Genomic DNA, 72089 nt, shown 5'->3' with positions numbered 1-72089 from the left:
TTAACCTGTCGTGAGTGAATTTAGCTGAAAGTAAAAATTGTATCGCTCTGTGGTCTGTGTAGACGGTGGTATGTCTTCCGTAAAGAAAGTGCCTAAATCTCGTGAAAGCCCATACAACACATAATGTTTCAAGTTCTGTAACGGAGTAATTTCGCTCAGCAGGTGACAAAATGCGGCTTGCAAATGCGATGTTTTTAATTACTATACAGCCATCTTCTTCTATTTCCTGGAAAATGTGTACGCCTAAAGCGGTGTTGGAACTGTCGGTAGCAATGGAAAAATTTCTGGTGAGATCTGGATGCGATAAAAGTGGTGCATTCAACAAAGCATGTTTCAGGTTCATGAATTCAGAGTGTGCTTGCTTATCCCAAGACCAAATACTGTTTTTACCTGTTAATTGGCATAGTCTAGGCGTGTCTAAAGCAGAATGATGAATAAATTTACGAAAAAAGTTAATTAAGCCCAAAAAACTGCGTAATTGCTTTTTTGTTGTAGGAACAGTAATGTCACGTAGAGCTTGAAGTTTTTCCGGATCAGGTGCAATGCCTTCTGCTGAAATTACGTGTCCAAGAAATTTTATAGAAGTTTTGCCAAAGTGCGATTTACTGAGGTTAACTGTGAGTCCTTGTGCATGAAAAGTTTGTAACAGTTGTTCAAGAATCATATTGTGTTCAGACCAGTTAGCTTCTGCGATAAGAATATCGTCTACATACGTCGTAATTCTGTCTTTAAGTTCTGTCGGAAGTATTGTGTTCAAACCGCGAATAAAAGCTGCAGAAGAAATAGTTAAGCCGAACGGTAGTTTGCAAAATTGATAACAGTCGCCGAAACAGAGAAAAGCTGTATATTTTCTACAATTCGGATGAAGTTGAATTTGCCAAAATCCCGATTTCAAATCTAATGTGGAATAAATAGCTGTACCGTGAAATTTCTGTAAAAGTTCCTCTAATGTCTGTGGTCGATCCGTTTCATTAATAATAATGTCATTAATGTGACGTGAATCAAGTACAAGGCGAAGTGAGCCATCTTTTTTCTTAACAATATGTAGTGGGTTTATGTACGGACTAACTGCTGGTTCTATAATTCCTTGGTCGAGCATATCCTGCAATTCTTTTTTAACCTGTTCTCTGTGAATGTATGGAATAGGATAATGCTTTGCTTTAAATGTGTCATGCGGTTTGACTTGAAATTCATACATAAAGCCGGACATAGTACCAGGAATGTTGTCAAAAACTGGAGTTTGCTGTAAAAGAATTTTGTGTAATTGCGTTCGTTCGTCGTCTGTAGTTGCACTGCTTTCTTTAACCTTATCAGAAATCAATTGCATTACGTCGAAGTCAGCTTCGTCTGGAGTATTATAGTTGTGTACGTACGTATCCGTGAACAATGTGGGATTACAGTCTATGTTACGTGTTGCGGAAGTGACCTCTGTGCGGTTAATTGTTTGCTCTTCCGCAGATAGTGAGTGCTGAAATTCTAAAGCAAGTTGTACGTTTTCATCCTTTAACATTAAATAAGAATTCTGAAAATCGATAACTGCGTCGTGTTGTACCAGAAAATTCGTGCCTAAAATAATGTCTGTTGTCAATAAAGGAACAATCCAAAAATTAGAGTGGAAAGTATGACCTCCAATACAAAATGATAAATGCGTCTGTAATTTAACGTCTACTCCTTTACTCGATACTGCTCCTTTCACTTTTGTTTTGCCTAAAGGTAACGTCGGATAAGTATTCTCTTTGTTGCACTCGTTGAAAGTCTCCTCATTAATTACTGATATAGGTGATCCGGAATCAATTACTGCTGAGAATTTCGATGAACCAATTTTAACTTCGATAACAGGATGTGAAATGGTTTTCTGAATAACTGGTCTTTCCTGTAAAAGAGTGTCTCTGATGTCGTCAAAAGTAATTACATTTTCGTGAACAACATTTTGCGTGTCTAAGGTAGTGCTTGTGTTATTAGAAGATGCGTCCTGTACATTATCTAGTCAGATTCTATCTGACGTGTTATTATTATTAGGAGGATTCTGTGGCATTTCGACTATTTGAACTGTCCTATTACTTCTTCCAGGCGTGTTACGCTCTGGATGGTACCTACTGTCGGGTTCATTCATGAGAATATGTTCTTGCGTATGATTTTGCTGTTGGTATGACCGACTGTTGTTAGATGTTCGCTGAAAATTGTCTTCATTATTTTTACGTCTGTCGTAATAGTCATTCCTATACGGTGCATTACGATAGGAATTGAAATACTGTCTTCTTTGTACGTAGTTGTTTCCTTGCTGACGTACGTTACTATTTGTTGGACCAGGGACTATGCGTCCACGCGGCGAAACATTAAAGCCTGGTTGACCTTGTGTATTCCATTGTTGGTTAGGTATGCTAACCGGCTGACTTTCATGCTGTTGTGGTGAAAAACATCTATTGTTACCAAAAATATGGTTCCTATTGCTGATAATTTTACACATACTGATGATTACGATTTTATCTGTAATTAAAATTACGGCGGTAGTTGTCATTACGGGAGTGCCTACTGAAAATTGTCACATTCGGTAAAAGTTTGTCACATCGGATATTCATTACATGTTTCTTAATACTACAAAGAGCAATAGTTAAAGAGCAGTTTGGATAGATATAAAGGATAGTAGAAGAGAAGGCAGCAGTGCAGAAAACTAAAGACGAAACAGCACTACTACAGCTCGGGGCCCTATGCTCGCTACGGCACATATTCATTAAAGCGTAATGAATCCCCTGAGGTCAATTACGCACTGCAAATAAATTTTAGCTTTAGCGTTGCACGCAATAGCGGTAAAAATTCAAAAGCAAATAGTTGTATCCATGTTAATTCTAGTTTCCTCATTACAGGCAATGCTGATGAAAATACAATAGCAATTTGTCGCTTCAGGTTCAAAGCTAGTTTCTCCATTACAGGTAATAGCGGTGAAAGTACAAAAATAAATTGTCGTATACAGTGCAAATCGTGTATCTGTGTTCTGCCATTATTAAATTCCTTACATTTTCTTTCAAATGCAAACTGCTTATTATCAACGTTCTCGTCACTGAATTTGAGAACACGTTCGGGTTTGTGTGTGAATCTGTTCGTCTCTGTCATTTCGGTTTTCAAGTTGCGTAGCTTTTCAGATTTTAATTCGCGTGGCTTTTCGGATTTTAAGTCGCGTAGTTGCTGTAAATTGCTCACATTATACACGCTGCGTGAGTCTGACACATGTTCATAACGTGGCGTCTGTTGTGGCATGTTATTAACTGAAATGTTTTTCATCTCTGTTACTTCTTGTTGTAAATTTGATAACTTCCTACGTAACGTGTTGTTAGATGAATCGATTTCATTAATTGTCTGCTGTAAATTTTGAAATTCAGGTGTTTGGATAAAAGAAACCAGTGCAGTATCGTCTGATTTATTGTCATTGGTATTTTCGATAACATCAATACGACTGGCCAATTCATCACATTTTTCAGTCAGTATTTTAACCTGATCATCGGTTTTAGAATCAGACGCATTAATCTGTTTTTGCAACTTGCGCGTAGTTTCGCTCAGTTTTTTAACATCAGCTTTGATGACATCGCAATCCTGTGTTAGATCTAGTTGTTCGAATCTATCTGTCACTGTTTGAATATTTACTGTGTGTGTATCCGTTTTTGCTTTAAGATCAGAAATTTCATCCCGTAATTCCGCGTTCAATTGTTCTATGGTATTAATCTTGTCGGACACTGTAGTAATATTATTGTCTACATACGTCTTCGCTTTCGTGAATATTTTACGTTTGTCCTCTTGTCTCTGTGCAGTGATTGTTTCCATGACTTGTCGTTTTACTTTGTTTTGATCTTGAATAAATCTGCGGAAACGCGTATCACTGTTCTGTATGTGCTGACTAAAGCGCTCGTTAATCTGAGTGTTCTGCTGTTCGAATTTCGCGTCTATCTTTGCGTCCATAGTGCGCGAAAGTTCTACCGTCATTGCTTTAAACTCGTCCCGTAATTGTGCAGCTTTTTCAGAGCATTGTTTAGCAACTCCGCTAATTTCGTCTCTGAGTGTTTCTGTTGCGGCTGTTTGCATTTCTCTTAATTCTTGCGCAACAGACTTAATTTCTTCGCTATTTTTTTGAGAACAAGCCTCAATTTCCACGCGCAATTGTTCCTTAGTGTCATGGCACTGCGCGGCAACGTCTCTAACTTGTTCACTAAGCTGTCTGTTATCTTCCCTAAGTTGTTTGAAATTTTCGTTCTGTTCACTAAATTGTTGTTTGAACTCTTTACTTTGCTGTTGTATCAAACTTGTCATAATTCGTACCAAGTCAAAATTAGCGTTTATATTCTCTGTGCTGTTTAGTGGTGGATCTAGAACTCTCTCGCTTTCCGTGACCATTTGGTCATTCTGTAATTTACAAAAGGGTTTGTCAGTCAAATGTATACTATCAGTCATTGTTTCGGAATTAAATACATCTGTCCTACTTTGTGTGATCTGTTCATTTTCATTAGACAGATTTGACTGTACATTACTTGAATTTTCCAAATCGGGTGTGTTAACCTCTACAGCGCTCATTACCATAGAGCATTCTGCGTCATCAATTGTCGTCAAGTTAACAGACGAGACAATTGAGTTCGTTTGTTCATCATTAAGGTGAAAGTCATCATTAGTGGTTGGAATGCACTGATTGTTAGTGAACGCAGGATTGTCATCATTACGTTGCGTATCACAATTACTATCGGTCACGTTGTTTAAGTCGGTAATTTCATTCACAATACTTCGCGATACACTATTCACAGTCTTTCGCGGCATTTTTACAATAGTCAAAATTTTTCACAAAGCAAATAAGCACAATGCAAAAGCAACACACAAATACAACAAAGCAGCAAATTGCCGTTGACCTGTAGAAAGAAGGTCACAATATTATTAAAAGCGTTGCGCCAAATCCTAATTATCTAAGCAAATAAGAGCAGATATCTGACTGTCGCTCAAAAGACTCTCAACGAAATACGATCCTGGACTGGGTGTCGCCAAGTGTAACCTCCCCACCGTAATTTTAAAAGAAGTAAAAGGCAATACTTAATACAAATGGGAGCCAAGTGTAACCTCCCCACAAAATTTTTAAAGAAAAAGGACGATACTAATTGTGAAAATACGCAATCTGACTCAAATATAAATCCTTCAAAATTAAAGTCCATTCAGTGACAAGAAAATTCAATTAAACCGAAACATCGGTCTTTGGCCCTGTGTAAAAACAATCAGAATTAAAGTCTTACCTCAGAATAAATGGATGTCACATATGTGCTCTTGTTGTTGCGCACCACTTGGAGGAACTGCATTGCAAATAACAATATTCTCCCTTTTTTTTTTTGTAATTCTAGTGAAATTTTTCTTCAAAAGAAGTGGAATGAAATGGGAAGTGCAACGAGGTCTTTAGTTCAATAAAAAATTAAATTTTTGAGAAAATGCTTTTGAAATAAAAAAATTATTATTGGGAGACTTGTTGGAGAATAATTACAATAAATAAAATTTTTCATTATCTAATGATTATATTAATTAACAGTATACCTTATTCCTCATCGTGACCATTGTTGCCGACCGCCTACATCACACAACCGCACTGGGCTGCTACTACTGACCGACCGCTCTGCATGACGACTACAGACTGAGTACTGCTCTCAACTAGACAGAGCTACAGACTCGCAACGACTGAACTGACAGACTCGCAACGACAGACTGACCGCTACTCTGCATAGCGACAACTAACTCGCAAAGACTACTACTGACTGAGAACCGCTCGCAACACTCGCGCGGTCAAGCGCATACTCTCTGGTCACAGATGCTACAATGCCTCGCCATCGCTGCTGCGTTACATACGTGTTTCAGTAGATAAGACACCATTCTTTCGTGTACGTAACTCTCGTTATGTTCAATGAAGAGTTGCTGAAGAAAAGACTGGAACACGAAAACAGGGAGATAGCAGTGGCACGCCTAGTATCTACTCTCCGTCATACAACAGAAAAGAAAGCGAGTTAACATGGCACTGTCATTCAGTTCTGAGCTACGTTCAAAGTTTCAAGTCGTTAGCTTATCGGGAAACTAGTTTAAAACCAATTGCAAAATTTGTACCGAAAGAAAGCAGACTAGAAACCAACCTAATAGAAACGTGTTAAAAGGGATTGTTCATTTGTATATACATAAACTTACAGTGCAACGTCAGATATTAAACTTTTAAATCCAACCAAACATTGACATTTAATGCCACAAGTATGAAAATTCCAATTTCAGTAAGTAAATTCATAGGTTTTGTGTATATTTATTTTTCTAAATGTTCTTTTTATTGTCATCTCCTTGAAATAAGGCACTTTATGGGTCTCTAAAAATGTTGTCAATCTAAGATATGTTTCATGTATAATCGAAAAGGCTGAAAAAGTTGTTGTTGTTGTGGTCTTCAATCCAGAGACTGGTTGGATGCAGCTCCCCATGCTACTCTATCCTGTGCAACCTTCTTAATCTCCCAGTACCTACTGCAACCTACATCCTTCTGAATCTGCTTAGTGTATTCAGGTCTTGGTCTCCCTCTACGATTTTTACCCTCGACGCTGCCATAGAACACAAAATTGGTGATCCCTTGTTGCTTCAGAACACATCTTACCAGCCGAACCCTTCTTCTAGTCAAGTTGTGCCAAAAATTTCTCTTCTCCCAGTACCTCCTCATTAGTTGTGTGATTTACCCATCTACGTTGAAAAAATATGTAAGTGAAAACATATAACGACCCAAACCGACGGAGACTTGTTTCAATCGGTTGTCTCACACTGAATGAAACCTCTCAAACACTGTGAGTGAGTAAAAATATTCATATAGCTGTCATGGCCTCTGATACTAGTTTAAATCGATTGTTTCATTAGACTGAAATAACCGACCGAAGGAAAAACAATCGACTGACCAATCGATTGTTGAAAACAGTCTATTGTCCCATTACTAGGTGGATGTGCTTCCAACCAGTCACATCAACATTAATTCTCTGGCTGGTGGTTGGTGGAGGGGTTGATCCCAAGTCAGTGTACCTTAGGAATTTTACGTATCAGTCACTTCTCTATTATTGTGCAGCTCAGCGGCTTGAATGCATATTTCGACTTAAATAATTGGAACTACACGGCTGCAGTTCTATAACCGACTATTCGACAGTATTTTCAGAAGTACGTGTTATTCTTTACACGTCACCCACGTCTATCCTAAACCCCAGGAATAAGCATTTACCACTTCTCTCTCTCTCATGTGTCATCATTTTTATGTGTAAGGTAGACTCTGGAAGACGATTGTTTGAATCGATGGCAGAAAACAACATTTCAGGTAAAGCTCGAGGCACTTTCGGAAATAGCGAGTCTCTCCCCTCTCAACCACCCAATATACGCCTGCTGGCACTTTAGATCCTTTAGACATCTACACAACCATCTGTCAGACCTCTCCTTTCCGTTATCAGAATAACTCTCAAACATTCCCCCCCCCCCCTCCCCCCCCTATATACTTGACACACCAGTAACAATTTCCCGGAAAGGCGACGCTTCTGACGGTTTTAGAAAGCGTAAATAATAACCAGGTCTCCCAGTCTTGATTCAACAGCATGTAACAGACCCTCGTTGTAACATGTCAAACGAACGAATGACTATTCCATCCTTTCCTCACTGAGTGAGGGGAAAAGATAATTTTCTACTACTAATTTATTTAGGAGAAATATCCAGCAGTGCTTGGAATAAGAAATCTGGTTTGCAAGCAATAAATTTTCAAATATTTTTACAACCAGTGGCCCACGACAAAGAAGCTCGCAGGATGGCAGATAGAGCTGGCTTCGACCCTGGACGATACATCAGTGATGGAATGATCTACCGCACCCAGTAGTGATGAGGTATGGACTGGTTGGTAAAAATGGAAATGAGCGTTTGGCGTCATTGGCAGGGAGGCCCCTTACGGGGCAGGTCCGACCGCCTTGGTTCAGGTCTTATTACATTCTACGCCACCTTGGGCGACCTGTGCGCCGGATAGGGATGAAATGATGATGAAGACAACACAACACCCAGTCCCAGAGCGGAGACAATCCCCGACCCAGCCGGGAACCGAACCCGGCCCATAGGAGGGCAATCCGTCACGCTGACCACTCAGCTATCGGGACGTACGACTGGTTGGTGAAGCACGATTTCAGCGTCCCGATGATTCTTTTACGACAGCAGCCGTAACCTACTACACGGGTCTATTGTTGTGGTCAATATTGTTTGTGGGCACCAGTGCTTATATGTCGGTATCTTTATTTGGCGGTATTGTGGAGACCGATATCCGTGGTTGAGAAAAATATGTTGGTGCGTTTTGGGGAGGGAACCAAAGGCGAAGTATGTTTTTGATACTCTAATATACCGCTTTTGAGAAATACTTACGTCGTTTTGTTTTAGAATCAGTGATAAGAATCTCCAAGTAGTAGATAATTAAAACTGTATCCAGACAGAACGTAATTAAGAAGCTTTCCTCGGTCTTGAGTTTCGGGACAGTTTGAGGAAATTTTTGAGAGGTCTTACTACCTCCAGAGAAACTGCTGCTGTTGTGCATGTTCTCCGTTATCTTACACCACATGGACGTAATTGGCAGAGAGTACAGTGGAGCGTATGGTAAATACTATTTGTTACAGCTCAAAAATCTTAAACAGATCTGCGTCAAATGCCCGATCCATTCCGTAGTTTATGTCGTAGCCTTCAGGCTAATAATACAATGGACTTCAGCCGAGGAGTACGTAAAAGCTCCACATAGTCACATGTCTCGACACTTTATAAAATCTATAAGGTTGTTACCGATAACTTTGTTCACGCCTGGGCTTGAGATTTGACATATAAAATTATTATGTGTCTTTATTCTACAATAGGAGGTCATCACCTTTACTCAGGCTATTCAGACTGTCTTATCGTTGTCCACAATCACATAGTTGTTTCGCAGAACTAATGGACTGATGTTACATAATACGTATATGTGGCAACACCGTTACCCCAACACCTACTCGTTACAGCTCCTCTAGATCGATTATCCCATCTGTATAATGATAATGTTTTTTTTCGTAATTACGTTCATGACGCCATTTCCACAACTTACTTAGCACCGAACTCAGTCAATTAGGGAGCATATTGCACGGTCATTCCAGCAGATTACTCATATCTTTCTAGAAAAGTGTCCAAGAGTTTTCCCCCAGACATTTTGACGTTGCACGTATGCCACATAGATATCCTATGTGAGCATATAATATCTAGATTTTCTACCAAATTTTTTGACATTTCCCGCATTTTTAAATAGCTATCAATTTTTTCCATATTTAAATGTACAAGCACAAATATACTCTTATGTAAACACATAAAATGGTGTGGCTTACTATTTTTTTGAATGCCATCCAACGCTGATACACAGCTCCAACCCAGTCGGCGTATACATGAAGGGCTTATTTCAATAGTTGTACAAGTCAATTTTTGTTCACTTTGAGATACAGAGTCCTAAAGTTAAATGAGCGCTGGAAAATCTGCAGTTGAGATACCAGAAATATTCAAGCATATGGCTTCTTCTTAGAGATCAACCTTTCTCTCTGTTCGTTTGGATCATCAATATCAGAAGCAATATAGACAGAAAAGTGGAGGTAATGGACTTGTACCACTATGGAAATAAGACCATCATATGTATTCTTCAATTGGCAACACTACCACGAGAAACACACAGATTACTGTTGGATGTAGTTCGTTGACGCTATTTCGTGTTTTTACTTCCCAGCGCGACCGCTATGGTTGCAGGTTCGAATCCTGCCTCGGGCATGGATGTGTGTGATGTCCTTAGGTTAGTTACGTTTAAGTAGTTCTAAATCTAGGGGACTGATGTTCTCAGAAGTTAAGTCCCATAGTGCTCAGAGCCATTTGAACCATTTTTTTTACTTCCCATCCCCTCCCTCCATAGGCGTCATCGGAGGCGATAGGGGCGGCTGCGTGGACAGAGGCAGTGGTGGTGGCGTTGGACCTAACTCTGGATAATCCCTCCGAAGCACTACCCCAGACTTTGTATAGACGAAACCTCCCCAGATGTACCGCGGTATGCAATAGCAATCACATTCTTCTCCTGAAGAACTACATATGTGTTATTTATTACACTACCGGCCATTAAAATTGTTACACCAAGAAAAAAATGCAGATGATAAACGGGTACGGGTGGGTATTCATTGGACAAATATATTATACTAGAACTGACATGTGATTACATTTTCATGCAATTATGGTGCATAGATCCTGAGAAATCAGTACCCAGAACAACCACCTCTGGCCGTTAGAACGGACTTGATACGCCTGGGCATTGAGTAAAATAGAGCTTCGATGGCGTGTACAGGTACAGCTGTCCATGCAGCTTCAACACGGTACCACAGTTCATCAAGATAAGTTCAAATGGTTCAAATGGCTCTGAGCACTATGGGACTTAACAGCTATGGTCATCAGTCCCCTAGAACTTAGAACTAATTAAACCTAACTAACCTAAGGACAGCACACAACACCCAGCCATCATGAGGCAGAGAAAATCCCTGACCCCGCCGGGAATCGAACCCGGGAACCCGGGCGTGGGAAGCGAGAACGCTACCGCACGACCACGAGATGCGGGCATCAAGATAAGTGACAGGCGCACTATGACGAGCTAGTTGCTCGGCCACCATTGACCAGACGTTTTCAATTGGTAAGAGATCTGGAGAATGTGCTGGCCAGGGCAGCAGTCGAACATTTTCTGTATCTAGAAAGACACGTATAGAACCTGCAACATGCGGTCGTGCATTATCCTGCTAAACTTTAGGGTTTCACAGGGATCGAATGAAGGGTAGAGCCACGGGTCGTAACACATCTGAAATGTAACGTCTACTGTTCAAAGTGCCGTCAATGCGAACAAGGGGAAACCGAGACGTGTAACCAATCGCACCCCATACCATCACGCTGGGTGATACGCCAGTATGGCGATGACGAATACACGCTTCCAATGTGCGTTCACCGCGATGTCGCCAAACACGGATGGGACAATCATGATGCTGTAAACAGAACCTGGAGTCATCAAAAAAAAAAAAATGACGTTTTGCCATTCGTGCACCCAGGTCCGTCGTTGAGTACACCATCGCAGGCGCTCTTGTCTGTGATGCAGCGTCAAGGGTAACTGCAGCCATGGTCTCCAAGCTGATAGTCCATGCTGCTGCAAACGGCGTCGAACTGTTCGTGCAGATGGTTGTTGTCTTGTAAACGTCCCCATCTGTTGACTCAGAGATCGAGACGTGGCTACACGATCCGTTACAGCCATGCGGATAAGATGCCTGTCATCTCGATTGCTAGTGATACGAGGCCGTTGGGATCCAGCACGGCGTCCCATATTACCGTTCTGAACCCACCCATTCCATATTATGCTAACAGTCATTGGATCTCGACCAACGCGAGCGGCAATGTCGCGATACGATAAACCGCAATCGCGATAGATTACATTCCGACCTTTATCAAAGTCGGAAACGTGATGGTACGCATTTCTCCTCCTTACACGAGGCATCACAACAACGTTTCACCAGGCAACGCCGATCAGCTGCTGTTTGTGTATGAGAAATCGGTTGGAAACTTTCCTCATGTCAGCACGTTGTAGGTGTCGCCACCGGCGCCAACCTTGTGTGAATGCTCTGAAAAGCTAATCATTTGCATAGCACAGCATCATCTTCCTGTCGGTTAAATTACGCGTCTGTAGCACGTCAGATTCGTGGTGTAGCAATTTTAATGATCAGTAGTGTAGTTAATATCTTAGACATTCATTCGAGTGATATCGACCTTTGAATAGAATTTGTGGAAACATTAGAAGGGAGAGGAAATGGCTGCGTGGAATGATGATGCCGCGCTAATTGAAGTCCAGAACGAAATTACGGGACCTTCTTAGCCCAGATAATAGATTTCAGTGACAAAAAAGGCTATAAATTTTTTGATTGAACGGAGGAAGAAGGAAACGCTTAAAGTTAAGCCATGTGCAAAACCAGTTTCATATCGTAAAATCTGAATGTGAACTGTATAAATGGAAAAGAGTATTTGCACGAACTAAGAAATATGCACTAAAATCAAATACTGAAAAGAGTGAATGAAAATCTATTCTAAAAATTTATAACTGCTCGTGTGGGTCAATATGTGGTTTGAAACAGAGACCTACGATACTGGGTGCTTTGAACTGCAAGTCAGGCGAACATTATTGATTTTCAGGCTTATTCGACATACTTAAACAGATTCAGAATTATACTGAAAAGGGAGCACAAAATTACGAATTTACTTCAATTGAACGTGTAGAGGGATGTCATTAATAGCTGATACTATTGAGAAATCCGTAGATGACCTGAAGGCGAAGTTTCTTGTTATCTTCGAAAATATTATGTATAAAGTCAATCAGGTTTGATGCAAGAACTCTGTGCAAAAAAGACAGAGTCGCTTTGCAGTCGATGAATGCTACGATATATTCGTATACAACAATGCCAGTGATAAGTATCAGTGGATTATAGCTTCCACAGCTTTATATATGTCTTCAAGAACCTCAAAACAAATCAGTAGGAAAAATTAAAAAAAAACTATTTAGTTGTAAAAAATAATAATCGACATAGAAAAATGAGAGATAATAAGTTTCACTATTGCATATGATAGTTCGTACCAATCACAGAAAATAATTCATTGCTTTCGTTGGACTCCTGCCCACAAGAGAACAACACCTCTGTCTTCAGGACAGTCAAAAGACTGTTAATATAATTGGATTCCTTCCGAAACTAGTAGTATAGCCTCTGATCAATAAAATTTGTGACAGTGTAAGGCATTTTGCAATAAATTGTCGAACAATACAGGGCTATTACAAACGATTGAAGCGATTTCACAGTTCTACAATAACTTTATTATTTGAGATATTCTCACAATGCTTTGCACACACATACAAAAACTCAAAAAGTTTTTTTAGGCATTCACAAATGTTCGATATGTGCCCCTTTAGTGATTCGGCAGACATCAAGCCGATAATCAAGTTCCTCCCACACTCGGCGCAGCATGTCCCCATCAATGAGTTCGAAAGCATCGTTGATGCGAGCTCGCAGTTCTGGCACGTTTCTTGGTCGAGGAGGTTTAAACACTGAATCTTTCACATAACCCCACAGAAAGAAATCGCATGGGGTTAAGTCGGGAGAGCGTGGAGGCCGTGACATGAATTGCTGATCATGATCTCCACCACGACCGATCCATCGGTTTTCCAAGCTCCTGTTTAAGAAATGCCGAACATGATGATGGAAGTGCGGTGGAGCACCATCCTGTTGAAAAATGAAGTCGGCGCTGTCTGTCTCCAGTTGTGGCATGAGCCAATTTTCCAGCATGTCCAGATACACGTGTCCTGTAACGTATTTTTCGCAGAAGAAAAAGGGGCCGTAAACTTTAAACCGTGAGATTGCACAAAACGCGTTAACTTTTCGTGAATTGCGAATTTGCTGCACGAATGCGTGAGGATTCTCTACCGCCCAGATTCGCACATTGTGTCTGTTCACTTCACCATTAAGAAAAAATGTTGCTTCATCACTGAAAACAAGTTTCGCACTGAGCGCATCCTCTTCCGTGAGCTGTTGCAACCGCGCCGAAAATTCAAAGCGTTTGACTTTGTCATCGGGTTTCAGGGTTTGTAGCAATTGTAAACGGTAAGGCTTCTGCTTTAGCCTCTTCAGTAAGATTTTCCCAACCGTCGGCTGTGGTACGTTTAGCTCCCTGCTTGCTTTATTCGTCGACTTCCGCGGGCTACGCGTGAAACTTGCCTGCACGCGTTCAACCGTTTCTTCGCTCACTGCAGGCCGACCCGTTGATTTCCCCTTACAGAGGCATCCAGAAGCTTTAAACTGCGCATACCATCGCCGAATGGAGTTAGCAGTTGGTGTATCTTTGTTGAACTTCGTCCTGAAATGTCGTTGCACTGTTATGACTGACTGATGTGAGTGCATTTCAAGCACGACATACGCTTTCTCGGCTCCTGTCGCCATTTCGTCTCACTGCGCTCTCGAGCGCTCTGGCGGCAGAAACCTGAAGTGCGACTTCAGCCGAACAAAACTTTATGAGTTTTTCTACGTATCTGTAGTCTATCGTGACCATATGTCAATGAATGGAGCTACAGTGAATTTATGAAATCGCTTCAATCATTTGTAATAGCCCTGTATTATTTTCGATAGCTCTTTACTGTTGTTTATCAGAGAGACAGTATTGTTAAACTTCAGTGATTCGTGCATTGTTAGTCTGCATCATCACGGTTTACGAAACTAACCGAATGTGCCTGGTGTGCAGCACAATATGCAGAACAACAGACACGACCATTTATTACTCAATACCAATTTTGTCTAAATGAAACCAGTAATTACTATGAAGTGCCTGAATGAATAATGTTTCTTTTGTTAGGAGTGACTGGCGTATGGAGAACGTTTCCATCATTCAACAGACTCTTCACATTTTTTTTACGACTGCAGAGAATAAATAAGGAACTGTTTTGTTCTCTGCAAAATATACAGGGTGTAAATTTTAAGATAACAAACCAGAATAACTCGAAAAATAAGCTTCAGACGACAAAATGTGTAGAATCCTAAGTTGATTATTTTAGATGTGGGCATTAGCTGGTGCTAAAATTATTCCGGCACCCCAGCCACCTGTCGGTGGGGTGGGAGACAACTTTAAAATTTCAAATGGGAACCCCAGTTTTTACTGCAGAATCAGATTCTACATAGAAAACTACGTACATTTTGTCTCAAACATTTGTTTTGATTCTTGGTAGTTGGCGCTGTTATTCAAGAAAATCCATGTTCTCATTTTTGCGTGGAAAATGGTTACCGATAAATTAAAAATAATTATTTACTTCGTGAATTTTGATTCGCTAAAACTAAGACTCTCCCTCTCTCCCCATGGATCAGGGTTTGAGAGAGAGGAATTAGAGTTTTACAAATGCTGACGCTCTAATTTTAGCACCAGCACATGTCCCCTTCGAAGAAAATCGACTTTGAATTCTACACATTTTTTCGTGTGAAGCTTATTTTTCGAGTTATTCTGGTTTGTCAACTTAAAATTTACATTTGTATATTATTGAAGAATCATAAGAACTGCGTTACAGGAATGATTATGAAATATTTCACGACAGCAAATTAAAGTTTCAATTGATGGAAGTTGTCTGTAGTGTAACATCATAAACTGCCTTGATTTTATCTCCTCTCCTCGTGTAACAATTAGGCCCAGAGATGTAACAGTTTATCTCTCTACACAACTGTAAGTTAATCGGAAAATTAATGATCTGTGGCATTTTTGGTATGGTTAAATGTTTAAAATTCGCACTTTGGACTTCGTGCTACGGGGCACTACTTTTTCTTGTCACGGCCGCGTCTGCTTATTCGCCGATTCATAGACTAGGACTTTACAAACTTCTGTTATAAATGGCTAAATATCTTTAACACTAAAAATACTGTCGGTGCACCTCAGCAGCTAAATTTTTTTTCTTTCTGTGTATTATTCTTGTGTGAAAACTTTCAGGTTGAGTTTCGACATTTTGAATTGAACCATTTCTTTTTGAGTGCAGTGGGGGTTTCTGCTCAACATGTGTCGGTACAGAGCCCCATATGCGACCGTTCTGGGCATACACGGCACCGTGCAGGGTAGAATGTGTCTCGTCCGTCCAAAAAATAGTGCCTGGTCACATGTCATCTATGTCCATGTGAACCAAAAATGTAAGGGCAGAATCACGGCGTTGAAGCATATCTTGGGGCTTCACTTGGTGCACAATCTGAATCTTATAGCTATACGAATGTATCATACGTCACAAAATATTTTGAACTGTTGACCAGGGGTTTAAATGGTTCAAATGGCTCTGAGCACTATGCGACTCAACTTCTGAGGTCATCAGTCGCCTAGAACTTAGAACTAATTAAACCTAACTAACCTAAGGACATCACACACATCCATGCCCGAGGCAGGATTCGAAACTGCGACCGTAGCGGTCACGCGGTTCCAGACTGAAGCGCCTTTAACCGAACGGCCACACCGGCCTGTTGACCAGGGGAAAGACACTTCCTGCGACACAGATCTATCACAGGCCGCAGAATCTGAGGCACGTTCTGCACGGTCGGCTATGGCTACAGCAAATTCATCCACAACTGCCATGTGAAAGGGTGGCTCCCTCTCCGCGCTGCATCACCTCATTCTGTTATGATGACGACGAACCAGTCGTCGCCAATTTTGACTGGTAGCCAATGCTAAATAGGAACATATAAAGCACAGTAGGTTTGTCAGTAACATCGATAAGGTGCTGCCTGCATGGTATGGATCTGCAATTACTAAAATAATTAGAAGTCGTTGGTAAAAAATAATATATATTGTACTTAACTGGTTGTACGGGATTCTTCTAGGCTGCATACATGTAATTATAAACAGATAGCTATTGAGGCCTCACTTAGGCCATACGTTACTAAGTGCCTTGTTAGAGGTTACTTAGTATCAGCTGAAGGCTATACTACTTTACTACTTGACGTCCCGAGCAAGAATGGACGAGACCTCGCCAGAAACTTGATACAAGCCATGGAGCGGCGCTAGCGCGACTCGCGGGTTTAACGATGCTAATACGGACCGCGGTCGATAACTGCAACCCCTAAAAAGTGTAGTATCGAACGTTGATACCACATATTCAGCTGTTTTTTTAAATTTCTGCATCATCTTCTATAGCCCATTTATTGTTATGGGGCCTCTTTACGGCTGTTTCTGTCGGCACAATACAGCGCTGCTATTGCCGCCGTCCTAATAAAGTAACTTTACCTACATTGCACGGTATTTCTCTTAATAGCCAATGCGTTTTAGGGAAAACTACAACCTTCTTAAACACTTACAACAATAGTCAGTTCACAAAAGAAATTACAACGCGTCGCTGAGAGACAAACATCATGCTGACGTCAAAACAGGAAACAATTCACATTCTGTCATCTTACAGAGCCATATTTTCACCCGGTGGCGTAAAATGGAACTATAGCTTTCTTCAGCATACCAAGCGAGCAGGACCGATTAATGAGCATACCTCTGATGGTTCAGCGTCCTGCGACGTATGCATCCCGCACTGCAAATTTCGGAACACCGTCAGTTCAATTGTAACTACCTGGTATATGTGTTCAGCGATTAATGTTTGGTCTTATGCTCTCTATAAATGTGCTACAAGTTCTCGTATTTATTTTGGAGAGGCTATTTTGTGTGTGATTAGCTCATTATTTACTGCGCAACAACTAGCCCAAGCCACATCCTGTACCAATAACAGACTACTGCAAACTTTAGCGAAACTGATGGAGGAAATAATAGTTTAATCTGCTCTGTAGTGTATTTCGATTCCGTCACGTTGGCTCTACAGCTTTCGATATTTCTATATGGTGTCTGTAAGAGCATGCAAAACTTTAACAGGACACACAGGATGCTCCAGTGAACAATTTGAGGTAGGAAACCTGGGGTCGGAGAAGCCAGCTTAAGGATACCATTTTATTTACATTATTACAGTTAACTGCAAATACCATCTCTGACACAGTGAACGTACTATTTGTTCTGTATCTTACAAGACGGCCCCTGTGGCCGAGCGGTTCTAGGCGCTTTAGTCTGGAACCGCGTGACCGCTACGGTCGCAGGTTCGAATCCTGCCTCGGATATGGATGTGTGTGATGTCCTTAGGTTAGTTAGGTTTAAGTAGTTCTAGGGGACTGATGACCTCAGATGTTAAGTCCCATAGTGCTCAGAGCCATTTGAACCAGTTGTATCTTACAAAATGTGCTGAAACTGACGGCCATCAACCTCAATGCAAGCATGATACAGGCGAACACGATTCTGACGCACCCTGCCAAAATCCCTGGCATGGTCCTCATGTCGCCAGGTCCGTCGTTTTTTGTTTCAAATGAACCAGCCTCCCTCGTTCGTCGATAGAGAGAAACAAACACTCATGACGGATGATGCCTGCTAGGAAATGGATCCCGGTACACCCTTGCAGCAGCGAGAACATTACAACGTACTTCCCCATACGCGAGGTGCATGTCAGTGAGTTTTGCGAAACTGTACCGGTGCTTCTCCATCGTACTGGTCTGTACGTCTCTGAACTGCACCGAATAATGTATGGGTTTCTAGTTAATTCACAGACCTAGGAAGTTTTGGTCTTACGTTAAATCAGTAAGTGGCTCGAAACAGCATATCCAGACACTCCGGGATGATGGCATTGGAACAGAGGATGACACGCGTAAAGCTGAAATACTAAACACCTTATTCCAAAGCTGTTTCACAGAGGAAGACCGCACTGCAGTTCCTTCTCTAAATCCTCGCGCAAACGAAAAAATGGCTGACATCGAAATAAGTGTCCAAGGAACAGAAAAGCAACTGGAATCACTCAACAGAGGATAGTCCACTGGACCTGACGGGATACCAATTCGATTCTACACAGAGTACGCGAAAGAACTTGCCGCCCTTCTAACAGCCATGTACCGCAAGTCTCTAGAGGAACGGAAGGTTCCAAATGATTGGAAAAGAGCACAGGTAGTCCCAGTCTTCAAGAAGGGTCGTCGAGCAGATGCGCAAAACTATAGACCTATATCTCTGACGTCGATCTGTTGTAGAATTGTAGAACATGTTTTTTGCTCGAGTATCATGTCGTTTTTGGAAACCCAGAATCTACTATGTAGGAATCAACATGGATTCCGGAAACAGCGATCGTGTGAGACCCAACTCGCTTTATTTGTTCATGAGACCAGAAAATATTAGATACAGGCTCCCAGGTAGATGCTATTTCTCTTGACTTCCGGAAGGCGTTCGATACAGTTCCGCACTGTCGCCTGATAAACAAAGTAAGAGCCTACGGAATATCAGACCAGCTGTGTGGCTGGATTGAAGAGTTTTTAGCAAACAGAACACAGCATGTTGTTATCAATGGAGAGACGTCTACAGACGTTAAAGTAACCTCTGGCGTGCCACAGGGGAGTGTTATGGGACCATCGCTTTTCACAATATATATAAATGACCTAGTAGATAGTGTCGGAAGTTCCATGTGGCTTTTCGCGGATGATGCTGTAGTATACAGAGAAGTTGCAGCATTAGAAAATTGTAGCGAAATGCAGGAAGATCTGCAGCGGATAGGCACTTGGTGCAGGGAGTGGCAACTGTCCCTTAACATAGACAAATGTAATGTATTGCGAATACATAGAAAGAAGGATCCTTTGTTGTATGATTATATGATAGCGGAACAAACGCTGGTAGCAGTTACTTCTGTAAAATATCTGGGAGTATGCGTGCGGAACGATTTGAAGTGGAATGATCATATAAAATTAATTGTTGGTAAGGCGGGTACCAGGTTGAGATTCATTGGGAGAGTGCTTAGAAAATGTAGTCCATCAACAAAGGAGGTGGCTTACAAAAGACTCGTTCGACCTATACTTGAGTATTGCTCATCAGTGTGGGATCCGTACCAGATCGGGTTGTCGGAGGAGATAGAGAAGATCCAAAGAAGAACGGCGCGTTTCGTCACAGGGTTATTTGGTAACCGTGATAGCGTTACGGAGGAGTTTAGCAAACTCAAATGGCAGACTCTGCAAGAGAGGCGCTCTGCATCGCGGTGTAGCTTGCTTGCCAGGTTTCAAGAGGGTGCGTTTCTGGATGAGGTATCGAATATACTGCTTCCCCCTACTTATACCTCCCGAGGAGATCACGAATGTAAAATTAGAGAGATTAGAGCGCGCACGGAGGCTTTCAGACAGTCGTTCTTCCCGCGAACCATACGCGACTGGAACAGGAAAGGGAGGTAATGACAGTGGCACGTAAAGTGCCCTCCGCCACACACCGTTTGGTGGTTTGCGGAGTATAAATGTAGATGTAGATGTAGAAATGTAGATGTAGAGCTTCCTGTCACTGGACAACGTAAATACAATTCAATAGAGCCGCCTTATGGACAAGTAAACAAAACCTGCATCATGACTTCCTCGTATTCAGGCTCGTCCCCCTTGTTTTCTTGCAGAAAATAAAGAATGTACATGTAAATGTACAACACAGTACGTGCAGACCTGCACGCATGTTAACTGTAAATATATTGGAAAACAAAGCGGTAGACAAGTTTAATTCCATATGTCCTTAACCTGGCTTATCCGACCCCTGGTTCCCTACCTCAAACTGTTCAGTGGAGCATTCTCTACGTCCTGTTACGTTTTTGCACACTCTTACACAAACACTTTGTATATTGGGGCAGTTTAATAAGGTCGCTGCAGGCCGGTGTGGCCGAGCATTTCTAGGAGCTTCAGTCTGGAACCGCGCGACCGCTACGATCGCAGGTTCGAATCCTCCCTCGGGCATGGATGTGTGTGATGTCCTTAGGTTAGTTAGGTTTAAGTAGCTTCAAGTTATAGGGGACTGATAACCTCAGATGTTAAGTCCCATAGTGTTCAGAGCCATTTGAACCATTTGAATACGGTCGCTACTTTTCCTTCTTTTGATTGTACACGAAATCGATATTTACCAATAGTATTACAATAGTACGGGTACCTTAAATCCGATTAAAGTCAGTGCCATTAGAAGCCTTAGGTTGCTCTTCTGACGTGGGCTGCTGCTCGTGGTGCAAGGATTACCAGTTGTACGTCGGCCTGTTGCCTCAGTGAGTTGTTTGCGAGGATGCAGGCGCGAGAGAAACGATAATAAGGAGGCGTGACTGAGACCAGGCACTGACTAGACTGAGCGGAACCTGATACGTGCCGCCCGCGGAGCGTAAAATTGGAGAAGCTGCATTCACTCCTGTTGATGCGCTTTCGAGTAACGACTAGCGTCACGGAAATATCTTTTAATGTGCGAGAATAAATTGTACGAGAAGATAATGGAGAGGACAGTAAAACTGCGCTCGGGACACTGTTGGAGGAGCACGGAATATAGCACCGACCACGGCCTCGGTAATTGGTCCCGACAGTCACGGCAAACAAAGCTTAGCGGCGCTGGGGAAACAGAAGACTGGCGATCACGCGCGACGCAACACCTTGTTAGCAGCGCCGAGACAAAGGGAATGAGCTGCCCTCCCCACCGAGGTGCGCCTCCTAGATGACATCAGCACCATCCTCAGACCACCTACCCCGCAACTGCACGTGGAAGCTCGTCGCACGTACGAAGCTGCGACAGATCCTTTTCTTCCACTTTGTTCTTTCAGTAACACACTGTAACGGCCCAGTTTAATTAGTGATCGAAAATAGAATAGTTGCGATGAAATAGGGGAGAGGTGACTAAGATGTACCATTTTTGATGTTTTATTTATTACAGCCTAAAAAGTAAGTTGGCCAAAGGGCTTGCTGCAGTGTTAACACCGGTTCCCGTCAGATCAGCGAAGATAAGCGCTGTCCGGCTGGGCTAGCACTTTGGTGGGTGACCCTCCAGTCTGCCGAGCGTTGTTGACAAACGCGGTGCACTTAGCCGTTGTGAGGCAAACTCAGGAGCTACTTCATTCTGAAGTCGGTCGGGACAGCGGTGCGCCCTTCCGTGTCCGAATCCAATGACGCCTATCTTCTGAGGATGACATGGTGGCCGGTCGGTACCGTTGGGCCTTCCAAGACCTGTTCGGGCGGACTTTAGTTTAGTTCAAACAATAAGTTACAAAATAGTTTAGACATTGTCACCCTGAACCACTTCTAGTATCTGATTTTAAGACTAAATTCTTAAAAAAAATAAACACACTACACTTAATTTTCCAAACATCTGCAAATGGTACTCATACGCAAGTGCTACAGCCACTGCACCAATGAGTGATTAAATTGTACCGCCCACGTAAACTATGTCCCTGAGCTTGAAGATTTGTGCTACTCTAACCTATTTGTTCCCTCGACACACACAGGTCTGCCTTTGTTCATTTTTTTTGTCTCCGTAAAAAGGCCTATTTGTCTGCTTGTAGACCGATAGCCGACGAGTGTGGATATTCTTGTTATTAGTTTTAAAACCAGAGCGAGTCAGCTTCTAAGAAATGATTCGTGCGTTAGTTTGCAGCTGGTCGTACGCAGAAAATTTTTATTCCCACGAATAGAAAAGTTATGTATTGGTTCAAGACTCATGAAAGAAGGTTGATATACATGAAAGAAGCCTGGGGATACTAGAAAGTTTCAAAAAAATGTTCAAATGTGTGTAAAATCTTATGGGACTTAACTACTAAGGTCATCACTCCCTAAGCTTACACAATCCCTAACCTAAATTATCCAAAGGACAAACACCCACACACCCATGCCCGACGGAGAACCTCCGCCGGGACCAGTCGCACAGTCCATGACAGCAGCGCCTAGACCTGTCGGCTAATCCCGCGCGGCTAGAAGGTTTCAGATAGATTATATAATGGTAAGACAGAGAAACAGGAACCAGGTTTTAAATTGTAAGACATTTCCAGGGTCATATGTGGACTCTGACTACAATCTATTGGTTACGAACTGTGGATTAAAACTGAAGAAACTGCAAAAAGGTGGGAATTTGAGGAGATGGGACATGGATAAACTGATAAACCAGAGGTTGTAGAGAGTTTCAGGGAGAGCATTAGGGAACGATTGACAAGAATGGGGGAAAGAAATACAGTAGAAGAAGACTGGATAGCTTTGAGAGATGAAATAGTGAAGGCAGTAGAGGATCAAGTAGGTAAAAAGACGATGGCTAATAGAAATCCTTGGGTAACAGAAGAGATATTGAATTGATGAAAGGAGAAGATACAAAAATGCAGTAAATGAAGCAGGCAAAAACGAATACAAACGTCTAAAAATGAGATCGACAGGAAGTGCAAAATGGCTAGGCAGGGATGGCTAGAGGACTCGGGGTAGGATAGATACTGCCTACAGGAAAACTAGACACACCTTTGGAGAAAAGAGAACCACTTGCACGAATATCAAGAGTTCAGATGGAAACCCAGTTCTAAGCAAAGACGGGAAAGCAGAAGGTGGAATGAGTATATAGAGGGTCTATACAAGGGCGATGTTCTTGAGGACAATAAATGGGAAATTGAAGAGAATGTAGATGAAGATGAAATAGGAGATATGATACTGCGTGAAGAGTTTGACAGAGGACTGAAAGACCTAAGTCGAAACAAGGCCCCGGGAGTACACAACATTCCATTCGAACTACTAACAGCGTTGGGAGAGCCAGACCTAACAAAACTCTACCATCTAGTGAGCAAGATGTATGAGACAGGCGAAATTCCCTCAGACTTCAAGAAGAATATAATAATTCCAATCCCTAAGAAAGCAGGTGTTGTCAGATGTGAAAATTACCGAACTGTCAGTTTAATAAGTTACAGCTGCAAAATACTAACACGAATTCTTTACACACGAATGGAAAAACTGGTAGAAACCGACCTCGGGGAAGGTCAGTTTGAATTCCGTAGAAATGTTGGAACACGTGACGCAATACTGACCTTACGACTTATCTTAGAAGCCAGATTAGGGGAACGCAAACCTACGTTTCTAGCATTTGTAGACTTAGAGAAAGCTTTTGACAATGTTGAGTGGAATACTCTCTTTCAAATTCTAAAGGTAGCAGGGGTAAAATACAGGGAGCGAAAGGCTATTTACAATTTGTACAGAAACCAGAAGGCAGTTATAAGAGTCGAGAGGCATGAAAGGGAAGCAGTGGTTGGGAAGGGAGTGAGACAGGGTTGTAGCCTATCCCCGATGATATTCAAAATGTATAATAAGCAAACTGTAAACGAAACAAAAGAAAAATTTGGAGTAGTAATTAAAGTTCAGGGAGAAGAAATGAAAACTTTGAGGTTTGCCAGTGACACTGCAATTTTCGCAGAGACATCAAAGGACTTACAAGAGCAGCTGAATGGGACGGACAGTGTCTTGAAGGGAGGATATAAGATGAACATCAACTAAGGCAAAACGAGGATAATGGAATGTAGTCGAATTCAATCAGGTGATGCTGAGGGTATTAGAATAGGAAATGAGACGCTTAAAGTAGTAAATGAGTTTGCTATTTGAGGAGCAAAATACCTGATGATGGTAGAAATAGAGACGATATAAAATGGAGAGTGGAAATGGCAAGAAAAGCGTTTATGAAGAAGAGAAATTTGTTAACATCGAGTATAGAATTAAGCGTCAGGAAGTCGTTTCTGAAAGTAAATGTATGGAGTGTAGCCATGTATGGAAGTGAAACGACGATAAATAGTTTACACAAGAAGAGCATAGAAGCTTTCGAAATGTGGTGCTACAGAAGAATGCTGAATATTAGATGGGTAGATCACATAACTATTGACGAGATATTGGTTGGTTGGTTGGTTTGGGGAAGGAGACCAGACAGCGAGGTCATCGGTCTCATCGGATTAGGGAAGGACGGGGAAGGAAGTCGGCCGTGCCCTTTGAAAGGAACCATCCCGGCATTTGCCTGGAGCGATTTAGGGAAATCACGGAACACCTAAATCAGGATGGCCGGACGCGGGATTGAACCGTCGTCCTCCCGAATGCGAGACGAGGTATTGAATAGAATTACAGAGAAGAGAAATTTGTGGCACAACTTGATTAGAAGAAGGGATCGGTTTGTAGGGCACATTCTGAAGCATCAAGGGATCACCAATTTGGTATTGGAGGGCAGCGTGGAAGGTAAAAATCGTAGAGGGGAGACCAAGAGATGAATACAGCAAACAGATTCAGAAAGATGTAGAGTCCAGTAGCTACTGGGAGATGATGTAGATTGCACAGGATAGAGTAGCATGGAGAGCTGCATCAAACCAGTCTCTGGACTGAAGACCACAACAACAACAACAACATGTAAATAATTATTATGTGTAATTATTAGACTGAGAGTTTTTTTACCTAACATTCGCTAACGATTCTAGGTGTTAAGAATTAGAACTGATTTGTGTAAATATGCTTTCGTTACCTAATATAAACCATTTTCTGAAGGTCCTCGTACGTCGACCTCAGGTCGAAATTGCTAATTTCAATGTGGTCTCCGATAGTGAAATATTGAACCGTTATTTCTACTCTCCAAAGTAATTCAAAAAATTTACAGTACTTAACCTGTTCACAGGCAAAGTAATGATGATATTTCGTGTTCGCATCGACCTTCTCTTCATAATTATGTCTACATCTACATCTACATTGATACTCCGCAAGCCACCCAACGGTGTGTGGCGGAGGGCACTTTACGTGCCACTGTCATTACCTCCCTTTCCTGTTCCAGTCGCGTATGGTTCGCGGGAAGAACGACTGTCTGAAAGCCTCCGTGCGCGCTCTAATCTCTCTAATTTTACATTCGTGATCTCCTCGGGAGGTATAAGTAGGGGGAAGCAATATATTCGATACCTCATCCAGAAACGCACCCTCTCGAAACCTGGACAGCAAGCTACACCGCGATGCAGAGCGCCTCTCTTGCAGAGTCTGCCACTTGAGTTTATTAAACATCTCCGTAACGCTATCACGGTTATCAAATAACCCGATGACGAAACGCGCCGCTCTTCTTTGGATCTTTTCTATCTCCTCCGTCAACCCGACCTGGTACGGATCCCACACTGATGAGCAATACTCAAGTATAGGTCGAACGAGTGTTTTGTAAGCCACCTCCTTTGTTGATGGACTACATTTTCTAAGCACTCTCCCAATGAATCTCAACCTGGTACCCGCCTTACCAACAATTAATTTTATATGATCATTCCACTTCAAATCGTTCCGTACGCATACTCCCAGATATTTTACAGAAGTAACTGCTACCAGTGTTTGTTCCGCTATCATATAATCATACAATAAAGGATCCTTCTTTCTATGTATTCGCAATACATTACATTTGTCTATGTTAAGGATCAGTTGCCACTTCCTGCACCAAGTGCCTATCCGCTGCAGATCTTCCTGTATTCCGCTACAATTTTCTAATGCAGCAACTTCTCTGTATACTACAGCATCATCCGCGAAAAGCCGCATGGAACATCCGACACTATCTACTAAGTCATTTATATATATTGTGAAAAGCAATGGTCCCATAACACTCCCCTGTGGCACGCCAGAGGTTACTTTAACGTCTGTAGACGTCTCTCCATTGATAACAACATGCTGTGTTCTGTTTGCTAAAAACTCTTCAATCCAGCCACACAGCTGGTCTGATATTCCGTAGGCTCTTACTTTGTTTATCAGGCGACAGTGCGGAACTGTATCGAACGCCTTCCGGAAGTCAAGAAAAATAGCATCTACCTGGGAGCCTGTATCTAATATTTTCTGGGTCTCATGAACAAATAAGGCGAGTTGGGTCTCACACGATCGCTGTTTCCGGAATCCATGTTGATTCCTACATAGTAGATTCTGGGTTTCCAGAAATGACATGATACGCGAGCAAAAAACATGTTCTAAAATTCTACAAGAGATCGACGTAAGAGATATAGGTCTATAGTTTTGCGCATCTGCTCGACGACCCTTCTTGAAGACTGGGACTATCTGTGCTCTTTTCCAATCATTTGGAACCCTCCGTTCCTCTAGAGACTTGCGGTACACGGCTGTTAGAAGGGGGGCAAGTTCTTTCGCGTACTCTGTGTAGAATCGAATTGGTATCCCGTCAGGTCCAGTGGACTTTCCTCTATTGAGTGATTCCAGTTGCTTTTCTATTCCTTGGACACTTATTTCGATGTCAGCCATTTTTTCGTTTGTGCGAGGATTTAGAGAAGGAACTGCAGTGCGGTCTTCCTCTGTGAAACAGCTTTGGAAAAAGGTGTTTAGTATTTCAGCTTTACGCGTGTCATCCTCTGTTTCAGTGCCATCATCATCCCGTAGTGTCTGGATATGCTGTTTCGAGCCACTTACTGATTTAACGTAAGACCAGAACTTCCTAGGATTTTCTGTCAAGTCGGTACATAGAATTTTACTTTCGAATTCAATGAACGCTTCACGCACAGCCCTCCTTACGCTAACTTTGACATCGTTTAGCTTCTGTTTGTCTGAGAGGTTTTGGCTGCGTTTAAACTTGGAGTGGAGCTCTCTTTGCTTTCGCAGTAGTTTCCTAACTTTGTTGTTGTACCACGGTACAAAAAGAGGTGATATTTTAATTTTAACTACTGACGACGCCGTTGGCACGATTGTTTTCTGTATCTCCACTGTAGGATGTGATTTTTGTGTATTTTTGCTTCTGATGAAGGTATATTTAGATAAACCGAAACTGTGGTCAAGGATTTCAATAAATATTTATCCTGCAACTATTTGGCTGTTATCATTTACCGCGAAGATTTTCAACAATTGCTGCTTCAGCCATGTTTAAAATTTTGAAATAACCAGATGCATGAACTGCTAAATGTTGATTCATGAAATGTTTGCGGGGGTGGGGAAACGAATGAAAAAGGTACGTTGTAATGCCAGGAAGTAGTGTTTTAAGAACTGAAGCGTGTAACATTTCCTTAAACTTAATCAATATCCTGAAGGTCAAGAACGTAGATTATATGGGTGGTACAATTTATACACCGACTGGTACAAATTAGGAAGAGAGATTAGTGGTTTGTATCACTAGCGTACGTTTAGAAAAATAAGTGTGGTGCGTTTATTTTTCTCAGAATTTCGAATCTTCAAATGAGATTCGAAGAATCACCCTGCAGTGGAGGACTGCACTGTTAACATAATTTTGTAGCTTACTGTTTAGGCCATAATAAATAAAATCTCGAAAGCAGTACAAATTAGGCAGCAATCCATTAGTACCACTCAGGCAGCAATTATGGTTTGAAGATGACCAGGCACCACCACACTTTGCCGTCGGTTTCATAAACATTTAGAACATTATTTTTGCGATTTTTGGATTCGGAGGGACGTGGGGTGGAGCATGCCGTAAACCCGACATCGACAGACACTACTGAAAGGTGAAACTGCAGCTACAGTTGGTGAAAACCTGGCTGTTTTGTGCGTGTTCGACAATCGTTAGAACGTAAATGCCAGTTGAGCGACACTGTAAATGGAAAACATTTTCGGAAAAATCTCTAAAACAATAACCATCGCATGGCAGTTCAATCACCGTCTCTGAACATCACTAGCATCAGAACCCTCATGGACACCTAGCGGGGAAACGGTGCATCTCTGACTATTTAGTCGCACTAAAAAAGTGTTTCCTTTTATGATCTTTATGCGCTATAAAACTTTGTATGAGTAAATTTTTTCATACCGTGTATGTTAGCAAGTGTAGAGTCGTACTTCCTTAAAAAAATTGCTGTCTTGTCGCATATGATACCATCCTGCATCACCAGTGCACACATGGGGAGTTCTTATGGTGTGCTTAAAACAGAGCGTGGAAAAAATCTGCATAACGCAATCAAAATGGCTTGTAATATTGGAATACCGCAATGCACGTGCGACGAAAATGATGTCGCATGTCCACATATTGCACTGTCGGATGTGCCTCTTTTCCTATTCAGACCACTGCTATGCAGCAATTTCTGTTTTGGGAATTGTAACTGTGAAGTACTGCATTGTTGATATATATTGTTAAACCTAATACACACAGCTATTTATAAAAAAAATTAAAAATAATGTAAAACACTTTTTTGGTCTAGATCGCAATTTTCAGTATACTGCTACAGCACAATGATTAGTTTCGGCTTCTTTTTCTGCCATCTTCAGGTTGTTCGAAGTGTAATAAGCGTTGCACATACATTACAAAACATCGTTAGTAGCCCAGTAGCCGTATTGATGCACTGTAATGTATTCCTCTTGTGGGCCAACAAGATTATGTCAGTAAGTAGTTAATATCTTCATCACGAGTGAGTCAGTCCATAATCTCACACGCTGAATACAGAAGTGCCAGTTGCATTAGTAAAAATTGCATCAAAAGCCCACTATTTGCAATTGTACAGCAGGTATTACAATGAGAACAGGATATGCAACGGTACAAGGATTGTCAGCTATTTCTTAGTCTGGCTTACAAAAGAGTCATCCAACATGATTTATAAAATAGTCATGTTTATAAGAGGTGCGCAAGTTGAAGATTAAAAATAAAATGCGACATTTCCAACCTGCCTGGCAAGACACGTCAAAAGTAACTGTATATTATGCCTGTCCGCCATAATACCTGCTGTGTAATTGCAAATCATAGGCATGTGATACAAGTTTTACGAACGCAGCTGCCAATTTTTGCTCTTTATTCACGTTATCTTGCGAGATTATGATTTATAGTCTATCTTGTTCATGACGAAGTTATTAGTTACATACTGCCATAATCCTGTTGGCCCACCAATACGAATGCATTTCAGTGCATGATGATGCTTTTCCGTGCAAGTGCATCGCTTCATTTTACGATTCGAATGATCTGAAGACCGTTGCAAAGAACAGCCGAAACTAGTCATCGTGCTGTAACTGTATACTGAAATGTCTAAGCATAAAAAGTTTTTCCGATTAATAAACTTTTTTATTTTTTAATAAGTTACATGAACAACGTCGTCTTCTCCCTGACAGTCAGGCTTTAGTAATACACAGTTTTTTTTTTTTTGTAAATAATACCCTGTTTACGGATGTTGTGAATCTGCTGGTCATTATTGTTTTGGACGGTATTACTATCCCAGCTGTGTATTACTGTAATTTTTGGATCCATTGCCATTCAAACATCGATTGCAGCAAATCCAGATTTGTACAGTTGAATTACTGTGATTAATGTTTACAGCGACACATTTCTTTATTTTAAAATCACTTTTATCTCTTTCAAGTCTGCATCTACATCTACATCTGCATACATACTCCGCAATTCACCATACCTACCAATAACAACTAGCATCTTCTCTCCCTGTTCCACTTCCAAACAGAACGAGGGAAAAATGACTGCCTATATGCCTCTGTACGAGCCCTAATCTCTCTTATCTTTGTTGTCTTTCCGCGAAATATAAGTTGGCGGCAGTAAAATTGTACTGCGGTCAGCCTCAAATGCTAGTTCTCTAAATTTCCTCAGTAGCGATTCACGAAAAGAACGCCTCCTTTCCTGCAGAGACTCCCACCCGAGTTCCTGAAGCATTTCCGTAACACTCGCGTGATGCTCAAACCTACCAGTAACAAATCTAGCAGACTGCCTCTGAATTGCTTCTATGTCCTCCCTCAATCCGACCTGATAGGGATCCAAAATGCTCGAGCAGTACTCAAGAATACGTCGTATTAGTGTTTTATAAGCGGTCTCCTTTACAGATGAACCACATCTTCCCAAAATTCTACCAATGGACCGAAGACGAATATCCGCCTTCCCCACAACTGCCATTACATGCTTATCCCACTTCATATCGCTCTGCAATGCTACGTCCAAATATTTAATCGGCGTGACTGTGTCAAGCGCTACACTACTAATGAAGTATTCAAACATTACGGGATTATTTTTCCTATTCATCTCATTTATCTATATTTAGAGTTAGCTGCCATTCTTTACACCAATCACAAATCCTGTCCAAGTCATCTTGTATCCTCCTACAGTCACTCAACGACGACACCTTCCTATACACCACAGCATCATTAGCAAACAGCCGCACATTTCTATCCACCCTATCCAAAAGATCATTTATGTAGATAGAAAACAACAGCGGACCTACCACACTTCCCTGGGGCACTACAGATGATACCCTCACCTCCGATGAACACTCACCATCGAGGACAACGTACTGGTTTCTATTACTTAAGAAGTCTTGGAGCCACTCACATATTTGGGAACCAATCCCATATGCTCGTACTTTAGTTACGAGTCTGCAGAGGGGAACCGAGTCAAACGCTTTCCGGAAGTGTAGGAATATGGCATCCGTCTGATAACCTTCATCCATGGTTCGCAAGATATCATGTGAAAAAAGGGCGAGTTGCGTTTCGCAGGAGCGATACTTTCTAAAGCCGTACTGATGCATGGACAGCAAGTCCTCTGTCTCAAGGAAATTCTTTATATTCTGAGAATATGTTCGAGAATCCTGCAATAAACTGATGTTAAGGATATTGGTCTGTAATTTTGAGGCTCCGTCCTTCTACCATTCTTATATACAGGCGTCACCTGCGTTTTTTTCCAGTCGTTCTGGACTTTACGTGGGGCAAGGGATTCGCAATAAATGGAAGCTAAGTAAGGAGCCATTGCAGTAGAGTACTCTCTGTAAAACCGAATTGGAATCCCACCAGGATCTGGCGATTTATTTATTTTCAACCCATTCAGCTGCTTCTCAACCCCAGGGATGTCTATCACTATGTCCTCCATACGGGAATCTGTACGAGACTCGAACGGCAGTATGTTTGTACGATCGTCCTGCGTGAAAGGTTTCTCAAATGCTAAATTTAAAATTTCAGCTTTCGTATTTCTGTATTTTAAAATCATTTTTTCAAGTCGTTCGATCTTTGGTACTTCCCGTTGTAGAAACACTTTAGGTACGATTTTTTTTTTTTTTTAATTACACAAAGTGGTAATCTTAAGTTACTGGCGTCACTAGCCAAACCTTTCATTGTTGCATAAAAGTGCAGTCTGGCCGGTGGGCGTCTGGGGAGTTAGGTTTCCTGAAGCAATATAAGTCGTTCTGAGATATCCAATAAGAAATTCAAATGAAGAACAATAAAATTCCCGGTCGTAAAACCGAAGCGTGTGGACGTTAAAATAAATTTAGGCTTTTGACGCGGAGGCAGCGCGCTGCTGGTCATAGGAGGAAGAAATACGGCGGAACGGACGCGCGAGAGGCGTGTGGAACGGCCGGTGGGCTGTGGGCCTTTGACTAGCGCCCCATAATGGAAATTAGCCGCGGTTACGACCCGGGAACCGCGGCCCGTCTGTCGCCGCCGAAGCCTGCGGCGTCTAATGAGCGCTGCGGGTAGTGTGCGAGGGCGCTGACAGGCGCCGGGGGCGAAGCGCCTCGCCGCCTTGCCGCCGCTGCTGCTGCTGCTCGTTACGCCGAAAATTTACGGCGGAGGCAGCGGCATCTCAAAGTCGCAACGCCGGCACTTCGAGGAACCGGGAGAACCCATCACAAAGCTGTATACGGCTACCGATTCGGTAAGAGAAGCTACCGAAGACAGCTAAACGGTACATGCTAGATGCGACGCGGCCCAAGTGGATTATGGCAGGAGAAAAGCTGTCGTTATAGACGGAGCTCTTGTTGATTTGGTCAGTGAGGGCTGCAGAAGTGGGGACTGGCCTCTTTAAACGCACTCCCTTGGTATGAGCCCCAAATAATGCGGTTAAGCAAAGTAAAATTTAATCCTGATACGAGTTCGAACATCGCTCCTTTTGCATGGATGTATACTTACTTTTTCTTCTTCTTTTATCTCCTTCCGCCTATTGGAATCCATCTCGCAGTCGCTAAAAGTCTTCTTGTTGCCCAACTTAAACATGAGAAGATGCCTCAAAGCCCCTTCCTTGGAGTTAGGCCTTGGTTGAAGTGGTTTTCCTTCCTGAGGTGTAATAAAGTCAACCAAGGTTCTGAGTAGGCTATATGGACGACTGACAAAGCATTAAAGAACCAGACCATAACTCTTCTTCAAAACTAAAACTTTTATAATTTTTTTGAAGCTAAAATCCTTAATAGTAACTACAGTCATCTTGAAACTAAGAACGTCTCGAAAACTAGAGTATTCTGGAGAAATGTAACCTCTTTACATCTTGTTAAGTTTCTTGAAATTTAAAACCTACTTGGAGACTAATTGTTCTAGAGCTAAAACCTTTTTGCAAAACTTTTCATGGCCTCCATAGGTAACAAAACGTGCTACAAGGATGTTAGCATGAGAATTACATGGCCAAAAACAGTATTTCCAGAAAAGAAATACATCGTTTAAACCAAGCAAAAATGGAAGGAATTTATCAAATATAGACCTGAGCTCTACCAAAACTACGGTTTGGAGTTTTGGTACACTTTATAAATTACGTAGTAAATAGTAGGATTACCGATAATATTGATAGGTCATATTGGAAGGGAAAGAAACATAAATGAATGTGTAAGAATGGAATTGTGAAACATCAATTTTTTGTCAATAATTAGAACTGCACATCATTCAGTGTTATTTTACACCCTTGAAAAATATAAACTGGATTTCAGATGTGATAAAAGTTATTTGATTGTGTAACGTCTGCGCTTCTTTGTAACGAAAGCAAGTACTCTTGATGCGTGTACAGATTACATGCACAAATATAAAAATTATATGTAACTATTGTTATTACTTTGTATTCAATAGAACGTTCTTCATCTTGATGAAAGGCCAAGGTTTACTCTTATTGTTGATAAATACAGAAGTTGGTTATGAATGACGCTAGTATGTTTTGTGTAAGTTCGGTGAAATATTGAAATGAAGTCTGACATATTTTCGTCTTCCAGTTTTTTTTTACATCTTTGCTTGGAAAACTGCGTTTTCTAGCGCTGTAGGATAAATCTGTATCGTTATTTTTACTACAGCAACCCTCTGTTTCATGATATAAATAAACGGGTTTTGAATAAAACCTGCATTAAATACTGACAATTTCAATTTTGTTATTAATGCTGTTTACTTTTAAGAAACAGATAGGCGTATAACTTGTAAAATAAAAATGTTCTGTATGTTATCCGGCCCTTTATATATCTTCACTCAGTTTCTAGAGAGTTCACTGCTTTCGACTTTTAGGGGGCTGTATGAAGACACTGATAGCATACGCAAAGAAAGCGATCGTCATGAGGGAACGCCTGATAGGTATGCAACACACCTAACATACAGGTAATGTGGGTACGACCTCAACTGACCAAAGCTACTAGCAAAACTACTGTAGTCTACACTTACTTACTATAGTGTATGGTAGCCTATGCAAATTTTACAACTCTAATCAAAACATTCATTTCGATTATGTTACTCCATGACTGCAAAAACTGAGTTCCCTTAAATGCTTATGTGAAACATCTAGCAGCAATGGAAATGTCATAATGGAGGAGGAGATCAAACTTAAGTTAACTGAAAGCAAGATGAATGAGGTAGTATTGAAAGAAATAAGTGACCACAAAAATCTCTACAAAACAGTATCAAGAAAAAAATGATTATTTTTCTTGCATACTCTAAAAATTAATAGCTTCCTTAAAACAATTTTTTGGGGTAAAGTTCTTGGAAAGAGAGGAAGAGGAAATACTTGAATGAGGATCATAGAAGAATTGGTGAAAGTTACGGGGTACTGAAACTACGTAGAAGTGAAGAAAAGTGCGAGCAAATGTGGATGATAGCAGCAACAGTGCATAACGTTTAGAGAAGGACACGACAGAATTCAGGGTCTGACTTTGGTCTTCGAGAGTAAATAAATATTTTACCGAAGTGATGACTGAAACTAGTTATGCTACAGGGACGTTGCCTAATGGATTTTGAGGTTCCCTTCCTCATGGCCGCTGTTGTGGTTTCCACATCATACCAATCACTGAAATCCGATCGGAGTGTCGATAAAAGCATATTCCTCCAAACATTCTGCTAGTTCCTTAATAAATAACTAATTATTCGGAGGTATGCCACACGAGCAGTTCTCGACTTGCAATGAATATGAAGTCGATGCCCGAAGTACTTCTTCTCCAGATACAGTGTTTTCAGGGTGCAATGTGGTTAAAAGTCTTTGCATCAAACGTCTAGGGATGAGAGACCACATTATGAACCACAACTGTTGCTAGAGACAAATGTTTGTTGCTGATCTCAGTCGACGCTAGGCCCCTATATTGCTAGTTATGTCCCAAAGATGTAGCATGGTATAGGCAATCTGCGACATGCTTACGCAATTAAATGATTATTAAATCAAGACTCTAGACTATCGACAGGCGTTAATATACATCAACGGGAATAATTGAAAATGTGTGCCCCGACCGGACTCGATCCCGGGTTCTCCTGCTTATATGGCTCTGTCCATCTGAGCCACCGAGGGCACAGATGATAGTGCGACTGCAGGGATTTGTCCCTTGCACGCTCGCAGTGAGACCCACATTCCCAACTTAATGTCCACACACTACATTCGTAGTGCCTCTGCCCACTACACTCATTACTCGCGGCAGATAGAGTCCCGTAAGAGTTCGGACAATGCTTGTGCATCCGGCAGAGAAGAAGAAAGTCAGTGTCCGAAAGAACAGATACCATCTTCATATATGCTTACACAAGGTGTGCTGCCTATACTCACTCATATAGTATAAACGAAAGGGGGAAGGCCACTCAAATTATTTACTTTCAAAATAACTACCTCCACTAAGAAACACTCATTCTCAAGATTTTTCTTGTTCGAAATTGCTCTATCAATTTATGGAGAAGTTAGTATGCAGATACAACACACGTCGTTCATAGACCCTGCTAGTTTGGTGAAATCTCATCGTCCGAGGGCCGGTGAACTCGGTAGAAAGATGCCTATCATGACCGGGAAACGTTGGTGAACATTTCGTCTGCAACAAAAGTGCTCCACATGATATGATCTATCAGCCCTACGCATTTGACGCAAGAGCTTCTAAAGATACAGTAGGGAGTAAAATGTATTGTTACAGGCTAATATGTGTAACTTGTGTTATATCATCGAGAGAGCTCATGGTTTACAAATATATTGTTCACGTATGGGTCCACAGACTCCAAAAAAATTTGAAACGAAATATTGTCCGTAATACGCTGTAAGGTGCCCTGTATTTGTTGTGTGATATGACAGTTCCCATGACTTATTCATAACCAGCACCGCCATATGCGGTACGTATTGTGTAGTACAGTCCTAAAAACCTCTCCATATGTTCATTCATAGATGTTCGTTGCAATCTGAGATCGAAAAAAACCACTGCATCTCATCTCAATGATAGAACATCGCATCTTGATCAGTTAGCCATTCGGGAATTCCTGCGTGAATGTCGACGAAGATGGAAGATATGCCCCCCCCCCGCCCCCCCCCCCCCTCCTCAACCCCTCTCCACGCCATCCTCCTCCTTATGTTCTTTCTGCTCGCCGTAGAACGGAAATCCGAACATGGAAGATCCAGCCCTCCAGATCAACATCAACCACGTCCGTGGCCTTGGTCAAATTGCTGTCTCCTTTTCATTACAACATTGCATTTGGTCCATACACCATCTTAATTTCACGACTAATTGTGTGCAAGGTAGACATTTTTTCCGTAAGACTCATACAGCCCCAAGTACTTCTACTTTGGAGTACGTTTAAAGCTGCAGAGGCATTCCAATCGCACACTGTAGCGCAACAGAAGCGTGCGTGCAGATAACTGGGAATACGTACTCTCTTCTGCCAATGAGCAACTCCTGCTGTGCAGTGGTCTTAGCGTGGGACGACATCTGTAACTTGCTTTGCGAGGCCCATACGAAGTTAGAAGTTATCGCCTTAAATGTGGTTGCTGACAGAGAGAACTTTAGAGTTTCGGTGTCACTATGAGACACCGCCCATCGCTCAGGTACTATGGTTAGAAGCATTCAGAACGTAGGTTCCAAACTTAGATAACTTGGTTCATTTGGGGAAGCGCCCGACTGGGACTGCACGATCTGTACGTACCCTTGAAAATATTGGCTATGCACCAGTCGCCGTCGTAAAGAATCCTCGTCGTTCGATGCAAAGAAAGAAAAACCAACAGAGATCAAAGAGTACTCCACTGACTTCAGTTTCAACCGGAAAGACTCATTTACACTTCATTCTAATGATTGTGTATATTAGTAACGATTTTGGGACTAGTTCTTGCCAAATCCAATGAGGATGCAAACGTACTCTGAATGTCCGACAGAGCGGTTCTAGGCACTTCAGTCCGGAACCGCGCTGCTGCTACCGTCGCAGGTTCGAATCCTGCCTAGGGCATGGATGTGTGTGATGTCCTTAGGTTAGTTAGGTTTAAGTAGTTGTAAGTCTATGGGACTAATGACCTCAGAAGTTAAGTCCCATAGAGCTTAGAACCATCTGAACCATTTTTTTGAATGTCCGAAGGGCCACCGACCAAAGTCAGTGATGAGCGTAATTCATCCAGAACCTTTTGGCAGAATGACAAATGATGATTTACTGAACGTATGTGGCAATATGGACAACACTTGATTTTTTTAAAAAAGTGGAAGCTAATATCATTTCGAGTCTCACAGAGCATTTACTGAAACTCAATTAACATTTTTGAACATTTCTTCATCTTTTTGATTATTTCAAATTTGTCTGTTTCCTTTTTAGTACTTAAAGGGATGAAATGCTCTCTCACAATTAAAACAAATAGCTAAATTACTTAAAAGGAACTGAAACTTTTTTTAATGGAACGACGCACTTTTTATTAACTACTTCAAGACACAAGCAAAGTGATAGAACGCCTGCTAATGATGAAACGAGGTGAGCCAACTTTCCAACTCCAAAGAGGTATGCATCTCTGGATGAACATGATCTAGGGTGACAAGAATACGTATCTTGCGTAGTTCTATGGACTAGCATATACCCAGACAAATGACATGTCAACACGAAGCTGTTTGGATACGGTCAGCCAGTAAGATGCTTTAACATGTGGGTCTGATATACGGTACTGTAGTCAACCTGTGGCATTTTACTCTTACTTGTGTCCTGTTTCTGGTCGGTCGTACTGACGTCGTCTGCTGGTCGCTGTGCTGCCTAATTCAGTATTACTCTCATTGCTGGTAAGATCGCTACATGCTTTTGCCTTCAGAAACGTACTGTAGTTTCAGTTGGAAGTGCACACTTTCGATGAGCTTGTTATTATTCTGGATGTACAGTACAGCTTTTCATTTTTCATTTGTATTCTGACTGAAATTGTAATTCAAAGCGTGTGAAAAGTTTTGCGTTCTGTGCCCCTGTGTTATGGGGTAACCATGCATGCTGTCGGCATCCACACCCATAATACATAAAAATACTCCCTCTCAGTTGGTAGCAAGTCCTTTTTCATAGTGGAAATGTTTCTTGAAACTGGTCCCCTTTATACAAATAACATAGTTTGTACTAGTTTCGTGTTTCAATTAATGGTTTCCTATAATATTGATTAGGAACCCTCAATGTGCACAGGTTTGTTCAGCAAAAAGATACTTTTTTACTATAGGAAATTTCTAAGGCGCTAGCGTTCACATGACTGCTTTTAGGCGACCCTTTGCTTCTTCCCCTTACCACGTTTTCAGGTAAGATAGCACCGTGTAGCAGACGATGTACTGTTACCTTTTACATCTTTAACAGTGCCAGTCTACGCAGACATTTCACACAGTGACGCCGCTGTCACTTCTTCTATGTTATATAATTTTCAGCATGCACAAGTCAAAAGTTTATAGCAGGAGGGTCCTGAGAAGTACTGTGTGAAACCATATCTTGTGAAAATTCATTTTAGTCAGGAGATCTCTGAGGTTATCTGGCTGCCCCTGCTTCTCAGCTTTGTCTTCAAGAGACTATTCATTAGCTCCGCACGGAGGCACAAAGTGTCACTTAAGCAATGTCACCGACACGGATAGTTGTTGTCCCAAAACGTGCATCCAGAATACCTTAGGTTCACGTTGGATAGGCCACTTTTTTTTTCCGGGAAGACCTGAGACGAACACCTGCTAAGTTCAAAAGCGGAAACAACATCCTCCATAAACTCTGTGGCACTAGTTGGGCGACCGTCAGCAGACAAACTTCGAGTATCGGCACTAGATTGGTGTACTCAGCAGGTGAGTACTGTGCGCCTATTTGACATAATACTCCATACATAAAAATGTATACGTACGACAGGCGTTCAACTAAAAGAAGCCATGTGCATTGTTAGTGGATCAATACGATCTTCTCCCATGTACTGGTTCTGTGGTGTCACAGCCAGACACCACACTTGCTAGGTGGTAGCCTTTAAATCGGCCGCGGTCCATTAGTATACGTCGGACCCGCGTGTCGCCACTGTCAGTAATTGCAGACCGTGCGCCACCACACGGCAGGTCTAGAGAGACGTCCTGGCACTCGCCCCAGTTGTACAGCCGACGTTCATAGCAATGGTTCACTGACAAATACGCTCTCATTTGCCGAGACGATAGTTAGCATAGCCTTCAGCTACATTTGCTACGACCTAGCAAGGCGCCGTATTCAATTGATAATTAATATTATGAAGCATGTACCGTAACGAGAGATGTTCTACAATTGTGGATTAAAGTTAAGTATTATATCAACTACGTACTTTATTTACAATTCTCAAGATATTGTCCTGTTCCAGACCTCACGCCAGTCAGCGTGTAATTAAACGCGTGCATTTCGGCCTCCTCTAGAAAAACAGTGTTGGCTCTTCTGCCAACACTACAGGTTCCCTATCTATTGCCACGTTCCATTTCCTGATATCAGACGGAAAAGCGCGCTATTACGTGAATACGACCAATAATGCCACCAATTTGCTCTTTATGCATAATGAGTGGTCCAACCGACAAATTTCTACAATCTGGAATACATAAAATACAATATAATAACTTCCGAGTTTTTATATATGACAGACAAAGAAGGAATGAAAGGCCCGCTTTCTGGAGCACTTGCTCAACGAACACGGCGAGAATTCATATATGTCAACTTTTGCAGAACATCTCATAACAGAGAAACACACACTTACTCCTCCATCCTTGCTTCACGGAAATTTTACGTATGGTTGACAAGGGCTACAAAATGAACCATTTAGAAGAATTTGAAATCTATAAACATTCCCACCGAAATTTAAATGATTTGTCGAATTATCAGTTTGCATTAAAACAGACATTACTTTGACTACATGTCATCTCTTGTGAAATGTGTAGATTAGCCAATTCCTTTTATTTATTAGAACTATGTGTCATGATTTTTCAAATGTATTATATACAGCTTCTTTATATATCTTGGTTAAACTTTTAATGTATGTTTCGTATATGTTCCTTGCTGCTATCACAACAGATACTCAGTGTTTAAAGTAATCATAAAAAATATGTACATTTCCGGACATACCATGGCATTATGCTTCTATGAAGAAGTTATTGACATCTGCAAAAACAAATAGTAAGTACGTTTCTGTAAAAACCTTTTTCTACTTCATATAAATATATAACCAAGGTCTAAAGATTTATAATGTCTCTAATTTTGTATGTTTCTGAAGATGACAAATTAATCTGTCGAAACCGGTAAAGCATAATAAAAATTTATTTGCGATGATTACTGAATTTTGTCCTGAAAAAATGAATATCAGATGACTTATGATAACATGGAACTTGCTATATTGAAAAATGTGCTCCCTGCGGACGGAAAAAGATTAAAATTAAGACAAACCATTCTTATTACAGGCAGGACTCTTATATAAATTAAGTTCAATGCCATCGTTGAACGGAAATGTTGCTAGCAACAAAACTGTCCTCCACAATGCCTGAAACTGCTGTGCGTCGCGAAGAAGCCACTTGGATTTGACCAGTCTCGGGTGATGTAGACCACCCCGAACTACATCCGAATGGGCCATGGAACATGTGCAGGCACTCTCCGCAGATGAAGCAAATCATCAGCATCTTTTGACTGTGGTGCCGGACGGCATACAGTAGCTCACGTTGCATCAACATGTCCCGCACATGCCCACAAGGGTCCTTCCGAAGATTTCCTACGGCGACGTGTGGTGCGATGAAATAGACAAAAGACATCGATGTGTAATTTGTTGTAATTTGTTTTTCTTATGGTGAAGTATTGTGTTGAAATGTTGACATGTAACGGTGCAGTAACATTTCTGCATGTTCAAATGGTTCAAATGGCTCTGAGCACTATGGGACTTAACTACTGTGGTCATCAGTCCCCTAGAACTTAGAACTACTTAAACCTAACTAACCTAAGGACATCACACACATCCATGCCCGAGGCAGGATTCGAACCTGCGACCGTAGCAGTCGCGCGGTTCCGGACTGCGCGCCTAGAACCGCTAGACCACCGCGGCCGGCTTCTGCATGTACTGCCATGTGATAAACAATAAATTAATAAATTCAAAATGTATTGGTGAGTCGCTGAATAGGAAACTGGTGTAAACAGGGGCAGTATAGTCGTCGATTTCTACAGTTCGTTTTTAGACAAATTTTCACTTACACATTCCTTGTTGGTAACCTGGGAGATGGTTATTAATGTGATTAAGGAATACAAACTATACGAGTTGTACCCACATGTGTATGGCACGGACAGTGAACCATACAGTGTCAGCAAGGAAGCGATGGACCTAGAGAGACGATAGAACTTGAGGACCGAGCAAGTGTCAAAAAGGAACTAAAAGCTCAGGATTCGTCATTACCATCAATCGGGCGTGCAACTGCTGTTTCAATGACCCCAAGGACCATTAATAGACGGCACGCAGAAAGGCAGTTGAGCTCACAGCGTCCCTTGCGCTGACTGCCAGTGACCTCTGTACACCACAAACCTGTCTGCTGTGGTGTCAGCGACATCGGACCTAGAATCTCATTCAGTGAAGTAGAACTGCCTTACTGATAATTCCCGCTTCTAACTGAGCAGCGGTGACCATTGAAGACTTATCTGGCGACGCCCAGCAGAACCGTGGGCTACCTACCTCACTATCACCCGCTGTACAGCCCGACAGTCAGGAGTGACACTGTAAGGGATCCGTGATCCCACGAACATAGGTGCTAGTAGCCGACACCCAGATCGATAGCAGGCAGCAGTCGATTGTTGAGCGCTGCAGGAGGAGTGAGACTAGTGCCGAGTGAGCAGTAGTACTGGAGAGACGGACAAGAATGGCGGTCGAGTAAGTAGTAAACGGTAAATTTGATTAGTAACCAAAACGTCCTCGATTCCAGGAACGAACTCGCCACTGCTCAAATTTTTATTGAGAATCAGCATTGGCGGCGAAAAACTTCCGGCATAAAAAATGTTCAAATGTGTGGGAATTCTAAAGGGACCAAACTACTGAGGTCATAGGTCCTTATACTTACACGCTACTTAAACTAACTTACGCTAAGGACAACACACACCCATGCCCGAGAGAGGACTCGAACCTCAGGCAGGAGGGGCCGTGAAATTCGTGGCATGGCGCCTCTAACCGCGCGGCCACTCCGCGTGGCATAAAAAGTCACTGTCATTCTGCCAACGCCCTTGTCAAAGAGGGCGGAGGAGCTGACAGAAGTTCATGGCATTATTTTGTCTTAGGGGTGGGAAACTGCCCCTAAAGTCGGTGGAATCAACGATGATCAACGGCATGAGTAACCATAAGGCAATGGAAACCACTGCATTAAAGACACGTAACATGTATCCACAGGAACTAGGATGCGTAATTGAAAAAAATTGCCATGATGATCTCTCCATTGGCAAAAGATTCCGGAATACTCCCCCATTCGGATCTCCGGGGAGAGACTTCCAACGGAGAGGTGACCATGAGAAAAACATTGAATAATCAAAGGAAGGATCACGTTCTACAAGTCTGGGCGTGGGATGTGGGAAGCTTCAACGTGGTAGGGAAACTAGAAAATCTGAAAAGTGAAATGCAAAGGCTGAATCTAGATATAGTAGGGGTCAGTGAAATGAAATGGAAAGAAGACAAGAATTTCTGGTCAGTATAGGGTAATATCAACAGCAGCAGAAAATGGTATAGCGGGAGTAGGATTCGTTGTGAATAGAAAGGTAGGGCAGAGAGTGTGTTACTGCGAACAGTTCAGTGATAGGGTTGTTCTTATAAGAATCGACAGCAAACCAACACCGACAACGATAGTTTAGGTATACATGCCGACGTCGCAGACTGAAAATGAAGAGGTAGAGAAAATATATGAGGCTATTGAAATGGTAATACAGTCCGTAAAGGGAGGTGAAAATCTAATAATCATTGGAGATTGCAATGCAGTTGTAGGGAAAGGAGTGGAAGAAAAGGTTACAGGAGAATATGGGCTTGGGTCAAGGAATGAGAGAAGAGAAAGTCTAAATGAGTTCTGTAATAAATCTGAGCTAGTAATAGCGAATACTCTGTTCAAGAATCAGAAGAGGAGGGCGTATACTTGAAAAAGGCCGGATGATACGGGAAGATTACCGATTACATCCTGGTCAAACAGAGATTGCGAAACAGATACTGCATTGTAAGGCTCACCGAGGAGCTGATATAGACTCAGATACCAATAGAGAGTAGGCTGAAGACATTAGACAGGAACAGTCAGTATGCAAAGAAGTGGCATACGGAAGTACTAAGGAATGGCGAGATACGGGTGAACTTCTCTAAGGCTACAGATGCAGCAATAAGGAATAGCTCAGTAGGCAGTACCGTTGATCAGGAATGGAAATCTCTAAAAAGGTCCATCACAGAGGTTGGAAAGGAAAATGTATGTACAAAAAAGGTAACTGCGAAGATACCACGGGTAACAGAAGAAATACTTCAGTTGATCGATGAGAGAAGGAAGTACAAAAATGTTCCAGAAAACGCAGGTATACAGAAATACAATTCGCTGAAGAATGAAATAAATAGGAAGTGCCGGGAAGATAAGACGAACCGGCTGCATGAAAAATGTGAAGAAATCTAAAAGAAATGACTGTCGGAACGACAGATTCAGCATATAGGAACGTTAAAAAAACATTCCGTGACATTAAAAGCGAGGGAGCTAACATTAAGAGTGCAACGAGAATTCCACTGTTAAATGCAGAGGAAAGATTGGATAGCTGGAAAGCATACAATGAAAGCCTCTATGACGGGGAATGACTTGTCTGATGTGATAAAAAAAGGAATAGGAGTCGAATTAGAAGAGATAAGGGTTCAGTATTAGAATTATAATTTAAAAGAGCTTTGGAGGAAGTGGCAAGAAAAAAAAAAACGACTATTCATGTTGGTGTGTAGAATGTATGAGTCTGGCGACATGCCATCTGACTATCATAAAAATGTTATCCACACAATTCTGAAGACTAAGACCTAACAAATGAGAGAATTATTGCACAATCAGCTTAAGAGCTCATGCATCCAAATTTCTGACAAGAATAATATACAGAACAATGCAAAACAAAATTGATGATGTGCTACATGACGATTAGTTTGGCTTTAGAAAAGATAAAGGTACGAGAGAGGCAATTCTGACTTCGCGGTTAATAATAGAAGCAAGAATGTAAAGCCGCGCGGGATTGGCCGAGCGGTCTGGAGCGGTGCAGTCATGGACTGTGCGACTGATCCCGGCGGAGATTCGAATCCTCCCTCGGGCATGGATGTGTCTGTTTGTCCTTAGGATAATTTCGGTTAAATAGTGTGTAAGCTTAGGGATTGATGACCTTAGCAGTTAAGTCCCATAAGATTTCACACACATTTGAACATTTGACAATGTAAAATGGTGCAAAATGTTCGAAATTCTGAAAAAATAGGGGTAAGCTATAGGAAGAGACGGGTCTCATTCAACATGTACAAGAGCCAACAGGGAATAATAAGAATGGAGGACCAAGAACGAAGTGCTCGGATTAAAAAGGGTGTAAGACAGGGATGTAGTCCTTCGTTCCTACTGTTCAATCTGTAAATTGAAGATGCAATGATGGAACTAGAAGAAAGGTTCCGAAGTGACATTCCTGACCAAGAGAAGTCTGCCGGTATCAAACATAGGCCTTAATCTCAGGAAGAAATTTCTGAAAATGTACGTCTGAGTACAGCATTGTATGGCAGTCAAACATGGACTGTGGGAAAACCGGAACAGAAGAGATTCGAATCATCTGAGATGTGGTGCTACAGACGAATGTTGAAAATTAGGTGGACTGATAAGGTAAGGAATGAGGTGGTTCTGCGCAGAATCGGAGAGGAAAGGAAAATGTGGAAAACACTGGTAAGGAGAAGGGACAGGACGACAGGACATCTGTTAAGACATGAGGGAAGACTTCCATGATACTGGAGGGAGCCGTAGAGGGAAAAACTGTAGAGGAAGACAGACATAGGAATACATCCAGCAACTAAATGAGGACGTAGGTCACAAGTGCTACTTTGAGATGTAGAGGTTGGCACAGAAAAGGATTTCGTGGCGGGCCGCATCAAATCAGTCAGAAGACTGATGACCCATCCACCCCTCCTCCAAAAAAAAGTCTGTGGTGCCATTCCTTTTCCTAGCACGATTCTTTTAGTTATCCGTGGCATCCCTACGGCACAATGGTACGTCGACGACATTCTACTCCCCGGTTTGTTGCCTTTCATGGCAGCCATCCTGGGCTTACATTTCAGCAAGACAATGCCCGTCCGCAGACGGCGGGAGTTTCTACGGTCCCTACCCTGAACAGCACGCTAGCCACATCCCTCCATAATTGAGAACGTTTGGAGCTTATGGGCAAGGCCCCTCCAACAAGCTCGGCATTTTGATTGTCTCACGCGACAGTTGGACAGAATTTGGCACAATATCGCTCAGAAAGACACCAAACAACTCTATGAATCAATGCTAAGCTGAATAACTGCTTACATAGTCATCAGACTTGGAACAACACGTTACTGCATTGCTCAATTTGTGAAGGTCCCGCTACTGAATAAGTCATCTCATTTTTCTTTTCTCCTCCCAGGGACTGAGTGTTGTGCTGTCCTCATAATCATCCTATCATCCTCATCGACTGCTGGTCACCGAAGTGGCGTCAAATTGAAAGACCGGCACCCGGTGAGCGGTCTGCCCGGCGGGAGGTCCTAGCCATACGATTAAATAAATAAATCTCATTTTTCTGTGATTTGAATCGTTTGTGTTCCTAGCCATGTACGTCATCTACCGATTTCCGTTACATTTGGATAATTCCTTCGTGGTGCGTAGTTTTTTTTGTCTTAGACTGATATTAAGTTTGCTGTCAGTAAATTCAGCGAAAGTGAGGGATAGCAGAAAAAAAAGAAATCTATTTTAAGTTACTGCAAAGAAAATCACAGAAGCGAGAAGAAGAAATTGTACTGAGCGTAGGTCACGACGTACGGCCATAATGAGCAAAGTTTTCATTATCTTTGTCCAGCAATAAGTACGAGGTGCCTCCAGGAGACAGAGAAACAGGCACCAAAACAGAACAAAGAAAGAAGGTAATATATTTTTTTTATAAATAAAAACACCTTCTCTCGCTGCACTGTATTTTATCCTTCCACACACGTTTGCCTTTTTTGGCTTTATGGCATCATCAGTGGGATACATAATACTTCAGTTATGATACACTTTTGTTTTGCTACTTATTACTGGTAGAATATAAAACAGTTTTCTTTTCTCTTTTTATGTATATGAGTGATTACTTGCAGTTCTTCGCGTTTTTAGTTGGCATCTGCGTTTCCTCTCATCTGGCACATGGAGGTCGCACTTTCGCTCTATTTACGAAACATGTGTCTCTGTTTCCAACATGTTTCTTCCAAATTTTCATTTTGTTTGCCCTTGTCGTTGTGATGCACTATCAGTCTTCTGTCATTAGTATTAATATCTGATCGAAAAGCGTAACGTCAAGACGTAACTACTTTGATTTCACTGTGTATCTCATCCTGTTTTGTTTGTTTACATACATGTTGGCACCCTAACGAAATATATGTTGAAAACTAACGTCTACTCATTGCTGTTACGTTTATATCAGGTTGAGTCTGTGTGTGTGTATGTGTGTGAGCGAGAGGGAGTACACATCCACCGACTCTTTTTATTTATTAATTTATTTATTTATTTTGAGGTTCAGTATATTTGAATTTTGCCTTAAATGGTTTGTTGAGAGGTTCATGAGCAAGCGAATGCTCCAGGGATGCACTGATAAATGACATCAGCTATAAATAACCTGGAGAACAAGATAAGGACAGAAAGTAAAAGTATGAGATTATCTGTTCCTTTGTATAAATAGAGACAAAAGAAAACTGAATCTTCACTTGCAGGGCTCACCGACAATAACTTATGACTTGTACTTACTGAATCCTATCTGTCTTAACGTGAAAACTTGCTAACAACTCTCAGTTATTTAAAAATTCATTATACTGAATACGTTTTGATTTTGATAGAACGTCTCGGGTAAAACCTTTCCTAGGTTTTCCTTGCCGACAAACACGAAAGTGGAATGAACGTGTTGTTAAGACGTTGGTGCACAAATGTTTCGAAACGTATCTTGATTATTCAGCACTTTGGTTCGTTTAAACAACAGCATAGCAATCAACACGTCTCTGCTAACTACTTCAGAGGAAGGAAAGGCATTTTAATTAAGGATCCATTCAGTTGCTTAAGAGACATGGAAAATCTCGGGAAAGAAAGCAAAAAAAAAGTGATGTGAGACTCGGGTGAAACGTGTAACAAGAGGCGGAAGGCCGACTAATGCTCGCCTGCTGGGTGCCGGGGTCGCTTGATTATAAGGGGCGGCTGTCACCGGATTTCCTAATTACAATAATTGACGGCGACAACACAGGCGCTTTCGACGGTGGCAATTACAGCTTCTTGCATCAGGTGTCTGCGGCACTGCGGGCCATCGGGCTTACGGAACAGCGTCTGCTGGGGTAACTTGCGTGTGGGTCTGTAACACTATTAAACGGCTGTATCTGCTTATCTGGACCACGTCAGGATGTGAGACACTCCATGTCCGAATTACCCTATAAATACCACTGTGACATCACTGAGAACAGAAATTTTTCGGCGAACTGGGTCTACCTGTGTTTCTGTAATGAACCCGCCATTTTTTCCGTCGTCGCTAACTCACGCCAGTTTGGTGGCGCTCGGCTGGGCGGTATATGGTTCGATTCCTGGAGGTGGAAGGAACTTCGAAGCCAGTGTTTGACCAGAAAAAGGAGGAGATGTAGTGTAAAGTTCCTAAAAACCAAGTCTTTGCAGCAGTGTCCTAAATAAATACCTAACTTCTCTACAGTGTCTCACGTAGGAAGGGAAATCTGACTATGATGAGAGTGATCGGTCCATCAAACGGGGTCTTTAAATTCGGCATCCCCTCGGTGCTACAGAAGATGCGCTGGCTTCACCCTCTTCTTCTTTTTCTTTGGCACTACAGCCCTTAATGGGCCATGGACTCCTCAACAATCATGTCTGTTATCTGCTTTTTTTCTCGCATCCCCCGATTTCCATCTTGTTAATGTCGGCCACCACACTGTCCAGTCATCTAGCTCTAAGTCAGCCCTTCCATCTGGTCGACTACAATCTGCCTTTCATTATTTCTTTGATCGTCATCTCATCTGTCATTCTCTCCAAAGGCCCGGATCTAGGGAAGGGTGGGGGTGGTTTCTGGCCCGGCGGCAATTTTACGGGGCGCCAAATTCAAACCCTTGAGGAACGAACTTGTTTCATAAAGCGCCTGCCATCCAGCGCATATTAGTCAATCGAATATCCGTATTATTTTGAAACGCATCCCCGTTGGTTTTTGAGCATTTTTGAACACATTATAAGTTGATTTCTGAGCGAATCAGAAGTTGATTTTTGAGTGCCTGCTTAGTGTACCTGATGTCCCTGCCAGGGGAATACCCACCCCATCTAGAAACAAAAAACTTTTCCGCAGACAAAAGGGGGCGATGTTATATGAGCTTAGCCGAATAAACACGAATGAATGAATGCCAATCGCTGTTGGTTCATGTGGTTGGTTGGGTGTGCGAATGATCAGCGTTGTTTTAATTACTAGCGAAACCCATAGATTCGAACTACCAGAGTGCAAATAATGACTAACAAGGATAACAAGTAAGAAGGATTACACATTGATCTTCTCGGTACATCCAAGAAAATGAAATTTTAACAGAATTTCTTTTGCCAGAAGGCCACACCGGAAAGGTCCAGTTATACAGTCCCCAGTTAACAGTTTCTAAGTTCTATTTTCGGAATAGCACGAAAACGGGTTGTACAGACACGTAATAACGCCTAACCCGAGGATAAAAGCGGGGTAACTAAACTGTTGATCATGGCAGGAACAATGAAGTTTACAGGAAAATAAGTTTTGGCTATCTCAGAAGTAGTTACAGAATTAGTGATGGCAAGATTGTTTGCTAGAGCGAAGAAAGAGAAGAAAAAGGGACATAATGCAAATTATGTGGAAGAATACAACGATTCCAAATTTATACAAAAATTTACTACTAGTACTTTTCTATCTCAAGCTTGAGAAGCTGGAGCATATGAATGAAATGTGAAACTATTTACTAACATAAAACCTTTTGTTTGTATTAGGCCTAATATGCATCTGATATCGGTATTTCTTGAATTATATAATTATATTCTGTCGTGTTATTTATGTAAATGAGGTAGACAAAAATGACCATTTGTGCCAAAACAGTCTCGCTTATTTGGCGTGTGTTAAAACTGCTGCAATGTTACGAAGGCCTCTTTCGTTTTATCTAGTAGATAGAGAGAAAATAGACATCATCAAACCGAGAAACCACACCAGTCTTGTGTACGACTCACATTAACAGCTTTTTCAGTACTAGACATTGGCATTTTGATTTTACACGTACCAAAGCGCTTGAAGAACTTTGATACGACAATAGAGTCTTTCGCAGAAAGGAAAGCACGTCGTTTAAAGCTGTAGCAAGATTAGAGAGGAAAAGATGTTGGAACCTAAGAACTGAAGAAATGTTAACTGCTTTTAAATTATAGAGTGCAACAGTCGTCCTACTTTAGATTTTATTACGAAATTGAGATTTCGGCTAGTAACTAGCCATTCTCAATTCACTATTTTCTATTGTCAATGCATGTAAGTCCCTGCTGTTCGGGCGTCAGTCATAGTGCTTTATGCATTGACAATAGAATAGTGCATTGAGAATGGCTAGTTACTAGCCGAAATCTGGATCTGAGTAATAAAATCTAAAAAAGGATGACTGATTGCTGCACTCTATAATTTATAAGTCGCATAACAGTCGCTGAGTGCACCCACTTTCCGAATAGAAGTTAACGTGATGAAATGTTTACTATCTTACTTGTCTCTTGTCTTCACTGGTTTTATGTTTCTTATAGTTAATTTTATGTCACACAAAAGAGAAAGTTGTTAGCTAATAGGCAATAAAGTGTGCAATTTTTTTAAATAATATTTTTGAAATAATCTTTTCTTTTTGTAAAAGGTGTAGGATGTCAAACCGGACGACTGGGAGCAGGAGAGGCACTACAGGACATTTTGATTTTAATTGTTTTGAATATAGGTTTGATGTCTTCCATTACAAAATATAAACATTTGAATTCCACAGTGTGAAATTCAGCGACGTGCGATAGAAGAATGCTTTGTGAAGAGGCGTAGCATTGCACTGCACACCAAATAACATGTGATACATTTCCTCGAACATGTTTTCTTTTTATAAATCAAATCTTCAGAAAGATGTGCGCTACAAAATGAACGCATTTTTTAAACAAATCGATTTTTTAAACATTTTTGACGCCCTATCTCAAAAGAGCAAATATCGTAGATCCCCGGCTAGCTCTCCGTATGTTCAAATGGTTCAAATGGCTCTGAGCACTATGGGACTTAACTGCTGAGGTCATCAGTCCCCTACAACTTAGAACTACTTAAACCTAACTAACCTAAGGACATCACACATATACATGCCCGAGGCAGGATTCGAACCTGCGACCGTAGCGGTCGCGCGGATCCAGACTGTAGCGCCTAGAACCGCTCGGCCACACCGGCCCGCTCTCCGTATGTCCTAAGCACCGTATTCTGTGAGATTTAACAAATTTGACAACATCTTTCCCTTTTATAAGCTCTTGTATTTCATGGTTGTTCGATATTTTCCAACCCTGTGCCTCTCTCACGGGCCCATAAATTTTTCGTAGGAGTTTCCTTCCAAATGCCCTTAAGTTATTCATATCCGCCTCTGTCATGGTCCACATTTCTGACCGATATGTAACAACCACTGGTCGCACAAGGCAATAGTGCACTCTAAACTAGGTTGAGCTTGTAATTCGAGAATTCTTGAATACCTGAAACTTTGCGTAATAGACTCGGTTTCCTGATTGAATCCTTTCTCTAAAACATTGTCTCATATTGTTCTAGCTGGTTAATAGGACACCTAAATCATGGAAGCAGTTGACAACTTTAAAAAGTTTATTAGAGGCTTCCAGGTCATGTGGTGTCGTTCTTGCCCTAGACTAGGATATTATCATGTATTCGGTTTTACTTTTGTTTACCGTATGTCTAAAGTTTGCTCCTTCTGCTTCCATTATTACGTACATTTCTTTAAGTGTGTTTACATCTCTTGCCACAATTGCAATATAATCTGCATATGCACGTATCTGGCTCTATTTCGTCATTATTGTTCCTCTCTTATCTATTATTTTGTATCAGACTGTGCAGCGCAAAGCTGAACAGGACTTAAGGTTGTAACCTCCCCACAAAAATGATGGAAAATAATTATGACCCAAATGTAAACTCGACACAAAAATTAAGAAATCAAGATTAATCATTAAACCCACAATAACAGGGCAGCATCGCTGACCTTAGGCCCTGTGCAATAATTAATCTGATAAATTGATTCTGGGAGGAAAACCATAGGAAATATTGTTTCAATTCGAATGATTCTTTTCTTAAAAACGATTGCTTTGAAAACAAAATTATTATTGCCGCATTTATTGAACAAATTAATTACAATTAACATACATTACATTATCAGATGTGCGCAATGCTGCTTCATTACCTTATTTAACAATATACCTCGTCCCGAACCGTGACGCTCGCCGACTCCTCACACACAACTTCCGACTGAGTACAACTCGCAACTGAACTCTCGCGCGGTCAAGCGTAGACTAGTAACGATAAACAACTCTCTGGTCAGAGATTCTGTCATGCCTCGCCATCGCTGGTACTGAATACATACGCGTTTCAAGGTCTCTCCTCAGTCTCTGCAGCTTTCACTCTATCTTCTCTCTAATCAGCATAGAACACAGCCATGATACCACACTATGGGCACAGCCCACACCCACTGTAGACACCACACAGTCATGAATACTCAGCAGATACGCTGCAGGGCGGCCGGAAACTACCCTAGTGCGACCGTCTGAAATTTATATCTACCTTTAACCCACACTTCACCTCTCAAGCATGTGAAGATTCGCCAAGGACGACACATGGTTGGTATCTCACGTTAAACGGTAGTTCCGCTTTCTCAGTCAAGACTACTAGAGTGGATTTGTGTCAGGCAAGTCACCGAAGTTGCGTCCAATTGAGAGAATTGCGCACGGGTTTATTCTTATTACTATACCACACCCACACATGACTTTCTTTCATTTCATTAAGTGATTACAGGCTAAGTACGACTGAAATCGGTTCGCATTTGATAGATTTTTATTTATTTCTTTAATCGTATGGCTAGGGCCCCCCCGTCGGGCAGGCCGTTCGCCGGGTGCTGGTCTTTCAATTTGACGCCACTTAGGTGACCTGCAGTCGATGAGGAGATAGGATGATGATGATGACAGCACAACACCCAGTCCCTGGGCGGAGAAAATGCTCCGACCCAGCCGGGAATCGAACCCGGGCCCAGAGGATTCACAATCAGTCACGCTGACCATTCAGCTGCCGGGGGCGGACATTTGATAGATAATCAGTTGTAAGACTGACCAGTTAGCACAAACAGACTTCGTGGCAGCTCTGTTAGACTGATCTTTGATATTTCCAGTACGAACGTGGTAGTACCAGTACGGACAAACCATAACGGTACAAAAATGAAATAAAACGTCAAGCTGCAGACATAACTCTTCTGTCGTCATCAATTTCGGCAGAAAACTTACAATGATTGACGACCGCAGGCACAAAATGGTTCAAATGGCTCTGAGCACTATGCGACATAACTTCTGGGGTCAACAGTCGCCTAGAACTTAGAACTAATTAAACCTAACTAACCTAAGGACATCACACACATCCATGCCCGAGGCAGGATTCGAACCTGCGACCGCAGCGGTCGCTCGGCTCCAGACTGTAGCGCCTAGAACCGCACGGCCACTCCGGCCGGCTGACCGCAGGCAAGTAGACGAAATTGGTGCATTAGAGATGCAGTGGTTGGACAGAAATATGGAACACAGCGAGTATGGAAACTTGAACATAAATGCAGATGCTAGTCAAGCCTGCATGTTGTTCTGTTTTTATCACGAACGGCCTGTCTGAAACGTACTCAAAACGTTGTGTCAGTCATGTTTCGAACAATGTTCTATGTAGTTGCGAGCTAAGTGAAATTAAATGTGGTAAAATTGTTGGTGCTCATATGGTGGGCGTTTTCGTAACGTCTCTGCTTCCTTCGTCGTTACGGGAGGCACCATATCGAAGATTTTCGCCGTACACAGGAAAAGTGGAAAAGCATCATCCACTGAGTCACAACGTGGACGAGGGTGTGTGTGTTGAGTGATCGTGACAGAGCACTATGAAGAGAAATAACGGGAAAACAGCTACAAAAGTGATTGCAGAACTTAATGTCGCAGTAGCAAACCCTGTCAGCACCCAAGCTCCGTTAACTGGGAATTGCAGGGTGAAGTGGAATTCCAGGCCCCCCAAAAAGTAACAGGAATACGTGGTACTGAAGCTATAAAACCTGGACTATTGAGCAATGTAAGAAGATCATTCTGTCGGATGAGATTCCAATTGGGCAGATATTCGACATTGAGAGGACTAACTTTTTAGGCACGTTTCTACGTCATTTCCTTTTGACGGTGGTTATTACGAGCAGGCAGGAGGAGTAGCCATACGGAGTCCACTGACACCAGCTGTCGCCAAAATGTGCATCGAACATTTCGAAGTGAAAGCTCTGCAATCAGCTCAGACCTGTTTTGTCATCTATTTCTACGACTCCTTCATCAAAGGGCCCCATGGAAGAGACAACCTGAATGATTTCGTCATACATCTCAGTTCCATAAACCAGAGCATCAGTTTTTATCACAGTCGTCAAAACGGATAGAGTTCTCGCCTTTCTGTGTGTCCTGATAAAAAAAAGAGTGAACGGCACTTAGGGCCACAGCGTCAATCGTAAGAAGATGCACAGCGAAGTATATTTTCACATGGATAGCTACATCCACAAAGCATACAGGAACTTGGAGCTCAAAGAATTGGTACATACGGCTTGTACACTCTCTAGCAACAAGTGTCACAGTCAATAAAGAGAACATATGACGACTGTGTTCCGGAAGAATATCTGAGTGGCTTGGCAGATTCGGAGATCCCTGCATCCTTCACCGATTGTACAACAGGTGGAAACAAAAGAGGAAACTCAGGACGACGTGGCCATTGTCTTTATTGCATTTTGTGGCGTACTAACCGGACTAATAGGACGAATTATCTGGAAACAACAAGTACCTACCGCTTTCCCAATAGCTAAATCAGGGGCACTGTTTTGTATTGACAAGGACGACCTCGGACTATGGAAGTCTGGGGTCTATCATATCGCCACTCAATGTGGCACCACATACGTAAGAGAAATGTTACCGACTGTTAAAGATTGTTGCTGAGAACACCAACGGCATACCAGAGTACAGTAACCTATCAAGTCGACAGTCGTGGAACATTGCCAGGTGACTGTGTCATTAGAAAGTCCATCAAGTTTAGAGCAAAGGAAGTGCTAATCAATCATCATAGTGGCTATACCCTTAGTAAGGTCCTAAACTTCTCAGTTTGAGCGAACCGTGGACGAAGCGGTTGGAGGGAGGTGGGATAGAAAACATGGTGGACACCTTAGCAGTAATAGCGTGGGGGCAGAAGGGGGAAGGAAGGAGAGAGCCCTGCCGCAACTCCTAGGTCATGGATGACGAGCCTTTCTAGAACTAGATGCCATTTTTTCCAAAGAAAAGCCCTGCAATCAAGCTAACCGGAGAACTAAAATTTGGTACCGGTTATTACTCGTTTCGTTTTTTCTACTTTATTTTGGTACGTTTAGACATATGATAGTGCATGAATGAATGCTGTATTAAGATTTGACAGCGAATAGAAATTTGGGCTCTATTGATTAATGAAAAAACTACGTACTTCTATATTCATACTCTTTATTCACAACCAGAAATTGATCATTCGTGCGGCAGTCATAAAATAAACATTTTTAGTTTATCTGAGTGAAAAGAAAATCGTGATTTCTGCTGTTGAAAATTCGATACCTGATAATTCGTATTAGGTGCATTCTTTGTAACTTTAAGCAGCAGGCAAGCTCAACTCGAGTTATCTGACATACGGTTTCTTAGCAAGTCTTTAATGTTACTGATTTCAGGAAATAAAGACTCATAGGCATAGGTGAATGAAAATATTGTGATGATAGCAAACGACAGCTTCTTTAGACAGCTATATGTGTGCAGGACTGAACTCTATGTTTCCATAATTGTACTGTCGGCTGTTTTATTCATATGGCCTGATAGTCTTTCTAATTCGTTTACCTCTATTTCTTCTATTGTTTCCGTAAATTTTAGAGTCCATATTGAGCTAAACTGGAAATCAATCAACTGCAATGACAATTTTAGTTTATCACATCTTGCTACATCATAAATTTTAGGGTTCCTAGCAAGTCTTTGAACGGAGAAAATCTTGTTAAAAATTCATCTATTGAAGAATGTATTATCGAAAAAACTTCCTCCGTGACTTTTTATTGGACTGGCTTTTCGTATAAATTAAAATCACTGGTACCCTTTTTCAAAATTTCGGAAATATTTATAGTTTCAGAGAATAATATCGCTTGTAGTCTAACTTCAAAAGCACGAGTAGATCTATCATAACAATAACCGTTTTGTTTGTGCATGAAGCTTTTCGTTGAAATCATCAATTTTGTAAGACACATAACATCCACTAACTCTTAATATAGCACAGTTTTTCCCTCATTTTGTAAAAACAGCCTGATTTCTTCCACGCAAGGCACAATTCTTTAAAGTATGTTGCCGCAGCACGACCAGCGAACATTTTAATACATCAGTAAGCCATTGTACAACGCTATGGCTTCATTTAATAGCACTTTGAACTTTCTTCTATTAGAAGCTTGCGACGATCTAAGGTTCACTATTTTTGTGACTGCAGCCATTATATTATCAAGAGGATGGAAAACACTCTTTGAACACAAGGCTTGTTGATGTATGAGGCAGTGAAATTCGAGATTACAAAGTCCGGTGTGTGTTCGGAATAAACTAATAAAACCATTTGCCTTGCCCTCCATACTGGGAGCGCCAGCAGTCGTTAACGAAAAAATTTTGCTTCAATATGTTCTTAGTAAGCGAATTTATAGCAGCCATATCCTTAGGAGTTGCTGGCAACGATATTATCGGTCAGTTCTTCCTTGACGTCATTTACAACACATTCTCGCGCGAATGCATGTAAATAGGCAATTTTATTTACAACTGTACTAAACGGGCAAGTTTAGTTACATCTGCACTGTACTGTACTTCAAAATGTGACGAGACACGTGCTAATTAGGCTTGATTAAAAAATTTACTGTTGCCTGAAGATTTACCATGCGGAGCAATAACATTCGCAGCCGACAAACGTTCAACACTGGTATGACAATCCTTGCTAACCAGAGATGTTATCTGTTTATTCCTGTGTTTAATAGCCTATGCAGTGAAATTCATTTGCTCTTGTTCGCCTTTCTGAGAAGCAGATTTGTCATTTGTTTCATAGTGTCGTTTTACAGACAATGTTCTACATATCACTGTCCCAGGCATAAAACGCACACCACTTTATTGCATTTATTAAGAATGCCATATTTCTCGATCCACCAAGTTTGAAAGTCTTATTTACGCTTATCCTAAACTTTTCGTTTCTTTGCCGCATTAGCCATGTTGAATAATAGTAACAAGTTTAAATATCGTAGTAACTACGTGTAAGTGGAGCACACAACATAAACGGGCAACAAAACAAAAATAGCAGGTAAATCCTGTTTCGCCGCGTCAGTTTGGCAGTACGGTACTTGTCGATAGGGGCCAGAAGTCGTCGTCGTTAGAACAGCTGCTATCTTATACGAGCCAACAGTGGAAGACGGTGTGTTATTACTAATGCATTTGAGTACACCATAACTCACAGTGAATGTGCAGGAGCGATGATCCCATGACGCCTCGGCACTAATGGATTCCGGCACTATGGCTTCAAATGCAGACGAACTAATGAATTATTTCGATTAGATCGGCCTACCGAAATCCGTCATTTAATACCGTGCCAAAACTATTTAGTCGGATGCAACTAAGGCAGGCACGATATTGATTCGCCTTCTTTGATCTAGGTAACCAGCTCACCATCTCACCTGATAATGACAACGTGGTTGCTTGGCAGAATATTCTGCCCGGTGGACACTGACATCCGCCGTTAATCCAAGAATTATTTCTAAAACATGTTTTGTTTCTTAAAATTAATGAAAATGCTAAGTTCCTGTGATGTGTCGACAGAAGTGCTGACACAGTGTTATTTTGAGGGGGCCGATAGGCACGCTATCTAACGCAGACGGGCGTGAATTCTGGAACAGGATAAGTAGTGAATTCTAATAAGAAAAGTATGCAGCTCCTCGAATACTTATCTTTTATTCTTTGATGTGAATACAGCATTCTTGATGAGACATTTCATACGATAACTATCCAACTATGTAAGGCTAATGGCGCCTTGCTAGGTCGTAGCCATGGACTTAGCTGAGGGCTAATCTAACAGTCTCTCGGCAAATGAGAGAAAGGCTTCGTCAGTGTAGTCGCTAGCAAAGTCGTCGTACAACTGGGGCGAGTGCTATTCCGTATCTCGAGACCTGCCTTGTGGTGGCGCTCGGTCTGCGATCACACAGTGGCGACACGCGGGTCCGACATGTACTAAATGGACCGCGGCCGATTTAAGCTACCACCTAGCAAGTGTGGTGTCTGGCGGTGACACCACATCCTGTACAACAGAAGAGAGAATCCATCTGCATATGTTTCTTTAGTTGTACTGCGTGGCTATAATTAAACTCTAGGTACTTGAGGCAGCGTACAAGGAAAACTTCTTGCCGTATGGGTAGCCATCTCCATGGAAAGATTATGTTCAGACTGTGCCTTGGAGGATTTGTGATGTTAGTAGTGGCAGTGTCTTGTTTTGCTGTTATGTGCCGGCACTGGTACGGCGACATAGGTCTGAAATGCAAGTATCAATGTGCCTTACAGCTGCAGACAGTCAATAGACGTCTGGACAAGGTGAGCAACGCTTTAGTCTTAAACCTTTGTTATCAATACATTAGCTGCTCTACGAGGGTACCGATGTATTAATGAAATAGGGTGAGGTTCTCTTTCCGCACCGGGATTGAAGTACAGGATTCGGAAGTTAGAATTAATTTGGGAATTGCACCCTGGAGAGACCGACGGCCAATCGCAGGACAAATTTTTGAAGAAGTTATTGTTGCCACGGCTGAGAATGTTGAACAAAATCTCCCATCTTCAAGTACTGCACGAGCTGTGTCACTAAAGATGAACATAAAACTTTCCACAGTTAGAAAAGGACTGCGAACAATTTTGTAATGCTACCTCTAGTGTGGTTCCAAGCTGTTGTGGATGCATATGTGACACTGAGCAACATTTTCAGCCTGGAACGTGAACGTGTTATACTATTAGCAAATGTTTCCCTCTTATGTGGAAACTGAAATGTGTTTGTTTCAACGTTTTATTCGTTATTTCACTTCTGCATGTCCTTACAAATGTTTTCGCGAAGATTCGTTGTCCTGCGACCACTCGTTTTTCACGAGGATCCTTTTAAGTAGCGTAACTGTAGTCACCCTGTACATAGAGGAAATTACTCTCTGTTTCTTCGTGTGCCTAAGAAGCCTACATATCCTGGGAAGCAAGTAGTGTGACCTTACACGTTTGTTAATAACGTGTCTTGTGTTTGGATCGAAACTGAGCATCACTTCATGTTTCTCCTAAATGGGGTTGAAAACTATCTGACAGTGCTCGCCTTGAGATGTAGCTCATATCACTGACTATAACGTGCGCATCAACACTACAAACAAATTAGGCCGTAGACCTGATCCACTGCTGCCTACAAGGCAGTACAAGGAGTGATCTACGACGGTGTAACAGGTGGTCAGCAGGAAGTCGCCAGTCTCTACAGACTTTCCTGCTAGTAGATTAACCCTAAAGGTATTCAAAAATCTCCTCATTTGGCCTCACTAGGTTATATGAGCCATTTTCCAGACTTCCCTACCACAGAAACATCGTAGCAGGAATCGCACCTCAGTCCTTCCACACGGAAGACAGCGACACTAGACATTCGGCTATAAAGGTGTTCTACTGTCATTCTTTCCGTCGCAGCTACGCTCGCGTATGTATCTGGCATATATTTCCTTCTTCGCCCTCACTATATCCATTTCATCCTCCCACATATTTCTGTCCCTCTCATACTCCGACATCTAACCGTCCATCTCCTACTCCCCACTGCGTCCATCTCCTCATTCCTCATCTCTTGCACCCCTTCTCCCCGGTAATATCTTCCTCATTCTCTCTCTGTCCATAACCGCTTCCCCATCTGCCTGTCCACGTGTCTGATACCTTCTCCTTGTCTTCCATCTGCCAACTACCCCTCTACACCCACCATCTTCCTCCTACAGGTCCTCCCTCTCTGTATGTCCGTCTCCCCTCCTCTTTGACCTTCTCCTCTGTGGTGTCGATAGTTCCGATGCTACAGAGTAGGTTGGCACTACAAGAGCGGAAGATCTTCGCCGACCACAGCGCCCTCTAGCCGACGCTGTGGAGCTTTACGAGCGCCGTCCACTTTCGCCGAGTTCATGCAGACAGCGGGGAACCATGGCTTTAGCTTAACTTGCTATTGAGACTTTCTTATCTGGACTTTGGCTTCGCACCTACGTGCTCACCTGTAGCAAAGATACGTATTCATTTGTATATATTCATGCACCAGTAAAAACCTCTTTTACTTTACTTGCAGTACCGACGTGCTTTACCTCACCTGCTCCTACTCGCTTCCTTCCTTCGGCCTCTTTGTCAGATTTCAGGAGCAGACCCACTCGCTGCCTTCCAGGTGGGATACAAAATCCTCCTCCCCTTTCTTTATATCTTCTACACCTTCTCGTCCTCCTCTGTGTGCAGCTCGCGGTTCTCGGCGTTTCAGTCCGGAACCGCGCTGCTGCTGCGGTCGCAGGTTCGAATCTTAGTTAGGTTTAAGTAGTTCTAAGTCTAGGGGACTAATGACCTCAGATGTTAAATTCCATTGTGCTCAGAACCATTTGAAACATTTTTTTGTGTATAGCTCTTCCTCATCCCTCTCTCTGCCCACCTCAGCTTCCTCTATCTCTCTATCTTCTCCTTGCACCTCTCTGTACATCTCCACTCCACCCCTCACTCTCTCCATCATGTACTGCACCCCACCCCCTGTATATCCGTCCAATTCCTCCTCCCTCCTTTCTCTGTCCCCCTCACAATCCCACTTCTCTCACTATCCATCTCTTCCCTCCCTCTCTCTCCTTAGCCACAGCCATCTACATGTGTAGCTCTAGCAAGGCATTCTGATACCACCACCACAACATGTCTCCTGCCCCCCCCCCCCATCTCCCTCTGTCTCTATCTTCCTTCCAGCTCTATCTGTCCATTTCATTCTCCCTCCCCCTCCCCATCTCCCTCTCGATCACCTCATCCCTCCCCTCTGTCTGACCATCGTCTCCTCCCCATTTCTCTGTCCACCTATCCTCCCTCCTCTCGCCATCCATTTCCTCCTGCCCTCTCTCCACACAGCCTACCCATCAATGTGCCTCTGCAAAACAGATCCATACAGCAAGCGATACTGCTCCAGCACAACATGCCTGTCATGCAGGGAAGCCTACATTTCGTGAGCTGGATGAACTGCAAAGCAGGCTGATAAACTGGGCCGATACTATATCCACACAACACGCCTATCATGCAGGGCAGAGGCTGCAGAAACACGTTTTTGCTTGTGTCAATGTCCTATTGGACATACAAGATTATGAACCCCAGAGAGCTGATACTTATGAAGTTTGCTGTTTGTATGCAAATCAGAGTCAAATTGGAGAGGGATATGGGAGAAGATTCGAGACATACATATATACATGATGTTTTATATCTATATATATTTCTCACAGCTTCACCCACATATGTGTTTGACACATACAGTTTACAAATCTACACACCTCTTCTCTCAAGGTCCAACTCTTCTCCCCTGTCTCTATATCCACCTATTCTTACCAGTCTATCTGTCCATTTCCTGCTCCTCACTCTGTCTCTCTTCATCTCCTCCTCCCACCCTTCTCTTTTCATCTCCTCTGCCCCCTCTCTACAACCATATCTTTCTCCCACTCTCTCTGTCCATATGCTCCTCCATCTCTCTCAACTTATCTCCTACTCCGCCTCTCAATTTTCCACCTTCCAGCTACCCGCTACAGCTTCCACCTGCCTCCTGTATTTCCCCCTGCCCCATCTGCGCCAATCACCTCCTCCCTTATCTCTTTAACATCCCCTTCTAACCATTCTCTCTGTCCATCAACTTCTCTCCCTTCTTTGTCCATCTGCTCCTCCCACTACCTCTGTCCACCTAGTCCTCCACCCTCCTTCACTACCCATTTCTTGTGCTTCCTGTCCCTCACAAATAGGTCGATAAAACAGTTTGCTGATATTACTTAATCACAAAACTCATGTTGTTAAGCGCAGTCTCCACATCAGGGGCGGAAACCAATTTATTGCCCCAAATTTATAGCCTGGCCTGCAAAGCAGGTGGATAAGGCAGACCATTACTATACCCACTCAACACACCTGTCAATCAGAGCTGGAAAACATAATTTCTCCCGATATCTTTGGTCCTAGTGGAAGTAGCAGATTATCCTATAATGCTGATATTCATCAAGTTTGCAGTTTATATGCAAGTTTGGTTGAAACGGATCCAGGGCCTTGGGAGAAGATCCTGGACATACATATATAAATACACGCATGGGTTCTGCTTTATATATTATTGTGTCCAACATGCAAACCCTCAAATTCGTCAGGCTGGTAGAAATGAATGATTTTATGGTCATATCTAACTCAGTACTGCACTATCACCTTGCAACAACTAAGTGTATGGTGAGACAACAGCGTTTGTTTTCTGAATGAAGTATGGATCTTAGAAGGATTGGAGGTAACAAAACCGGCATTTAACGTCCCAGCTGCAATTACGTGAAGCACAACTTTGGATGTGGGAAGGACAGAAAGGGAATCAACACTGCCTTTCAAATCCGCAGTCATGGCATTTATCCAGTGTAACACAAGTAAATCACAAAAAATTCTAAATCTGGACAAATGAACGGGAAATTGAACTGCCACACTCCCTAACACGACTCACTTGTTTTAGAACTGCACAGCCTCATTCGGTGGGACGTAGAGGAACTTTCTCTGTTTACCAGCGCATCAAGATAACCAACAAATTAATTAGTACATTAGCCTCGTCTTAGGGCTGCAATGCTCAACGGGTATTTGCTTCACCATAATTTCATTTCCATTGTCCGCATTCTTGAACTTAATGGGGGACAATATGGTGTGTGAATGGAACGACGGGATGAAATACCAAGGTACATACGCAGCCATTATTGGGTTCGTTAGTGGTTGCTTACTCCTCTCAGATGACCATTATTTAGTGACTGGATATCCATGATAAGTATGCACTTCTGGCATCTTCGCTAGTAATGTCCACAGTGTAGGCTGGCGTCATAGAACTCTCACCTCGTCCTCCCACTTATTCGTTTTACTCATCAGGAGGTAATCATCGACTTTCTAAGAGAATTTAACGTACACTCATAATTGTTTGAGCACAAAATTAGCTTCAGCACCATCCCATTTACTTACCTCACAGGAGCTACTGAAAGATTATGTAGCAGTCTCACTGCACAAGAAATCATTGTATCTGTAGTATTCATAACCTTTTTCTCCCTGAATTATCTAACAGAACTGTACTTGTTGTCGAACTCAATGATGTGTTGCTATTTGTTATCAGCCATTATACGCTGTATTTGTCTTTTCAGAAATTTGTGTAATTATCTGATATGCTATGTATAGGAAATGTTTGTTCAATTGTTTTTGCACCACTTTCCAATGAAAATTAACAAAAATACCTTCTTTATCGAACGAGTAAGCCTCACTCTGTATTACATCAACACACCAACTAACCTCAGCTTTCACTTTGGCTACCACATACGTATACATTCGTATGCATTCAGGGAAAAATATATTGCTTAAAATTTCGATATAATGTTCACGTTTATCATATAAATGGCACAACTATACTGTCCATTTGATGCAGTACGATAGCTGCAAGGTAAACAGCTTCTAATGATTCTTTAATACACTCGTGTTAAACTTCGAGAAGAAAACAAATCAATTAAATTGTCTTCTCTATGATTTGAGACCTGGTTGTCCCCATTATGGTTTACTGTGAAGCAACCCTCAGTGGGGCTCGTTCTTCAAGGACTTGCTCCAGTGTTGCAACAACAAGAAAGCATGTTAAGTGATGGAGAGCTTCTGAGGAACATGCTAATTCTCTGACACATTCTTATCGAAACATGTATTGAAAAACAGAACAGCGTAAGGTATAGATAGGCTAGTAAACCCGGGCCCCCTCTCTCCCTTTCTGAATCCCTCTTCCTCTCTCTCTCTCTCTCTCTCTCTCTCTCTCACTCTCTCTCTCTCTCTCTGAATCTTGGCGTGCAGCATACAGCTAGTGAGACAGGAGGGCGTGTCCGACTAGGCTCAAATACGAGTGCCAATTAGCTACCTTAGTCGGGAACACCGCCCAGTCTTGATGTAGTTCGGAGTTAATTTCTCACACTAGGCGAATACATGCCTGTCCATCATCTTTGCTTTACAAGCATAACTAGTCAATAATAAAAACAAAAACAGCACAGATACTACACCTTACCTGCCGAGTTCTCTAAAAACCCAAAAATGTATACCACACATAAAAATTAGTCAATGAATTAAAGTCGTCTGTAGAGATGCTCGTTGATTGTGATGGCACATAAACGGAAGACGATTATGTATGGACTGAAATAGTGAATCTGTCCTTCCAACTGCCTTACCTAAGAACGTCACAATACAGTTCCTATTGTACAGAGTCCGAGAAACGCAAAATGGCAGCTATAGAAGTGAAAAGCAACTAAAAGACGTGCTATAGAGGAGAGACCTATGAACTTGATGGGAAACCTTCGAGTCTGTATCAGATGTGTGGAAGAAATGGTCTCTGTTCTGTTATCAGTCTATCCTAGAAAACTGGGACAACGTGGCCTACCACGTGACCTGCAGAAGACGCTTGTCATTCCGGTCTTTGTGACGGATCGCAGGATAGGTGCTGAGAACTATAGACCTATACCTCTCACATTAGTTTTCTGCAGACCTGTGAACAATGTCACGGAATTCTCGTACATCAACCATGAGGAACATCTCATCCCGTTCTTTCGCAAGATTTTAGCCTTTGTTTCACACTATCGGTAAAATAAACCCTTACGTTTTTATTAATGGATAGACATCAATAAAAGTAAAAAGCATGGTCTCAGAAAAATTATTGATAACAGTGTTGTTAATAAAATTTATATCACTACGTGAGGCTGTTCCCAGTCTTAGCAGCTATAGATGGAAAATTGTGTCGATAGAACAGTCCTACAAATTACTGGTAGAATTGAAGATGGTGAACGTTGATGCAATGACTGGCAGCTGACCCTAACTAAATACGAATACATTTTTCGCTGTACGCTTTCGCAGACGAAACTCCTGTAAGCGTTTGAATACGCAATTGTGGGAGTGCTAGCTGGCAATTATTCAGCGGTATTTTTCCTGGAGCTATTTGTGGTGGGACAACTACGTAAATTTAAGCCGTGTGAAAGGCAGTGTAAGTAGGCTGTTTAGGTTTTCTTATTGGTAACGCCACGTAGCGCTCTGTATGAAAATCACTGGCCGGGCTGTGTGCAGTCTGTGGCTGGTTTGCATTGTTGTTGGCTATTGTAGTGTTGGGCAGTTGGCTGTTAACAGCGCGTAGAGTTGCGCAGTTGGAGGTGAGCTTCCGGCAGTGGTGGATGTGGGGAAGTGAGATGTCGGATTTTTGAGAGCGGATGATCTGGACGTGTGTCCATCAGAAACACCACATTTGTAAGAATGGATGTCGTGAACTGCTATATATAGTATGACTTTTCAACACTATTAAGGTAAATACATTGTTTGTTCTCTATCAAAATCTTTCACTTGCTAACTATGCCTATCAGTAGTTAGTGCCTTCAGTAGTTTGAATCTTTTATTTAACTGGCAGTAGTGGCGCTCGCTGTATTGCAGTAGTTCGAGTAACGAAGATTTTTGTGTCGGCCGGAGTGGTCGAGCGGTTAAAGGCGTTACAGTCTGGAACCCCACAACCGCTACGGTCGCAGGTTCGAATCCTGCCTTGGGCATGGATGTGACTGATGTCCTTAGGTTAGTTAGGTTTAAGTAGTTCTAAGTTCTAGGGGACTTATGACCACAGCAGTTGAGTCCCATAGTGCTCAGAGCCATTTGAACCATTTTTTGAAGATTTTTGTGAGGTAAGTGATTTGTGAGGTAAGGTATAGGTTAATGCTAGTCAGGGCCATTCTTTTGTAGGGATTATTGAAAGTCAGATTGCGTTGCACTAAAAATATTGTGTGTCAGTTTAAGCACAGTCATGTATAATTTTTCAAACTGGACGTTTCAGCAGTTGTCAGAGTGAAATTTTTCAGTAGAAAACTTCCAACCTCTGTCCCACCCATTCTTGAATGTTAGTCGCCTCTCGGATCATAATAAAGTACGATTAAGAGAAGCTATAGTGCAGATTCAAAAACGGACTGTGCGATACATCACAGGTTTGATTTGTCGGTACCAGAGAGACAAAGAAATTCTCATACAAGATGGACACTACTGAAGCCGGGAGCCGTTAGTGTCATGAAATGAAATTTCTGTGTAATTATTTAATACAAGGTCTTCACATGAAGCTTCACTGATTTCCAAATGCCATGAAAATAAAATTGGAGAGATATATGGCTGGTATGCGGAAACAAAATCACCCATTTTTGTCCAGAGAAATTTCCGACGAGAATTTCAAGGCGAGCTACCAGCTACGACGATTAGTACTTGGTGCATCAAGTTCCAAGCGAACTGGAGTGTGAACAGACAGTCGGGTTCCGAAAGAAAACGCACATCTAATGAAATGGTAGAGGAGAAAAAAACGATCGTCCAAAGAAGCCCATCAAAATCAGTTTGCCGAGCATCACGAGAGCGAAACGTCCCTCGCTCAATAGTTAACAAAATGTCGCATGAACGACATCGCTTACACGACCAAGCACTGAGCTGTAACTGCAGGGTGAAATCTGCTGTTGAGATTCCTCAATGACCGCTGCAACATCTCTGCTGGGATACTATGAATTGCATCCCGAATTGCCGCACGGGATTAGCCGAGCGGTCTGGGCGCTACGGTCTTGGACAGTGCGGCTGGTGCCGGCGGAGGTTCGAGTCCTCCATCGGGCATGGGTGTGTGTGTTTGTCCTTAGGATAATTTAGGTTAAGTAGTGTGTAAGCTTAGGGACTGATGAGCTTAGCAGTTAAGTCCCGTAGACTTTGCTCTTGAGGTAGCCCCACAACAAAATATCACAGACGGATAAAGCTGGTGTTCTAGGTGGCCAGAGAATGTTACCGAATTGTGAGATCACACGGTTGCCAAACAATTCCCACACATATGCCATTGATTGCCGTGCAGTGTGTGATGTCGTTCCGTCCTGTTGAAACCAGGCTTCTTGAACGTTTGGAAAGTTGTTCATTGCAGGTGTAACGAAAGTTCGTAACATATTCATGTAACGATCGCCATTAACAGTTATTGTGTTTCCCTGTTCATTTGCGAAAAAATGCGGTCCGACAATCCCATGTGATGAAACATTAGAGCACACTGTCACTTTACAAGCGTGTAAAGGGCGCTCATGAATGTCATTAGGATTTGTGTTTGCGCAGTAACGGTAGTTCTTTCACATAACCTATGATATGAAAATGTGCGTCATCTGGCAGCCACAACTTGTTCATTTTTGTTATCATTTGTTACAGAATCCTAATCGTAACCGGTAATCGTTGTCCTTCAATTGTTGCGCCATCTGTATATTGTACGGATGAAATTTTAAATCGAGATGAAGAATTCTGCCAACACCCTCCCGGGACATTCTAACCACTGCTGCTTGCTTATGAATTGAACGCCTTGGGCTCCGGAAGACAGACTCGCGAACAACATCAATGTTCGCTGGAAAACGCACACCTCTTGGTCGTCCTGTTGGTTCCTTCTTGAGGGCAGATCCAGTCTCTTCATAGTTATTAATTCAACATTTTATAGAGTGTTCCGACGGAATGGCATCATGACGTCCTGAATTATAAAAACGTCGAAACTCCGTCTGCGCCACTATCAAACTATCACTGGTTTTATAAAACATTTTTATGGCTAACGCCCGCTGTTGTCCGTTCCCCTGATCCATGATTACTGAAACGGCGGACTGCTTACTCGCTAACTGTCACGAACCCGCAGTACTGCCACCTGCCCATGGTTGCCACTAGTCATTTCAAACATTCCCGTTATTTGTGTCAACCCGTACTTGCAAGTTCGCCAGGAATTTCGTATTGAGATGTTCGGAAAAAACGTCAACTTTCTAGGAAATGTTTTCTCTGACAGATTCGTCTTCTTAACATGTGTGAAGGTTAGTAGGCACAACTTTCACAGTGAGAAGTTTAATGGCTGTTGTGCGTTGATAAAAGACGGCATAGTTGGACCATTTATCTTTGTCGAGCCAACAGTAGCCGGAACTGCTTATCTGGATATGCTTTAGAGATTTTCTGTCCGTCAGCTACACTCCTGGAAATGGAAAAAAGAACACATTGACACCGGTGTGTCAGACCCACCATACTTGCTCCGGACACTGCGAGAGGGCTGTACAAGCAATGATCACACGCACGGCACAGCGGACACACCAGGAACCGCGGTGTTGGCCGTCGAATGGCGCTAGCTGCGCAGCATTTGTGCACCGCCGCCGTCAGTGTCAGCCAGTTTGCCGTGGCATACGGAGCTCCATCGCAGTCTTTAACACTGGTAGCATGCCGCGACAGCGTGGACGTGAACCGTATGTGCAGTTGACGGACTTTGAGCGAGGGCGTATAGTGGGCATGCGGGAGGCCGGGTGGACGTACCGCCGAATTGCTCAACACGTGGGGCGTGAGGTCTCCACAGTGGTCGGCGGAAGGTGCACGTGCCCGTCGACCTGGGACCGGACCGCAGCGACGCACGGATGCACGCCAAGACCGTAGGATCCTACGCAGTGCCGTAGGGGACCGCACCGCCACTTCCCAGCAAATTAGGGACACTGTTGCTCCTGGGGTATCGGCGAGGACCATTCGCAACCGTCTCCATGAAGCTGGGCTACGGTCCCGCACACCGTTAGGCCGTCTTCCGCTCACGCCCCAACATCGTGCAGCCCGCCTCCAGTGGTGTCGCGACAGGCGTGAATGGAGGGACGAATGGAGATGTGTCGTCTTCAGCGATGAGAGTCGCTTCTGCCTTGGTGCCAATGATGGTCGTATGCGTGTTTGGCGCCGTGCAGGTGAGCGCCACAATCAGGACTGCATACGACCGAGGCACACAGGGCCAACACCCGGCATCATGGTGTGGGGAGCGATCTCCTACACTGGCCGTACACCACTGGTGATCGTCGAGGGGACATTGAATAGTGCACGGTACATCCAAACCGTTATCGAACCCATCGTTCTACCATTCCTAGACCGGCAAGGGAACTTGCTGTTCCAACAGGACAATGCACGTCCGCATGTATCCCGTGCCACCCAACGTGCTCTAGAAGGTGTAAGTCAACTACCCTGGCCAGCAAGATCTCCGGATCTGTCCCCCATTGAGCATGTTTGGGACTGGATGAAGCGTCGTCTCACGCGGTCTGCACGTCCAGCACGAACGCTGGTCCAACTGAGGCGCCAGGTGGAAATGGCATGGCAAGCCGTTCCACAGGACTACATCCAGCATCTCTACGATCGTCTCCATGGGAGAATAGCAGCCTGCATTGCTGCGAAAGGTGGATATACACTGTACTAGTGCCGACATTGTGCATGCTCTGTTGCCTGTGTCTATGTGCCTGTGGTTCTGTCAGTGTGATCATGTGATGTATCTGACCCCGGGAATGTGTCAATAAAGTTTCCCCTTCCTGGGACAATGAATTCACGGTGTTCTTATTTCAATTTCCAGTAGTGTACTTCCCCTCAGTCCGATATGATCTTACAGTACGATGGTGCACCATCCCACTGGAATTTACATGTTCGCTATGTCTTGGACCGAACATTTCCACAGTGAAGGATAAGACGCGACGGACCAATCACGAGGTCATCGCAGTCTTCGGACATAACCAATGTGGACCTCTCCTTGTAGGGTTACGTGAAAGACATTCTGTATGTTCCGCGACTACGTGAGCTTGGCTATCTCTGCAGAAGACTTGAGGCTGCAATACCTTCCAGCAACGCATACATGTTTGTGTGCACGTGGGCTGAGACAGAGTATCTTGTGCATATTTTATGCGCTATGAAAGGAGTCTGTATAGAAGTGTATTAATTTTTTGCACTACTGTGACTAGCCAAAACATTATGACCACTGCCCATCGCAACGCCGGATCCTGTCTGGAGACGTTGTGGGCACGTGACGTGGTACGGTAACGAAAGTAGGTAAGTAGAGCAGAAACGAACTTTGGGTCACCCTAGCAAAGATATGGGCTGCAGATGGGGAAACTCATTGAAATAAGCGACTTTGACAAAGGGCAGACTATTATTATGCAGAGCCTGTGAACTAGTATCTCAAAAATGTCGAAGTTAGTCGAATGTTCATGTGCTACTGTCGTGAGCATCTAGTGAAAGAGGTAGAAGGACATGAAATTGCCATTATGCGCTAAATGGCCGTACGTCAACGACTCTTCATAGACAGTGACGTTTGGAGGCTCGTATGCACTGAAAAGTAGGATAGATGCTGATCTGTGGTATCTCCGTCGAAAGAGCACAATGCTGGTGCACGCGTAAGTCTTTCGGAGCAGAGCGTTCTTCGTACGTTGTTGAACATGGAGTTCCGCAACGGACGTTATGAGTTCACGTGTTGACCCAGCGTCATAGTCAATTACGACTTCAGTGGTCGCGGAGCATCGGGATTCGACCGTCGATCAATCGCAACGTGTCGGCTCTTTGGATGAATCACATTTTTGCTACATTAGGTCGCTGGTCGTCTACACAGGTGCCGTCGTCGAGGTGAACGGCGGCTCGAAACTGCAGCGCCGCTCAAACGCATGCTGTGGGTGCAGTATTATGCTATGGGAGAAATCCTCCTGCCCTTGCGTGGAACTTGTGGCACTAATCGAAGGCACGTTGACAGTTGCGGACCACTTGCATCCCTTCATGCTTGATGGCCTCCCTCACGACAATGTCATCTTTCCGCAGTATAGTTGTCCGTGTCTCAGAGCCAGAACCGTGCTACAGTGGTTTGATGAGCGTTAAAGGGATGTTGATGTCTCGGCAACAAAATTCGCCTTATGTATATCTTATGAAACCCATTATGATCGGTATCTGGCGCCATCACAGTGTCCACAAATCATCGGCCCGTTATTTATGCCAAATACACGACTTGTGCCTAGACCTAATGCCACATACCACCACAAACTTACTAACAAACTGTCGGATCCTTGATACGCATAAACAGTCATGTATATAGTTCCAAACACAGTCAGAAAAGCTAAACTCAAGACTGTATGTCTCGCCGTTGTTTTAGTTGCATTCGGAAATAAGGGAGGTTTCAAGTGGATACCCTATACAGGGTGTAAATTTTAAGTCTACAAACCAGAATAACCCGAAAAATAAGCTTCACACTATAGAAATGTGTAGAATCCAAAGTTGATTATTTTCGAGGAGGACATCTGCTGGTGCTAAAATTAGCCCACCACTCCAGCCCTTGATAGTGGGGCGGGAGGCAACTTTAAAATTTCAAATGGGAACCCCCACTTTTTATTGCAGAATCAGATTCTACATAAAAAACTACGTACATTTTGCCTTAAACATTTGTTTTGATTCTTGGTAGTTGGTGCTGTAATTCAAGAAAATCCATTGAACCGTGGATTTACTTTCAAAATCTTTTCTTAGAGACTTTACTTTATTTACTAGCGATTCATCAAGAACATTAACGCATTTAGTCACACTGTGTGCGTGGAACTTGTTGCCAGTGGGTAACTGATGAAAACCAATTTCTTTCAACAAATGGGAATTTTATTCCTAAAAACCCTTTCTTTTTTTTTTTTAAAAAAAAAAAAAAAGAAACAGATTTAAAAATTATAATCAGAAAGCACCCTCTAAATATCAAGTTACAATTTATTCAGAGGCAGAAATAACAATTTTTTTTTTTTTGACAGTATGAGCTTTCGGGCTGAGAAGCTTGCTGCTCCCTTTTAACACGGCCGTAGTCACGACCGCTCACAACAAACACTGAAAGACTACACTGGTGCAAATCTGCAACACACCAGATTACTTTAAACTAAAAATTTTAACAACTGACACAAACAGATAAACTATGTGCCCCGTAGGAGGGATGAAAATGGTACAAAACACTCACATTAAAAAAATTACTTGCCACGGACGGTGCAACTTGATTTAAAAAGAAAACTCTTACGGTGGAAGGGTGGCAACTTTATATACTAAAATGACCATTTAAATAAAAACCCATTAAATTCAGTCTCACATAAAATGTACATACATGCCCTACATTACACATATACCGCCTCTCAAGACGATAGGCAAGATAAAAACATATTTCAGGAATTCGGCCGTTACACTTCAAGCAATAAATTCGTTAACACCGAATCCGACAAACATGACAGAGGCAGCTATTAACGTACGGCAGACCGAGAGACAGACACACAGACACTAACTGCCTAACAAATGCGGACGAGAGACAGACGAGCAAGCTGGGGACGAGAGACTGACCAAGAACACAAGTAGAATTTAATAAGTAAATGAAACCACATATCAGGAATCACTTAACTTTTAATAAACTGCGATGTCTGGCGAAGACCTGGCGCAGCACCCCCAAGACGCTCCCGAACCGTCCGCTGCCAGCCGCTTCAACGGACGCAAGAAGGCGCGCCGATCTCCCGTCTCACGGCGTCGCACCTCGCACCGGCCAGACCGATGTCGTGGGTTGACTTCTCTTGCTCTCGTGTCGGCCGCGAAGCCACTACCCCTCGCTATACGGCACGGCCCAATGGACTGACGTGGCGACCTCACATGCGCCGACTCTCAGGACTGACAAGTCATTTTGTGTCCCAGTGCCGATCGATCCAACCGCCAATGACCGTTGCCTGAAGAAACTCGA

Source organism: Schistocerca serialis, chromosome 1 (genome assembly GCF_023864345.2).
Source record: "Schistocerca serialis cubense isolate TAMUIC-IGC-003099 chromosome 1, iqSchSeri2.2, whole genome shotgun sequence".
Classification (NCBI taxonomy): Eukaryota; Metazoa; Arthropoda; class Insecta; order Orthoptera; family Acrididae; genus Schistocerca; species Schistocerca serialis.
Note: the sequence above shows the minus strand (reverse complement) of the source record.